At 66.1% G+C, this 54,839-nt stretch overlaps 2 protein-coding genes across 4 annotated transcripts; both read left to right on the top strand.

Moving 5' to 3' along the window:
* The first annotated feature begins 1,060 nt into the window (after positions 1 to 1,060).
* On the top strand, positions 1,061 to 40,196 carry MTA1 (metastasis associated 1). 3 transcript variants are annotated; one of them, XM_068539334.1, is made up of 21 exons: positions 1,061 to 1,187; positions 15,948 to 16,015; positions 20,607 to 20,700; positions 23,866 to 23,916; positions 24,312 to 24,438; positions 24,559 to 24,622; positions 26,974 to 27,091; positions 30,230 to 30,332; positions 31,096 to 31,195; positions 31,819 to 32,007; positions 33,332 to 33,406; positions 33,540 to 33,598; positions 33,948 to 34,063; positions 34,313 to 34,464; positions 34,559 to 34,748; positions 34,843 to 34,932; positions 35,919 to 36,071; positions 36,202 to 36,237; positions 38,994 to 39,025; positions 39,316 to 39,467; positions 39,556 to 40,196. In XM_068539334.1, the coding sequence occupies exons 1-21, from the start codon at positions 1,160 to 1,162 to the stop codon at positions 39,704 to 39,706; spliced, it is 2,148 nt and encodes a 715-aa protein (XP_068395435.1). In that variant the 5' UTR covers positions 1,061 to 1,159; the 3' UTR covers positions 39,707 to 40,196. The 3 variants fall into 3 exon arrangements, with proteins under 3 accessions (XP_068395435.1, XP_068395425.1, XP_068395443.1); XM_068539324.1 differs by lacking the exon at positions 36,202 to 36,237 and having other exon boundaries at positions 1,074 to 1,187; XM_068539342.1 differs by lacking the exons at positions 34,843 to 34,932; positions 35,919 to 36,071; positions 36,202 to 36,237; ... (1 more) ...; positions 39,316 to 39,467; positions 39,556 to 40,196 and having other exon boundaries at positions 1,074 to 1,187; positions 34,360 to 34,464; positions 34,559 to 34,647.
* Positions 40,197 to 43,810: 3,614 nt separating this feature from the next.
* LOC137762024 (cysteine-rich protein 2-like) lies at positions 43,811 to 49,262 on the top strand. The gene is given in 8 exon segments (XM_068539300.1): positions 43,811 to 44,159; positions 47,121 to 47,215; positions 47,296 to 47,353; positions 47,709 to 47,849; positions 47,931 to 47,999; positions 48,081 to 48,175; positions 48,487 to 48,544; positions 48,627 to 49,262. Coding segments are annotated over 8 exon segments (918 nt in total). The 5' UTR covers positions 43,811 to 43,825; the 3' UTR covers positions 48,695 to 49,262.
* The last annotated feature ends 5,577 nt before the right edge of the window (positions 49,263 to 54,839 follow it).

Raw genomic sequence — 54,839 nt, 5'->3', positions numbered from 1 at the left:
GGCCTCTCCTGAGCTCCACCCCCTCGCCACTCCCCTCCGTGTCTCGAAGGGATGGCCCTGAGTGGACAAGCAGTCACCCTGGGGCCCCGACACCTCCCTCCGCTGGCCTCCTAGCAGCCAGGTTGGTCCTGGCTCCCAGCGTGGCCGGGTACCCGCTTCTCTCCACCCGGGACTCCCCCTGCACCCACTGCTTTTCCTTGCGGGGTGCGCCCAGGCCACCGCGCTCCCCACCATCCTCGGACCTTAAGCTCACACTCGGTTGCAGGTTCTGCCGGGCCTGGGGAGGACAGGCAGGTGCCTCACCCACAGGGGCCCGTGCAGACTCGCTGTTCTGGGCACGCACCGCCCCCCGCCCCAGCAGCCGCGGGGTCTGGGCCGTGTCAGAGAGGCCTGCGGGACCCCCGCTCTCAGGCGGGGCCTCGCAGAGGGTCCTCTGGGCACGGCCACGCGCCTCCCTTGGCCTTCTCCTCAGGCCACAGTCCGGGGAGGCAGCGCCCGCACGGAGGTGGGATGGGGGCGCCGCCGCTGTCCAGGCGGGCCGTGGGGCTGGGCCGTGGGGCAGGCACAAAGACCCCCGGCGTGAGCGGAGAGGGCCGGGCCGGGAGTCAAGAGGCCGCGGCTGGGCCGCTGCGCTTCAGGGAAGTGGGGGACTCGGAGGGGACCCTGCGACAGGAGGGAGGGTGGGAAAGAGAAGCGGGAAGCCCAGGAAGGACTCGGACCGGCGTGGACGGCTGGGGGGGGGGCCGCTGCGGGGAGGGGCGTGGGAAAGACCCCGGGGGCCGCGGGCGGGCGGCGGGGAGCGCGCGACCGCGGGTCGGTTAACGGCCCGCGCGGTGGGCGGTGGCGCCCGAGGCCCCTCCCTCCCCGCGGCCGCTCCTCCTCTTCCTCTCCCGCCCGCACCGCGGCCCTCGGTCCCTGCGCGGCCTCGGCGGCGGCGGCGGCGGCAGCGGCAGCGGCGGCGGCGGAGGCGGCGGCGGCAGCAGCAGCGGCGGCAGCGGCGACGGCGGCGGCGGCGGCAGCAGCAGCGCGGCCCCTTTAAACCGCCCGCCCGCCCGCGCCCCCGCGCCTCGCGCCCGCGCGCCTCCATTTTCGCGGCCGCCCGCGCCGAGCCCCGCGCCCAGCCCGGCCCAGCCTGCGGCCTCCGCCGCCGCCGCCGGACATGGCCGCCAACATGTACAGGGTCGGAGGTAAGGCCGCCGCCTGTCCGCCCGCCGCCGCCGCCGCCTTTATGCGCCGCGGGCCCGACCCTGCCACCCCGGGCCCCGCCGGCCCCCATCCCCCCAGTCCCCGCCGGGTCCCCATCCCCCCGGGGCCCCATTCCGCCCCCCATCTCTTCTCCCCTCCCTGCCTCGGTCCCAAACCGCCGCCCCGGGCCTCGCCATACCTCCGCCCGGGCCCCCTCTGCACCCCCTGCCCGGGTCCCCCGTCGTGTCCTTCCCTCCCCCATTTTCCCTTCTTCCCCTTCCCCTCCTCCGCCCGCCTCCCCATCGGCCCAGCCCCCCCATCGGCCCACTTCTGGTCCCCTCCCTCCGCCTCTGCACCCTTCCCCCACTGCAGGCCGTCCCGGCTGGGCCGTCCTTCCCCCTCCCCCGGCAGCGCTCACCCACTCTTCTGCACCCCACCCCATCTCCTTCCCCTCCCCCCCTTTTCTGAGCAGCCCGTTCCTCCACCGCCACCTCTGCCCCGGCCATGCTCATCCCAACCCGAAGTGACCCCTTGGGCCGGCCCTCACGAGCCGGTGCGGGTAGTGGCCGAGCGGCGCACCAGGGAGGCGGGGGCTCTGCCCACCTGTTGGGGGCCGACCGTGTAGCCTGTTGGGCCCTGGCAGAGGAACTGTGGAAGGCTCTGGAGTCGCAGAGCATCCTTCTGGGCCAGGGACCTGGCGGGAGCCCCCCACCCCGGAGCAGAGCAGGAGCACATGGTCGGGGGAGGGGGGTGCTGGCTGCCCTCCTGGGAGCGGGAGTTTGGGGGCCGCAGGGGTGTGGAGTGCCCACCGGGGCAGGCAGGGCTGGCTCGGGTGCTGGGGTGGAGAGTGGGTCCCCTCTGGGGTGGGGAGCCCCATGCGTGGGAGCCCAGGGGCGGCTGAGAGCTACCCCTTGGGCCGGGCGTGTGCTTGGGGGCTTCCCCTAGCAGGGTTCCCTCTCCCGGTCCTCAGCAGCCTGTGGTCACCCCGAGCATGCTTTTCTAAGACACCCCCAAACTTTTTGCTGCGTTCTGTTTCCCCAGCCCAGCAGGGAGGTGCTTTGCAAGGGTGCGGAAGAGGCAGATAGCTCCCTGGTTAGGGGGCCGCTGAGCTGGCTGAGGCCCTGGGGGGCTTCCTTCCTGGGCTCTTCGTCCTCCCAGTTGGGCCCCAGGAAGCTGCCGGCTTTGGGCCTTGCCCCACTTCGTGGGGAGGGGGCTCCGGGAGGCTGTGCCGCGGGTTTTCCATGGGGTTCTGAGCTGGTCCTTCACGGGGAGGTGAGGTGCCCATCCTCTCTGAGACTTTGAGATGCTCACTTGCCCACCTTGGGTGGAGTGTGTCAGGGCTGAGGACGGTGCTGGCCTCGCTTTCCAAGTCTCCTCGGTCCTCAGTTTACCCTGTCGCTGGCCAGGTGACCCCGAGTGCCAAGCCAGCCTTGTGACCTTGGGTGTGCACACCAACCTGTGCAGTGGGTCTGTGCAGCACCTGCCCCGCCGTCAGGCCCTTCCTTGCTCGCTCTGGCTCAGAGGTGGTCACGGGAACGGGGCCTGTACCCCGTGAAGCACAGGTCCCTGGCGGACACCTGTGGGGAGGGGGCTGCAGCGTAGGGGCCCCTCCGGGACAGGCCTGTCCATTTCCCAGCCTCGCCGCTCCAAGCGGGAGCCGGCCATCTGTGGATGGAGGCGGGAGGGTCACCCCCAGGACTGAGCCGCCTTCTCCACCCTGGTAGCTCGGCCTCTGCCCCAGCCCAGCTGCGCAGCCCAGGGCTCCTGCCTCTCTTGCAGCTGCCCGTTCAGTGACCCCCGAACCCGTGCCCTCTTGGACCACCTTTCCGCAGTGCAGACCCCTCCTGGCCTCCTGTGCAGCCTGAGGCCCCTCCGGTCTGCCCACCCTCCAGCTCGCCCGGTGCCCCCTTGGGTTTAGCCAGCCAGAAGCCCCTCGGCAGGTGTGGTCTTACCTCCCATCCCAGGCGCTGGCCCTGCGGTCACGTTGGCATGCTGAATAAACGAAGCAGTGTCCGCAGAACGGAGGCGCCCAGCTCCTGGCTGGAGGAGACACGGAGGCTGCAGGAGGAGGTGGTGGCGGCCGGGGGCTGGAGGCCCTCAGCTGGCCCCTGCTGCGCCTTCACCCGCTGCCGGGCGCTTCTGCCAGCCCCCGCCTCGGTGGGTGGGACCCCCACTGTGCCTGCCTGTGGGGACTGGTTCCAAGGGGAGCTGTCCCCGCCCCATCCAGGCCGTGGATGCCCCGATCGCCACTTGTGTCCACTCCTTGACATGTGGGCTTCGAGCCACCTATCTGGCTGCGAAATCAGCGGGGGCCTGGCCACCCTCAGACCTTCCCGTGCCTCAGTTTCCCCACGGTGTTGACCAGGATCTCTGTGTCCTGCGGTGCCTCCTCCAGGGGAGTGGTCTGCGTGTCCCCCCGAGGGTGTCCTGGAGGCCCTCCCAGGGCCTGTGTTGCAGGACCGCTTCCACTTGGACTCCCTCTTGGTCCCTGCAGTTCCGTCCCCAGTTTCTGTATGGAATCTCAAGGCGCTGTCCCATGGGTCTGCAAGGCCGGTGGTCCCGGTGGGCGGGGTGTTGGCAGGTTGGCATCCTGTCCTGAGGTGCTGCTTGCTCGGGGTTGGGGGGCGGTGACTGGATTTCTCAGGGCCCAGACAGAGGAAGGTACGCCCCTCTCTTACTGGGGTTTGGCCCTGCCTGGGCAGCCTGCTCCGGCCTGGGGAGCACTGCAGGAGCAGAGTCTGGGAAAGCCCCCCTCCCCGCCGCCCCGTTGTCTCCACTCAGGACGCTCTACCTTTTCCAAAGGTGCCAGACTCAGCCAGGAAAGTACAAGACGCCCGTTCAGTTTGGATTTCAGATAAACAGTTTCTTAGCGTAAGTTTGTACCAAATATTGCGCGGGAGGGACATGCGCTAGAAAGTAGTTAGCGGAGTCCAGTGTTCTCTGGGTGTCCTGCATCCTACCTGGCAGGCCGTCCCGAGGCCCTGCCAGGATGTCTGGGCGGGGCGAAGGCACGGCTGCAGCTTTGTGCCAGCTGACCGGCTGGGCGGAGTGGGTCAGCCTGGGAGGGGACAGGGCCTGGTTCTTCCCCGGGAGGTGACCCAGCCTGGACAGAGGCTTGCTGTCGGCGGCGACAGCAAACGTGGCGGAGGAGGCCTGGACGCGGGTGGCGGGCTCAGGGTCCACGACCCCTCTTTCTCTGGGGTCTGCGCTCTGCGTGGGGAGTGGGGGCACCTGGCCAGTCTTCTGGAGCGAGCCGTGGACTGAGGGCACCACGGGCGCCTCTTTTTGTCTCTGTGCAGAGACGTTCTGTCGTGTTTCAGGACAGAAAGCGAAAACCAACAGCCGGGAGCCGCCCGATACCGTGGTCACTGTTTGGGGCGGTGGGTGTGTTTTTAATGGGCGGGCTGCAACCATCTCCCCTCAGGCCTCGTCTCTTTTTTTCTTCTGTTGTAAGAAATTAACGCCCATTCTCTTGGATAGTTGATTTTTAAAAATATATTTTGAAAAGGTGATAGGAACACCCTAGTCCTCCGGGCAGCTTGAAGCTTGACAGTGTCTCCGTTGCCCTTGCTGTTTTTGTCTTTGTCATCTGTATCCTGTCCTGTTGTCAGAAATGCTTCTTTGTTTAATTTTAACTTCTGACTAGGTAAGACATCCACACGCGGGAAAATGCCAAACTTATGCGGGGCCAGCAGGGACGTGCTGGGGCAGGCGGTGCCGTTCTCACGTGGCGGGGCGGGCACCCCTGTAGTCCGCAGTGGCCTTCCCAGGGCGTCCGGACGTGTGGACGTGGGTGCTGGACATGCGGGGCCCGAGGGGTGGCTTGGGTGAGGTCGGCACAGGGGCCCCTCCTCCCGGCTGCCTCCCGCTGAAGTTCGGGGCGGGGTGAGGGTGGTGAGGTGCCCTGAGGCGCACCCCCCGTGACCCCCAGCTGCCTTCTCTCAAGAGTTTGATGTTCAACACAACGTCCTGTCCTCCTGCCTTCGGTCTCTCTGTCCGCCCTGCACCCCTGTCCCGTCTGTCTTCAGGGAGCAGGGGGCCCGTGTCCGATGGCAGCGGGCACAGCCTTCCCGGGGCTCTGGGGGCCCCTGTGTGGACGGACGAGGGTGCTGGTGCCGTCTCCACAGCCGGGGGGTCCAGGCCGACGTCGGGGTGCGGTTCCTGGGCAGGGCCTGGCGGGCAGGGCTGCCAGGGGTGGCCTCGGGGACGCTGCCCGTCGTCTCGCGCTGGCCAGGCCCCTGCGGCCTCCCCGCTCCCGGTCAGTGGGACGCGGGTTGGAGCTGTGCCTTCTCGTGGGACGCCCGCTCTCCTGGCCCTGCAGCGCCCTGACCCTCTCCTGGCTGCGATTCGTGGGCTGCCTGAGGAGATGGCCCTTCTGAGCAGCGGGTCTGCTCCGTCTCCCCTGCTTCAAACTGCTTAGTGGTTCCTGCGGTGGAGGGTCAACTCCCAGCACCTTCGGGGCCCCATGATCCGGCCCCGCCCTTGGGTGGCCCCCCGCCGCCCCCTGACTGGGTCCTGGCCCTCTTGTCACTGCGCAGGGGTCCCAGCTGGGCACGGGCCCCTGAGACGGAGGCCCAGGTTCCTCTGGGTGACGCGTGTGACGGTGGTGACCGGAGGTGGGGGCTGCTTGCCTCGGGAGCGAGGGGCGTGGCTGCAGCACGCCCAGAGGGACCCCGCGCTCGGCACCCCTGGAGGGCAGGCCCGCCGCTTCCCTGCCCTCTGCAAGGCGGAGGTCCGGGCGGCCACACCGGCTCCCTGAGGGTCCATCTGTGGGCGTCGGGCAGAGTGGGCTCCTCGGGCTGCGCGGGCGGGGCTCCCCTGGGGGTCGCAGGAGGTCGCCTCTGAGAGGTGGCCGCACCCCGCGTGAGGGGACTGGGTCCAGCCCAGGGCCGTGGGGGGACGTGCTCCGGTGAGCTCAGCCGTGGGCACCGGCCGGGCTTTGCCTGGCGTGCGGGTGAGGACAGCTCTGTCCCTCCCTTTGTAGAGATGTGGGGGACCCTTCCTCTGTAGAGATGTGGGGGGCACCTGCCGTGCTCAGGCCTGGGGCCCGGCGTCTGGCGCCCGCGTGACCGGCCGTCAGCCTCCACCCTGCGCTCCAGCCCCTGGAGGGAGGCCGGGCCCCGTGGTCGTCGGCCCCTTGCCCCTCCAGGCAGGGTCCGGCCTCCGTCCAGTGGGGTGTGTGCACGGGAGGCCTGGCTGGGGAGGTGGAGCCGCCGGGGCGAGGACAGAGGAGCAGGAGGGGGCCTGCGTGCAGGCGGCCTGGCTCTGGGCTCGGGGGGCCCATGTGTAGCAGGTGAGAGCGGACATGGTCCTGCAGGGTCAGGAGTCTGGCTTCCTCTGGCGCCCCGCCGTTCCCGCTGCGGGCTCCCCGGCCCCAGGGCACCTGGTGGGAGTCGGTTCTGGAGGGATGCTGACGGGGGTCCGGCGGCAGGTGTGGCCTGGCCCTCCTGGGGTGTGCGCCCGTGTTCTCGTGGGGCCTCTGTCCCCGCTGGCGCCCCTCGCGCGGCCTCCTGGCTGTGACCACCGCGCCCGCTTGCTCAGCGGACACATCCTGTCCGGCCTCATCACTCCTCACAGATCGTCTCTGCGAACCCGCCATCTCCCTAAGGTTGACGTGTCACCGGTGGAGCCGCGAGGGGTGGGTCCCCCGGCCTGTTGCGGACCATGCCGCTTGAATTTTTGAGCTTCTAGTTGGAGATTTCAGTGTTTCAAGTGCCCGCCAGCATAGCCATGAAGTGCGTCCAGTGTCCCTAAGCGCAGGGAGGCTACGGGCCCAACACTCATGAGTGGACGATACGATACGATACGTACCGGATACGGTGTCTTTAAACAGATACTCACAGAGGACAGGTTATATGTCGACCTGCTGATGAAAAGGTGGCCCGAGGCTGGCGGGACCCTGACCCTGGGCTCCCCCTGGGGCGACGGCTCAGTTCAGGATAGTTCGGTGTTAGTGGTGACATTAGGGAACATAATTACTGAGACAAACGGGAACGGCCTGTGTGTATTTTTTACATTTAAAGTTAGGTCTATTGAAGTATGCTTTTCAACACCCTTTTATGTGTGCGGTTCTTTGATTTGGGCCGACGCACACCGTTGTGTAACTGACGCACACGCTTCCACGTGTGTGGTCCTAAACAGGCCAGGAGGGGGAGGCGGTTAGACTGCTTCCACGGCCCACGAGTGTCCCTCTTGCCTTCTGTAGTCAGCCCGCCTGCCCCCCACGCCAGCCCTGGCAGCCCCGATCTGTCCCTGTTGCTGCAGATGCCCTTTACAGGGTGTCATGCGGCACGCTGGCTTCCTTCACGGGGTGCAGCGCGTTCAGAACTTGTCCCCGTGTCGGTGGCTCATCCTCTGCTTGCTGAATAGGTTCCGTCGAATGGATGTACCGAGGTGTATTCAGCAGCGAAGGGACACTGGGGTCGGCTCGGTACCTTCAGGCTGCTGTAACAAGGCATGAGCCACTGGGGGCTGGTTAACAACAGATGCCAACTTCTTGCACTTCTGGAGGCTGCAGGTCCCAGGTCAAGGCTCCAGCAGCCTCGATGTCTGGGGAGCTCTGTGGGGTCTCCTGTAAGAGCACTAATCCCACTCCGGGCCCCACCTAAGCACCTCCCAAAGGCCCTGCCTCCAGATACCACGGCTTTGGGGTTAGGATTTCAGCGTGAATTCTGGAAGGACCCTGACGTTCAGATCACAGCTGGGCCATTTTCAGGGTTTTTTTTTTATATATAATTTTTAAAAAAAATTATTTATTTTATTTATTTATTTTTGACAGCGTTGGGTCTTTGTTGCTGCGCGTGGGCTTTCTTTAGTTGCGGCGAGCGGAGCTACTCTTTGTTGCGGTGTACGGGCTTCTCATTGCCGTGGCTTCTCTTGCTGCGGTGCACGGGCTCTAGGCACGCGGGCTTCAGTAGTTGTGGCAGGTGGGCTCAGTATTTGTGGCTCCCGGGCTCTAGAGCGCAGGCTCAGTAGTTGTGGCGCACGGGCTTAGTTGCTCCATGGCATGTGGGATCTTCCCGGACCAGGGCTCGAACCCGTGTCCCCTGCATTGGCAGGCGGATTCTTAACCACTGCGCCACCAGGGAAGCCCCTATTTCCAGTTTTGGTGGTTGAGTGCAGCCGACCGGGAGCACCTGTGCTCAGCTTTGAGTGTGAACGTATGTTCTTACGGGTGTTTCTCGTGGGTGAAAGTGCCCAGGGGTGGGGTGGCCTGGCGGAGTCGCCTGTCCGCAGTGCAGCCTCATTACTCTGCTGTGCCCCCGGCAGCGACGCTGAGGGTCCCGGGTCCTCTGCACAGGAGTCTGGCACACAGGGCATCTCACTAGACTTTCGATGCATGTTTCCCTAAGCATCCGTGCTGCTGGCCATCTTTCCGCGTGTTTGTTTGCCATCCCTGTGCCTTTGGTCAGGCGTCTGGACAAATCCTTTGCCGGTTTTTAAAATTGGAAAGAAGCTTACTGTTGAGTTGTGAGAGTTTCTTTTATATTCTGGATTTCAGTTCTTTACGAGATACGTATTTTGCAAAGTTTCTCTTTTATAAGAGAGAAGTGTATGAAGTCTGCCTACCCCAAGGTCACAAAGATTTTATCCTGTTTTCTTGTAGAATTTTTATAGTTCCAGGCTTTACTTGCAAGTGCATGACCCATTCTGAGTCCGTTTTTGTGTGTGTGGCGGAGGTGATGGTTCTCGGTCCTTCCCCTTTTTGCGTGTGAACGTCCAGTTGTCCATCTCCACCTGTTAACGTCTTGACCGCCCCCCCATCTGCAGGCACCTTGGTCGAACCCATTCGCCGTGCTTCCCTTTGTTCCTCCTCTCTTTTCCATTGATGCGGCCATGCTTTTGCCAATCCACGCCGTCCGGATTACTGTAACTTCATGGCAAATCTGGCTCAGGTGGGAATCCTCCAACTTTTGTCCTTTTTCTTTTTTCTTTTTCTTTTCGGTCGTGCCATGCAGCTTGCGGGATCTTAGTTCCCTGGCCAGGGATTGAACTGGGCCCTCGGCAGTGAGAGTGCAGGGTCCTAACCACTGGACTGCCAGGGAATTCCCTGACTTTGTCCTTTTTCCAAATTGTTTAGCCTATTCTGGTGTCTCGGATTTCCCATGTAAAGTGTAGGATTGGCTTATTGGTTTCTACAGAAAGAAAATTGTGGCGTCTTGATTGGGATCACGTTGAAACTATGGTTGAGATCAGTTTGGGGGAAAATTGTCACCTTCGCCAGGATCGAGTCCTCTGCTACAGGGGCTGGCAGGCTGCGGCCCACTGCCTGTTCTCGTGTGACTCATGAGCTAAGAATGGTTCCTACATTTTTAAATGGTTGAGGAAAAAAAAAATCAAAAGAAGAATACTTTAGGACACATGAAAATTCCATGAAATTCAAATCTCAGTGCCCATAAATAAAGTCGTGTTGGAACGAGCGGTGCTTGTGCGTTTGCGTGTGTCTTCTGGCTGCTTTGGGGCCTCAGTGTGGTCGAGCGGTGGTGAGGTCACCTCACTGGCTCACCCGCCCACCTGCGGTGCCGTCATTGCGAATCACACCCACGTGTCGTAACTCACCGGCTCGGAGCCCTGTCTGCGTCCCCGTCCCCGCCGAGCGAGCAGGGCACCCGGGCTTGGGAGGTGGTGGCTTTAGGGGCGTGAGTGCTGTGCCGAAGGGACGCAGTGTGCGTGGGTGCAGCTGCAGGGCTCCTTCACGGAAGTTCGCGAACCGGACAAGAGCCTCCAACAGAGTCTGCTCGCTGATCGGCCGGGCAGGCGAAGCCGGTTACTGGTGGTGACGTCATTCAGTCGTGTTGGTGGCGGCTGGCCGAGGAGCAGCCTTTGGGAGGCTGGTTGCCCAGGCTGAGGGGCTGGGAGTGGGCGCGGGGTGCGCGGGATGGGCTCCCCGCGAGGAGACCGGCCTCTGTGAAGAGTCTGCCTGGACCAGGCACAGCCGAGATGTTCAGAGAAGTGGGGAAAGCGCCAACCTCGTGCCGACTGAAGTGGGCTCTACTAGGACGCTGTGTCCACCCGGCCGGGCTCAGGGCGGCCAGGGAGCCGGGGGGGACGTCGTTTCCGGCGTGGCTGCCAGGGCGTTGCGGGACAGGTCAGCCTGGATCGGAGCCCTCCCAGCGCAGCAGCGTCCAGTCCGTGAGGCCTGATGGCGCGGAGAGGCGAGGGGCTGGCGTCCTGCTCGTTGCGCTGGCTCATCCATCCTCTCCTGTCCTTGGACATCGGGGTTCCTGGTGCTCAGCCTTTGGACTCCGGTTCTCAGGCCTTTGGACTCAGGCTGATTCTCACCACTGGCTCCTGGTCCCCAGCTTGCAGACGGCAGATCATCTGACCTCTCAGCCTCCGTACCCACGTGAGCTGATTCGTAGGACAAACTGCTATATGCGCCGACAGAATTTGGTGTATGGAGCAGAACGGGGCTTGGCTGGACACCTGGACAAAGCTTGTTAACACATCAGGTGCCTGAGGCCCGTTGTCCGTCGGGCTGCTTGTCAACGGGCGTTTTGTGCGAAATGTTGAGTCTCGTGCTTCACCCAACCTGTTGTGTCAACAGTGAGCTGCACTTGACCTCGAGGAGTTAGCCATCATCAGTTCTGTGAATTTTTATCAGAAGTGGAAGCTGAGGACTTCCTGGTGGCGCAGTGGTTAAGAATCCGCCTGCCAGTGCAGGGGACACGGGTTCGAGCCCTGAGCCAGGAAGATCCCATGTGCCGCGGAGCAACTAAGCCCAACTAAGCACTGTAGCTGCTGAGCCCGTGTGCTGCAACTACTGAAGCCCGCACGCCTAGGTCTAGACTGTGCTCCACAGTAAGAGAAGCCACCGCTCGCCGCAACTAGAGAAAGCCTGTGCGCAGCAGTGAAGACCCAACACAGCCAAAAAAAAAAAAAAAGGTGGAAGCTGAATATCTTGACTTGCCCTACCGTGCAGCAGCTTGAGGGCATAGCAGTGGTTAAATTTTACTGTGATTTCTTAAACTCAGGGCAGAAATTAGAATTTTTCAGAATGAGAAGAACCACTCTCAACCACGAGTACCAAACACTGAGTGCCTTTGGAAATTAGTTTTTGCTGCATACTTGATAATGGTCCTTTATGAATTCATCTGAAAATTACGTGAAATGGCACTTACTGCAAACTTATACTGTGGTACATTCATTTTGGTGACGACTGACGTTGTTTGAATCACAGACTGCTTTATACAGTTTCTTACTGTCAGATGTTAAAACGAGAAATGGGCTCTCCATTCTGACCCAGATTTGCATCGGGCATGTTCTCTGAGTTCAGACCACAGTCCCCGCAGTGTGTTTTGGGCCGCAGTGCAAGTGCGAAGGAGGTTTCTGTGTTTCGGAAGCCACTTAGCTGCCTTGAGGAGCTGCCCCAGCATCTGTACTGTGTCACCTGCTGCAGTTCTGGGTCAGCAAAGCCGTCACACTCATGGCTAAGTTTAGTACAACAAAAGGATATACACCAGAATCAGCAAAGGTGAAAAGGTCAAGGCTTCCAGCTGGCCTCTCCCGGGGCCACAGATGGTGAGACCACACGCAACTCGGTGTCCAGGGTGTGTATCCAGGTTGGTCACGTAGCCATGGCTAACCATCAGCGTGGCTGGCCTTCGTGTCCAGCCCTCAGGAGGTCAGGTTGACCTCTGGCCCACCACAGATCACATTGTCAGCGTGGTCTGTGTGGCCCATGCCCCCAGGTGGGCAGACTTCCATCAGGCAGGACCCTCCAGGGGCTTTGGGGCGACCTCCCAGGAGCAGGTCAGGGGCCGCACCTTCCTTGGGACGTGCAGGGTGTGGACGAGCCGGGCCTGCTGGGTTCACCCTTCACTGCACAAAGGCTGAAAGGGAAAGGTCGAGAGAAATCTCAGGGAGTCCAGTATGAGTGTGCTCAATTAAAATTTCACGCTTGCAGGTGGATATCGTTGTTTGGGTACTTTTTGTGCAGAAAGACATAGAGGCCGCGTCACGGCTCGGCATTAACAGGGACGTTGCGATGGGTTTTCACGATCCAGAACATGAACTTGAGCCCCGATGAAGCAAATTGTCCTCCCCCAAAACAGAATTCCTTAGTAGACCAGGATTATCACAAAAAAGTATACTCAATTTTTATTGTTTTAATTTTAATTTCATTGGCAAAACGTTTGTGGAAATGTATTACGTTAATACCTAAGTGATATCTTTGGTTTAGCTTCTTGTCGTGCGAAGCCTAAAGTATTTACTCTCTGGCCCTGTACCGAAAAAGGTTGATGGTCTGTGTTTTGATCCATGATATCTTATGTTACAATTTATTTAGATTTTGTTGGTTTTTCTCAGTAGTGTTTTGTAGTTTTCAGCATACAGATTTTTGCACAGAGCTTTTGATCTTTAAAGATCTGTAGATTGTTAAATTAATACTTCAGTACTTGTGAGTTATTGTAAATGGTACTTTTAATACACTATTTTTGTATCCTATGAGCTTGCTAAACCCTCACTCATTAGTTTTTCTTTTTTAAGTGAAAGCAGGTTTATGGAGAGAGCAGCACATGCCATAGGCAGAATGCAGTCCATCTCAAGGCAAGAGCGGCCCCTCACTCATTAGTTTTTGTTTTGTTTTGTTTTTGTTTTTAACATAGGGAGAAGCTCTTTTTTTGTTGTTTTTTAAGTATTTTATTTTTATTTATTTATTTATGGCTGTGTTGGGTCTTCGTTTCCGTGCGAGGTCTTTCTCTAGTTGTGGCAGGCGGGGGCCACTCCTCATCGCGGTGCACGGGTCTCTCACTATCGCGGCCTCTCTTGTTGCGGAGCGCAGGCTCCAGACGCGCAGGCTCAGCAATTGTGGCTCACGGGCCCAGCTGCTCCGCGGCATGTGGGATCTTCCCAGACCAGGGCTCGAACCCGTGTCCCCTGCATCGGCAGGCAGACCCTCAACCACTGCGCCACCGGGGAAGCCCTCACTCATTAGTTTTAATAGCTTTTTGTAAACTCTGGGAATTTCTCTGTGGACAGTCATGTCCTCTGCATTTAGAGAGTTTTCTCTCTTCCTTTCCAATCTGTACACTTATCATGTATTTATTTTTTCTCCTCGTGGCACCGACTAGGACCTGTGGGTGAGTAGCAGTGCAGTGGATCGACTCCCGTGCCCTCTTCCCGGCTTTAGGGGAGGGCACCGTGTTTTCATCAGTAAACATGACTTCACTGTAGGTTTTTGGTAAATGCCTGCTAGCAGGCGAGGAAGTTCCCTTGAATTCCTAGTTTGCGTCAGAGGTTTTTTTTTTTTTTTGTTTTTTAACAAATTTATTTATTTTTATTTTTGGCTGCGTTGGGTCTTCGTTGCGGTGCACGGGCTTCTCATTGCGGTGGATTCTCTTGTGGAGCACACGCTCTAGGCGCGTGGGCTTCGGTAGTTGTGGCACGTGGGCTCAGTAGTTGTGGCTCACGGGCTCTCGAGCGCAGGCTCAGTAGTTGTGGCTCACGGGCTTAGTTGCTCCGCGGCATGTGGGATCTTCCCAGACCAGGGCTCGAACCCGTGTCCCCTGCATTGGCAGGCGGATTCCCAACCACGGCGCCGCCAGGGAAGCCCCATATCTCTTTTTGAATTATGGTTTTCTCAGGGTATATGCCCAGTAGTGGGATTGCTGGGTCATATTGTAGTTCTGTTTTTAGTTTTTTAAGGAACGTCCATACTGTTCTCCATAGTGGCTGTATCAATTTACATTCCCACCAACAGTGCAAGAGGGTTCTCTTTTCTCCACACCCTCTTCAGCATTTATTGTTTGTAGATGTTTATTTTTTTATTTATGTTTTTAAAATTTATTTATTTATTTATTTATTTATTTATGGCTGTGTTGGGTCTTCGTTTCTGTGCGAGGGCTTTCTCTAGTTGCGGTGAGCGGGGGCCACTCTTCATCGCGGTGCGCGGGCCTCTCACTGTCGCGGCCTCTCTTGTTGCGGGACACAGGCTCCAGACGCGCAGGCTCCGTAGTTGTGGCTCACGGGCTCAGTTGCTCCGCAGCATGTGGGATCTTCCCAGACCAGGCCTCGAACCCGTGTCCCCTGCATTGGCAGGCAGACTCTCAACCACTGCGCCGCCATGGCAGCCTCTGCGTCAGAGTTTATCAGGAATTGTGTAGGTTTCGTCAGCTCCTCTGCATCTATTGAGATGGTTTTTCTTCTTTATTCCACTGCTGTGATTTCGACGTGTCCCCAGGTGACTCCCAGTGGTCGAGGGGCGTCGTCCCCTTGCTGGGCTGCCAGCTTCCGTGCGCAGAGGTTGTGCTGAGACGCTGGGCTCCGAGTTGCTGAGGGGCACTGCTCTGTGGTCTCTCGCGGTGTCCGGCCTCCTGAGCCCCCGGAGCTCCCTGCTGTAGTGCTTTCTGGGGGAGTTCGTGTCGACCGTGTTCAGCCTCCCTTCCGGCTTCGGTACGATTCACCAGCGAAGCCGTCTGGGCCGGGCAGGGGCAGGGGGTCCTCCTTTCCCTTCGTCCTCTGTCGGGAAGGCGGCTGCCTCTGCGCGCCGTCTCCTTCGCGGGCGTGGGGGCGGCTCGCGTCTCCCCTGCTGCTCCCTCTCTCCTGCTCCTGCCTCTTTCTTTGTTCCCCACCTACCGAAGCACGAGTTACAGGCGGTGAAGCCCACTCCTCGGGAGCGCAGGGCAGCTGCCGGCAGGTGTGTAACTGCCGCCCGGGCACGAGACGCCCAGCCCCCCGAGCCCCCCGCCAGCCCGTGTCCAGGGCACCTTTCCTGGCGCTGCCGGGACTCTGTCGCTGGACGCAGACCTGCTGTCTGCCTGTCTGCCACCCCCTACCCTCCCGGGGGAGCGTTTGGGTGGTTTCCAGTTCCTGACACGCAGGCGTAATTATTTCAGGTTTAATTTGCTCTTTATCTAGTTTCTTAGAACGAAAGCTTGGATGATTGATTTCTATAAAAACTGCTTAGTTGAGATAAAATCTACTTGCGATAAAACCCGCCCGTCTGCAGTGTACGGTCCCGTGAGGTGCAGCGTGGCCGCAGTCGCCCTGAAACAAGCTTGTGCCGGCCAGCCCCTCCCGCAGGCCTCTCTTTGTCCAGCCAGCCTCCGGGCACATCCCTCCCGTGATCTCTCTGGGGTCTTCACCTCCGTCCGGGGGCACCTGGGCCGTGTGCACGTGCAGGCCTCAGCGGACTCCAGCCAGGACAGCCCCCTGGTCAGCCGTCCCCTGCGGGGCTGGTCTCGCGGCTGTCCTGGGCTTTCCCGGGTGGGCCCCCTGGCCTCCTGCTGGGGGCCTCCCTGAGCCAGAGCCCCGCTCGCCCTTGGGGGCGTTGGGGAAACGGAGAGCACGTGTAGTTTTTCTGTGAGGGGAGCTTGTGCTGACCTGAGGTCTGGGGGACCCAGCAGGGGCGGCAGCACCCTCAGGACCCCGCTCCCCTGGGCCCCCGACCTCGTTCCGCCCCGGCGAGCTCCGTGTCTCCTCCACCCGGGAAGCCCCGGCCTCCGTTCAGCTCTTTAGTCTTTGGAGGAGAGGTGGTGGGATGCTGGGGGATGTGCATGGGGGGATGTCCGGGGTCTGGCAACCTCCATGCCGACGTGGTCTCTGGGGCCGGCGGTAGCAGTGCCTGTGACCGTCCTTCCCACCCTGGCGGTACCGCTCTTGGGGCCCCCTCCGGGCCGGCTGCAGCCCCTGCGGCCCCCCAGCCCCCCGCCTGAGCCTGGCCCCCGCCCGCCACCACAGATGCAGCCAGGCCGTGGGCGAGCGGGGGGCCGGCTCCCCGGCTGGCGGAGTCGCGAGGCTGACGCGCTCTCGCCCGTTTGCAGACTACGTCTACTTCGAGAATTCGTCCAGCAACCCGTACCTGATCCGGAGGATCGAGGAGCTCAACAAGGTAGCGTGTGGCCCCGTCCCTGCTGGGGGGCGGGGGTGCCCCTCCCCGGAGAGCCCATCCCTGAGGGTCCCTGGTAGGGTGTTCGGAGAGGGTCTGGATTGGATGGCTCCAGCCGAGGAGTGAAGGAAGCCGCCTGGGCGCCCACAGCCCGAAGGTCCCCTGCCCGTCTCCCTCCTCTCTCGCTCCACATCTGCCGAGCGTCCTGAGCAGGCGCTTATGAGTGGATTAGGGGACGGGGCCCCCGGAGCCCTCCTGGGCCTGGTGGGGCGCGTTGGGCGTGGGCTCGCAGGTTCGGAATGGCCTCTTTGGTCGGAGGAGTGGGTGCTGTCCCCTGCGGACCCCCCCAGCCCGGTGGGGGAGCCCCCCCCACCTCTCCTGCCGTCCTCCTAGTTGGGAGGCGTTGGTGAGGGCACTGGGGGAGAGGGCATCCGTGTGACCCTCCTCCGAGGCCACGGCTCTGGCCACGGCGGTGCCCGGTCAGCAGGGCCCTTGGCTCTGCCGCTTCTCTCTTCCCTGGTTCCTGCAGAAGGGCGGCTGTGGACCCCCACCCTGGGGCAGCCCCCGTCCCGGAAGCACTGTTGTCACTCGTGTTGGCGAGGGGCCACCTTGCTGTGCCTCCACGTGGCCGGCAGGGGAGGATCTGCTCTCCTGGACCTCAGGCCTTGGGGCGGTGCAGCCGATTCTCGGGACCAGGCGGGGTGGGGCGGGAAGGTCAGGGTGCCGGTCTCCCAAGGATCAGACTAGCCGTGGCGGCACCCCGACCCTGCGGCCGTGCCTGCCGGGACCAGGAGATGGGCGGCGTGCCCGTGCCCCGAAGCCCCGGCCCTGACCTGAGCGTGTCGGCCTGGCTGGAGTGACCGGGGCTGGGGGCGGTGGCCGGATGTCCCGTGAGGCCACCACACCGCTGGAACCGGTGTGTTGGCGGGCGCCTCCCCCAAGCCCTGCTCACTGCCCGCTGGAGCCGTAGGGTGGGAGGGTGCGGCCCGTGCCCGCTGCTGCAATGGGAGCAGACGTCTGTGTCCCCCCCCCCACCCCGTGCGGATCACTGGGGGCGCGGCTGGGGGCCAGGCCTCTGCGTGGAGTCGTCCTGGCAGGCGGGGCCATGGCGGCCAGCGGTCGCCGGGTGGCCACGGTGCCCTCACTCTGGCCGCGACATACCACGTGTGTGAGGGAGAGGCAGTTCCGCCCCGTGAGGGTGGACGCGAGCGTGGGCACCAGGAAGCTCTGCCTGGTTGGGTAATGGAAAGGGGCCAGCGTGGGTCCAGAGCACCGGAGAGCACGGATGTCTGCTGTGGCCCTCGGGGTCCTCGGAACCCTGCACCCCTGCTGGCCTCCCCTTCCACCCCACGGGGCACGGGGCCTCCGTCCCGGCTGGAGAGGTGGGCGCGGCCCAGGCGATCGTAGTTCAGGCAGGGGCTGAAACCGGGTCAGTTCGAGGGCTCTCCCCTGGCGGCCCCAGGATGCCGGGCAGCCTCGTGTGCAGAGGGAGGTGGAGAGGTGGGTGCTCTCGGGGGGAGATCTGAGCCGCTGGCGTCGCGTCCCAGCAGAACGCCTGCTCTCAGCCTGCGACCTGGACGGAGCAGGGAGGACGGCTTCCACCGTGAGAGCCATCGAAACAGATGGAGGAGAGAGCAGATGAGGGCGCAGAGGAAAACTGAGGCCAGACGAGCTGGGCGCACCCTCCGAGAGACATGGCGGCCGCTGTGACTGGGGAGACTCAGGAGTGAGAAGAAGCTCCTGGAAGTTCTTAGCAGAAACTGGGATGAAAACACAGAGAGAGAAAACTCAGAAAAGTAGAGAGTCCTCCAATGGCCCAACGTCCAGTTAGTAGGAATCAGAGGCGACAAGGGCCCTGCAAGCAGAGGAGTGGCCTGAGAAAATGCCCCCACCCCGAGGTCCTCCAGAGCCACAGCGCCATCCAGCCCCCGGGACAGCGGGCGCCCCAGCGGAGGGCACCCTGCGGGCCACTGGCCAGTCCCCACGCCGCCCAGCCGGAGCAGCGGGGGGCGGCGCGGGGTCCGGGCAGGGCCCTGGAGCGGACCCTGGAGTGAGCACTGAGGGGTCGGGAGGAAGCGGGGCGTGGAGACCAGGGCAGGGGGGCGAGGGGTTGCTCCCGCACTTTGTCTCGTTTCTGTAAATGAAAACAAGTCTAAAATGAGTTTTCTTGCCGAAGCTGCAGCCGCTGGGTCTGCGTCCCTGTGGGGCTTGCTGCCCCTCCCGCGAAGCCCGGCTCTTTTGAGCCCCTCGCAGCCCCTCCACCGGGCCGTGCCCGACACCTGTTCCCCCAGACCTCCCCTCAGGGACTCTGGGCTTTCGTGAGCTTTCAAAGTAACTGTTGAGTTTTCTCCTTAGAACTTTGATTGGATATATATGGCACTTACGTTGTTTTCATGAAGCGTTAAATCTTTACACTACTGGAGAAAATTGCCGTTGTGAAAGAACGGGAAAAGGCCGACCGGGGGTTGTGAGAATGGGGCTGCGTGGGGGGGCGGAGGGCAGACCCTCGGGACGGGCGTTGGGGGGTGCAGCGTGGGGACCAGGCCCCGTGTGGGCCCTCTGGGTGCCAGCCAGGCAGGAGAGGCCCAGAGAGGACCAGAGGGCAGGCGGAGGCCTCCCGGGAAGCCTCTGGCATGGGATTAGAAGCCAGGTTTTAGGGAGTCAGGTTGGACCGTGGGGTGTGGGACTCTCCGAAAAGTCCAGCAAAGGACGAAAGGCAGACGCTGCTGACCCCAGTGGGACATCTCCCCGCATCCCACGTTGTCCCCCTGGGGGGCCGAGGACCCCACTCCGCCTGTTCCCGAGCCGTGGCCACCCCCAGCCTTGTGGGAAGGCCCCCTGCCCTCCTGCCCTCGCTCCCGGGCCGCTGAGCCGGCCTCCGTGGAGACAGGAAACGGGCGAGGGTGCCCTGCAGTCGCCCCAGCTTTCCTCCCACAGGCCCTTTGGGACCCCAGCCCGGGGAGGGGGACGCAGGCAGATGGAGGAGACAGATGGGGGTTGTGAGGGGCTAGGCAGCAGGGATCCGGGCAGAGCACCAGAGGGAAGAGGACTCTGGAGTCCCGGGTGTCCAGGGTCTGGCCCAAGCCAGGCTCGCAGAGCTGAGGTTGTGCAGAACCAGGCACAACCCCAGGAGGTGCACGTTCTCGGGGGCCCCTGGGAGGGGCTGCACCTGGTGTGGGTCCAGGAGGGGGCATTGCTGCGACTCCACGGGCCCGCTGCGGGGCAGCCTCAGTGGCTCAGAGACTCTGACAGAGCCCTGAAGACGCAAGGCCCAGGTTGCTCCCAGAGGCTGGGATCGTGGCTTCTGCGTGACGCTCTCGCAGTCGTCCTTCTAGACTCTGTCCGGTTGCTTCTGTGGTCCTGATGCGGTGCCAGATCGTCTCCGTCGTGTTGAAGGCCCCTCGTCATTCCAAGTTCAGTGGACAGTCTCCAGGACCATTTCTAGGAGGCGCTTTTTGGTCTGGGAATCCCATCTTCCAAAACTCTGGGCACCCTTGGACACTGCAGACGTTTACGGGTCTGACACAGCCATCCCGACAAGTCGACAAGTCGTGCTTCTAAAAACCCAGCCTTCACACGCTGAAGACGGCCGCGTCGTCTTCAGGCCCTCTCACAGTTACTTGTTTTGATACTTGATCTCAGTTTTCCTGGAAGAATTTTTCGTGTTCTTTATGTTCCTTCGTAGACTGGAGAGAGGATGGTTTTCATCAGCGTGCCCGCTGCAGTTCTTGTGATGAACCTGTAAAGCAGCGGAGTTGATAATAGCACTTTAACTTACGCTCAGGGATGTGAAAAATTCCTAAGGCTTTTTCTTAGGAAAAATTCCTGGTCTAATGGAATTTAATAACTAAAAGGGAAATACTTTTCATAAAGATAATCTTGTTTAATGTTGTAAATGCTGCTGTGCTAAACTCTACAAAGATTAGAATTGTGATACAACCCTTGCTTTATTATTAAAAGTTTTGTAAACTTGGTTAGTTAAGAAGAAACGTGCTCTCGGTCTGAGGTTACCACCCCGCGGGCTTCGCGATGTCCTTGCTGCTGCTCGTTCTGTCCGTGTTCATTGGGCGCTTGGCAAGCCCGGGTCGTCCCAGGCAGCAGCGGCCGCGTGGGGGGTCAGTCCCGGCCGCTGCAGCCCCATCCTGGTGCCGAGACCCGCACTGCCCTGCGTCTCGGAGGCGGACCCAGGCCTCAGGGCCGCGCCTCTCGCGTGCTGGCCAGGTTTCTGCTCATGGCGGGTGACGGAGGCCCGCGGTTGTTGTCCTTGATCACACCCCTCTGGTGCCCGAAAGGAAGGGGCAGCTCCCGAGGCCACGGCAGAGCTGTCCTTTCTGGTGGCCGGGGTCCACCTGGTGTCCTCAGGCGGCTCGGGTTAGGACGGTGGGGGTGGGGGGCGCAGACTCGGTTTAGGTCCGGTGTGCGTCCCCTCCGTCAGCCAGGGTTGCCGCTGCCCTTCAGGGCCCTCCCTGGGGCACGGGCTCCGCGTGACGAGCCCGTCCCTGGTCACCGCTGAGCCCCCAGCTGGGGGACGCCCCTGCGGGCAGCCGCAGGCCTGCGGGGCGTGCGTTCCTTAGCCCCTGCCTTGCTGTTGCAGACGGCCAGCGGGAACGTGGAGGCCAAGGTGGTGTGCTTCTACAGAAGGCGGGACATCTCCAGCACGCTCATCGCCCTGGCCGACAAGCACGCCAGTGAGTCTCCCAGCCGCCCGCCCTCAGGCCCGCCCGTAGCTGCCACCTCAGCCTCCGGGCGCGTGTAGACGAAGTCCGTGCATGTCCCCGGGGCCTCCTTCCTTCTCTGAGAAGCGGCCCTGGCTGTGCTCGTCTTAGCGTGTGGCTGCTCTCACCTGCCTGAGGAGTTTAATTGGGGGGACTTTCCAGATCCGTGGTTGGACCACTCCTTGGATGGTGCAGGGAGCGCTGGGCCCTGGGCTCCAGGCCTGGGGGGGAGGGGCAGGGCCGCGGCCGCCCTTGCCCAGGACAGGCCTCTGCGCCACGCAGGGTGGACGCAGGCTGTGCGGCCGACCCTGAGGGAGCAGCCGGTTCTTTGCCGGCCTCGTCTGGCCTCACGGGAGGATGGGATCCCACCTTTGGGTTTTGGCCTCTGTGTCAGCGGCGTCCCTGTGGCATGCCAATGGTGGACCCTGAAGCTGTGCCCAGAGGGGACAGAGATGGGATACAGTGCCTCTCAGCCTCCCACCCTAAAGCCTGTGCCCACCACCCCTGCACTCTGGCCTCCCGGTGCCAAGGAAAAGGGGAAAAGAGCCGGGGTCTTGGGGGTGCCCCGCTGCGTGGCCCAGTGCAGTGGCCCGTGCAGTCGCTGGCCCTGCAGGTGTCAGCACGCGGGCTCCCGTTCACGCTGTCAGGACGCTGGCGGGGGCCTTGGAGGTGGCCCTGGCGGTAGGTGACCTGGGGGTGTCGATGACAGAGGATCTCCTCCCTGCGTCTGCTGCTCGGCCCAGAGCGACCGCAGCCCCTGCCCCTCGGCACATGGCGCGCTGTGTCCACGGGCCTAGGCTCTCCTGCTCTCAGGCCCCCGGGGGGAGCTTGGCCAGGTGTTAGGCCCCGAGACCCGTGGGAGGAGGGGGTCCTGCAGAAGTGCTGGAGCTGGCAGGGTGGGCAGAGGCCCTGCGGTGCCGGCGGGGCTTCTGCGCGCAGGGAAAGCTCCTTGCCGGGGACTCAGAGCCAAGCTGCAGGGAACACGTGTCGCGCGCACGGGATGTGCCGCTCTGAGGAGGCCACCCGCTCCCGCCAGCTCACCGCGTCTCAGTGCGGGGCCTCGGCTATTTTCTCAGGAGTCTGTACTGGCTGCTCCGTCTCGCGGTGATTTGTGCAGAAACCACGTTTCTCGGGGTTGACCCTCCTGGCGTGCTCATCTGTGAGCTCGCTGCAGCGGGGGCGAGGCTGGTGCACCTCGCTGCCCAGGGCCTCGCCCGGCGTCAAGGCATGGGTGTAGGGACACTCTGGGGGCCCTTCTGGCAGGAGGGGTAGAGACCCAGGGGAGCCCACTGCGCGGTCAGATTAGCTGCTCGAGTTTCTTCTGGGCCTGGGGGCCTGGGGGCCTGAGGGACAAGCTTCTGCCCTGCCCCTACCAGGGCGTCCAGCCCCTGGTGCAGCACAGATGCCCTGGGGCCACACAGGCCTCCCCGGAGCGGGAGAGCCCTTGCTGGGGTCTCCAGGCCACATTCTGCTCTGCCACGGCCCCATCTCGAGGTGTGTGGCCCCCTCCCACAGAGCTGTCCTCCTGAGACCAAGGCCTTGCCCGAGGGGACAGTGGGCACGGGTGACAGGTCCTCCCTGGAACCCCCCAGAGCCAGCTGCAGGGGCTCGGGAGAGCCAGTAGGTGTGTGAGCTGAGCCGGGGTAGGGTGGGAGCCTGGAGCCTGCCTGGGCCTTGTGGGGAAGGCCCCCCAGCTCTGAGCCCAGGGCCCGGGCCCCCTGGATCCCAGAGGGAGGGGCTTTTGCGCCAGGGGCCATGTGCCCTGGGTTCCTAGAGGCCAAGCGCCACAGCCCACGCTCGTTTGAGGGTCCGCTGGGGACGGGGCCTGGGGGCTGTGGGGAGGCTCTCTCCTGGTCTCCCGGGGGCTGGAGGTCGGCCTGGCCCGAGCCCTGGCCACCCCTGAGGCCTTCAGCGTGGCCCTGGGGTGTGCGTTCCTGGGTCCCTCCTCACCATTGCTGATGGCAGGGAGCCCTGGTGGGCTGGGGGTCTCAGAGCCACTGTGAGCTAGTGTCAGGATGGGGAGGGGCGGTGTCTGCAGACCTGAAACGGATGCCTAAGGGCCTGTCGCGGGCAGGGGCCAGGTTGGCTGCCCCTGGCCCCGGTTCCTAGCCGTGCTGCGGGGCCAGCGGTGCCGTCACCGGTTGGGCGTGAGCAGGATGAGGTGTGGGGATGGTGGGCCGGCTTCCAGGTGCTGGTGACGTCCCCGGGAGTGGGCAGGGAGGTGCCAAGGCCAGCGGTGTGGGTGCACAGGCTCCCGTGGCCCACGGCCTGGGCCGACCGGCCCTGCCCCCCTTCCCCCAGCGCCCCCGCCCCTAGCCTTGGCCTCAGTCTGAGCTGCCGGCAACCGGGGTTTGTTGGAGGCGGGGGCGGGGGTCCCCTGCCCAGGGGCACCAGGACTCCCTGCAGCCACCACAGGGGGGCAGCAGAGGGCCAGGGGCCTTGTGGTGGCCCAGAGCCTGGGGGGCTGGGCTCCACGCCCCTACCTTTGGGTCTTGGGGCAGGGGATGGGTTTCGCCGTGCGTCTGGCTTCCCCCACCCCACTGTGCACGACCCCAGACCGCCAGCGTGTGTTTGGGGTCGCCCTAGCCCCAGGGCTGCATGTGCTGGGGTCCACATCGTGGAGACCTACCACAGCCCCACCGCATGCCAGTTTCGAGTTTCAGGCTTTCCCTGTGCCCATCGATGGCCCAGCCCTGGAGGTGTGGCCGAGGCCCCCCGGGTCACCATCCGCAGGCAGGAAGCACGCGCTGCTGACCTGGCCTTGGGATGCGTCCCCCGTGCCCCCCCGCGCCCCACGCTGTGGCTCGGCCGTGTCCCCCGCCCCGTCCTTGTTTCTCCCGACTTCGCAGGGGCAGGTGTGTTCTGTGTGCAGGTAGCAGGGCCTCGCTGCCCAGGCTTGTCTGGGGCTCTGCTCGGAGAGTCTTGAGCAGCGTGGGTGTGGGGTGGGCAGGAGCTGAGGTCAGCTAGGCGGGATGTCCAGAGGCTCAGGTGTTCTCTGGCTCCGGCTGGGTGGTCTGCAGCCCCCTTGTCCACCCTGCTTCCCGGCCTCACAGCCCTCGGTCCAGGCCGGGCGGGGAGTGAGTGGCGTGGCGCGCTGTCGCTGACGCGCCATCTGGGCGCTGTCTGTCTGTTACACAGCCCTGTCGGTCTGCTATAAACCCGGATCGGGGGCCGACAACGGCGAGGAAGGTAAGAGCCGCCCCTGCGGGAGGGTCCTGGGGTCTGTGCGCCGGGCTGCCCGCGTGCCGCGCCTGTGTGCCCTGCCGCGAGGTGGGCCTGAGGGGCTCCTGGCGCAGGGAGGGCTGCGGGGCACGGTGGGTCCTGCCCCCTGTCCTGGGTGTGCAGCAGCTGCTGTCTCGCTTTCCCTTCTTTCTCTGACGTGCTGCTTCCCAGGCCAGCACAGGACGTTGTCCTCCTTCCTGTTCAGATGCCCGGGGCTGCTGGGGTGCCCTGCGGGGACCTACACTGCCACCTGCCCCGGGTCCAGCACGGGGAGGGGCCTGTGCATCCAGCGGGTGGGGCTTTGTCCGGCCGCCTGAGCGTGTGTCTTTGGGACCAGCTCACAGGAGCTCTTTGTCCTTCAGGGGAAACAGAGGAGGAAATGGAAAACCCAGAAATGGCAGACCTGCCCGAGAAGCTCAAGCACCAGCTGAGGCATCGAGAGCTCTTCCTCTCAAGACAGCTGGAGTCACTGCCCGCCACCCACATCAGGTACCCAGGGGCCTGGGGCGGGCACGAGGGAGTCCCGCCGCCCACATCAGGTGCCCGGGGGCCTGGGGCGGGCACGAGGGAGTCTGCCCAGCTCCCCTGACGCGCGCCCTTGTCTTGCAGAGGGAAGTGCAGCGTCACTTTGCTCAACGAGACCGAGTCCCTCAAGTCCTACCTGGAACGGGAGGTGAGGCCGCGACACCATGGGCTGGGGGCTGGGGGGTGGGCGCAGAGGTGGGTCCTGGCTCCGCTGGTCTGGTCCGGGCGGGCATTGCTGCTCCCACCTCACGCTGGGCTCAGGCCCTTCCCTGCCCGTGGCGCCCTAAGGCCAGGCGCTGTCACGGCCCTTCCCGGTGTCCCGTGCAGTCCCCACTCCTCGCACCTCCAGAGCGAGGGCCCAAAATGGGCGTGACGGCTCCCGGGGGTCTGCTCTCCCCACCACCCCCCGCCCCCCAGGAGGGGCACGACTCGTCCTGGAGGGGACGACGGGACCCGTGCTGGCCGCTGTGGTCGCCGTCAGGCTTCCCCAGCGGGCGTGTGGCCCTACCGCAGTCCAGGCCACCGTCTCCAGTCTTCACTGGGTTGACCCACGACTGTGTTGGCCGGGCGACCAGAGGGTTTCTGAGTTTATGAAGTCAAAAACGTCAGTGCTGCCAGGGTCTGGAGCCAGGGCACCGGCCTCCTCATCCCACAGGCGAGGGTGGGAGCGGAGCCACGGCGGCCGGTGCCTGGGCCTTGCCATGACACCCGAGCTGCCCACCCTGAGCCCGCGGTGACCCCCAGGGCGGGTGGTGCTTGTTGCGGGCTGTCCGTGCTGCCGCCCAGCGCCCCTCCCCCGAGGCGGAACGACCCAAAACGTCCCCAGAGGGTGCACGCGTGAGTCCTGGGAGCAGCGAGAAGCGTGTTTGGGGACGATGGCAGGCCAGCGGGGTCAGGAGCAGCGCGGGCATGGGTGTTACCTAGTGGGACAGGTCGCGGTGTAAGGGAGCTCCTGGGGTCAGGCGAGGAGTGGTTGTGGGTCCGGGGTCCCCTCCCCGCGTGTCCCCCCGCACTGCGGGCCCCCCCGGGACCTGCGTGCGGCCACCCTACAGCTCCTAGCGGGAGCGTCATTGCCTGTGGGCGACACTCGTTCTCAGCCACGGTCCCCTCCCCCCGAGGCAGGGCCCGGCTCTTCCCGGGGGCCCAGAGGGGCAAGGTGGGCGCGGGGTCGGACCGTGGACCATGGCGACAGCGGTCCAGTGAGGGCAGGCCCGGTGCCGTGGCCTCACCGAGGCCTGACTTGGTCAGGCGTTGGGGCACCGCCTGGAGGACGCTGCCTGGAGTCGGCGCTGAAGAGCCCCCAGGGCAGCCCGGGCCCCAGGGAGCCGCCGCGTGCCTGCCCACGGGACAGGGCAGGAGCCGAGGCCCCCAGGCGTGTGTCCGCTGGGGGCTGCTGTCTGCAGTTTAGAAAGACCCCTTGGTGACAGCCACACAGAGGTGGTGACGCGGAGGGACGGCCGTGAGCAAAAAGGCGGCTGTGAACCACTTGGTCTCTGGCAGGCGCCTGGGCCCCATTCAGGGACCTGTGTGTGTCTCCTGGGCGCACGCCTCGTGTTTTCTGCTTCTCTCCACTCACCTGTCTAGGGGTGGGTGGCTCTTAGCCTGAGACGGCAGGCGGCCCACTGGGGCGGCCTTCCCTCCCGGTCTGGGCGGCCCCGGGCGAGAACCGACTGACTGCGCCCAGGCCCGCCGTCCCGCTCGGGCCTCAGGGACTCAGTCCTCGGGTGCGGGTGCAGCCGCAGCCCACACGGACCTGCATCCAGAGGAGCCCTCGGCTCTGACGCAGGAGCTGGCCGCCACCCGGGGAGCAGGGGCCGCGAGAAGCAACCACAAGGGAGTAAGAAAGGCGACACGGGGACAGGTGGAAGTCCTGGCACAGGGTGCCGCGACCCTCGGTGTACACGGGGAGACCCCAGGGGAAGCCCAGGGTCGGCAGGCTGGTTTCTGCCAAGCAGCCTCTGAGAAACAGCACCGGCACGTGGAGTGCCAGGCAGCGAAGGGCCAGGAAGGCCGGATTGTGCCAGTTCCAGCCGGAACAGCCTGGGCGCGGGCGTGCGGGGTGAAGACAGGCTCCGAGGCTGAGGGCCGCAGGCTGCTGCTCCGCTGACAGCTCTGGGCACCGAGTCCAGAACATTCTGTAACGTAACCCCTTTTGTGTACGTCTCCTGTGACAACTGCACGAAAACGGCACCATCTTCTCAAAGGATGTGCCCAGAATCTGTCAGATTCATTCCCAGATGCCTTAGGATTTTTGTTGCTGTTAAACGCTCTTATAAACTCAGTTTTCAAACTGTTGCTGCTGGTGGGCACGCGGCAGTTTGGGGAACTGGTCCTTACAGCTGCCTCACCTGCTCTCTCAAGCCGGCTGAACTGTCAGCTCTCTGTGTCTCCGAGCAGATCGCTGTCCCTCCTGACGGTCGTCCCCTCCCGTCTGCTGACCTCCCATGAGCGTGGCCGAGGGTGCCGTGTATTGACGCCGCCCCGTGTGCTGTTTTCCAGGACTTCTTCTTCTACTCTCTCGTCTATGACCCCCAGCAGAAGACCCTCCTGGCTGACAAGGGGGAGATCCGTGTAGGGAACCGGTACCAGGCAGACATCACCGACCTGCTGAAAGAAGGTAGGGTGGGCCGGGAGGCTGGCGGGGAGGGCGGGGGGCTCTGGATGTTGGGATGGGGCAGCAAGCCCCAGGACCCCCAGCAGGAGGGGTCGTCGGACCCTCCCTGGCACCTGGAGATTTTGTTTCCTTTTGGCAGTTGTTTTCATAACCTTTTCAAAGCTCTTTCTCTCTCTCAAAAACTCGTTTGAATGGATCTGCCTATTTCACTGACTTGTAGCAGCGGGTGGTGCCGTCTGCAAGGCCGAAGTGCACGGGGACGCAGTGCCCAGCTCCCCTGCCCTTCAGTCCTTCAGCAGCCTGGGGGTCGTGGGCGGGCTTGACTCCCATCTTCTCAGCCCGTTCTGTCCCCGACCAAGCAGCCCAGGCAGGAACGTGGACCCATGGTGGCCAGCAAGGCCGGTGCTGTCTGGCTCGGGGCGCCGTGTGGCGGGCTTCCTTCTGGGGCCACGTGGTTGAGCCCGGGTCACTTGGGTGGTGGCCTCACTCAGGCAGCTCAGGTTGACCGGGAGCGCAGCGGGGTCCGGGCCTCGTGGTACCTGCCACTTCCCCTCCCCCGCTTCCTTCCTGCGCGGCCGCGTGATTGCCATGTAGCAGGCCTGACGGCTGAACCGCGCACTTGCTTGTCCGTGATGGGGTCTTGGTGCCTGTTCTCTTCGGAGCCTTTGCTCCTGCGGAGCTGGTCCCCTGTGTGCAGGGTCATCCCCACGTGGCGCCCAGGTGGCCTCGGGGCGCCTGTGTCCCTCGGGAGCGCGGTGTCCTCCTGGCGAGCGTCCCCAGCACCTGTGGGGCCGCGGGTTGGGCTTGGCTCCCCTGTGGTCTGTGCCTCGGTTTCCTCTGTGCTGGAGAAACACCGGACGTCCCTTCTTTCCGTGGCTGCCGCTCCTTTTGGAGACGTGATGCCTGATCCCCAGAAGCTGGTCCGCTTGTCCTAAACATCCGCTCTTGGCCTGTGTGCGTGTTTCCTGTTGCACACACACACACACACACACACACACACACATACACGAGCGCACACGCACGCCACATCTCCCACGCGTGTGCATCTCACACACACACGCCACACCTCCCACGCGTGTGCATCTCACACACACACACTTGCTTCCCCCGTTGGTTGGTCTTGGTCTCTGTCTCTGTCTTATGGGGGTTCCTGCCGCCGGTCGGATGTGAGAGGGAGGGCTGACGGGAAGCACCTGCTGGGGGCGGTTCCCTCTGTTCACGGGTGTCTGGCTCCGTCCCGGGTGGGGCGAGGCTGCCCTTCCTGCCAGCCCTGGCACTCTGCCCTGTGGTCCTGCCCTGTGGCCGCTCGTGTCACTCGTGGGGGCTCCTCTCACTTGAGCAGAGCCGGATGCGCTGGCCCAGCTGGTCTCCTGGTGCAGCCCGTCCCCCTGCTGGGCGGGGTGCACCTGGCACCGGGGCCCCGCTCCAGGGACGGGCATTCTCCAGGGGCCCCATGGGGCCTCCTGGTCTACACCATCCCAGCCTGGCTGAGATAAAGGGCCTGGTGAGGGCCACATCCAGTGGGAAACAGGAGAGGCCACACGACGGCCACAGGAGAACACTGAGTGGCTGGAACGTCCGAGGACCTCGCTTTCTCGGCCATCCCTGGGCGCTTGGCGGGAGGATGCGTCTCTGGTCTCGGGGCGCCCCGGGGAAGCCCTACCTGCAGCCCCAGGGCCAGGGGAGGCATCCCTACAGCCCTTCCTCCTCCCGACCCCTGGGCCGCTGGGGCGAGGTGGGGTCGGCCTAGGCCTCAGTTCCCTGTTCTCCTCCTGGAGCCTGGACCCTTCCCAGCAGGTGAAGCCGTGCCCCTGCCTTGGATGCGTGAGACATCTGCAGGGTGCACCAGCGGGCGTGGGCGACAGGTGGGGCCACAGCTAGCTGTGCCTGTGGCTCTGGGCTCAGTTGCCCGGCAGTCGCTGGGGGCTGGTCGCGGCCCGCGGACCTTAGATCCTGGAGGGGGGGCCCCGCCTTCCTTGGTACCCACTGTCCCTGGGGAGGGTTCTCCGTGCCGAGTCACCACCAGGAAGGAGCCAAGCCACGACACTGGGAAGATCCCACCTGTGCTCGTCCTACAGACGCAGCCCCCAGGACCCTGACCCCTCAGATCTCTTCGTCCCCACCCCCGGGTCGGTCCTGCACCTCTGCAATGCGGGGCTTCTCTCCCGTGAGCCCCTGTCCCAGCGCCGTCCCCTGGAGCCTGGCAGGGCCTGACCTTCCCCAGGGCGAGGGAGCACGTGTTTCCTTGGTGACTTTCGGCCATGCCTGGCCCTGCATGACCGTGCTCCCACAGGGCTCCCACGGACTTGCTGAGTGCCGTGAGGGGTCCTGCCCTGGGTCTGGAAGTCGGTCGCCACCGAGAGCAACAGAGGCTGAGAGGGTCTGCAGACGTGCAGGCTGAGCGCCTGAGCTGAGCGGGGGTGTGACCTCGGGCCGGGCGTTCTCTGGATCCTTGTGCTGGCCTCGTCTGCCCCTTGCTGCCTGGAGCACGTGGCAGTTGGCAGTTGGCATGGGCAGCTGCCCAGGAGAGAAACCCTCCTGGCTGGGCCCTGAGCCCCCATGCCCGCCGCATACAGGGTGAGGAGCAGGGCTCCCGCCCGCAGAGGGAAGATGCCCCGAGACGGAGCCTTCTGGCACCAAGGGGGCCCTTGGGTGGCAGGCGTGTGGGTCCGCACTGAGTCGACCTCAGTGTCCTCGTTGTGACGGGGCTGCCGCTGGGGGCTGGGAGCAGCTGCACCTGACCCTGCAGCGTCTCAGAGTAAAGAGCTTGGTTGATCAGATCCGAGCCGCCTCCGCCCCTCTGTCCAGCTGGCTGTGCTCCCTGGGCCCTCCCGACGGCACCTCTTCAAGCTCCTCCGCGGGGGCCACGGGCTGCCGGCCCCACGCGCTCACTGTTTGCAGAGGTGAAGGCCGTCGTGTGTCGAGCGTGCCCTGGAGCTCCGGGCCCGACCGCCTCTGTGCGTGCGCGTGCCTGCGCGTGTGCGCTCGTCCCTGGGCTCGCTCGCCCTCCCCGCCCCTCCCAGCGCGGCACTCCCCGTCTCAGCAGCCCGGTCCCTCGTCCGACCCTGGGCTCCGCGCGGAGCCTCGGGGGTCTTCTCACGGCCTCGGTGGTTCTCACCGTGCAGTGTTTCTTCCTGGCAGGCGAGGAGGACGGCCGAGACCAGTCCAAGCTGGAGACCAAGGTGTGGGAGGCTCGCAACCCGCTGGTGGACAAGCAGATCGACCAGTTCCTGGTGGTGGCCCGGTGAGTTCCGGGCTGGGGCGGCCACGCCCCGCCCGAGCCCCGGGCACAGGCCGGCACGGGGCCTCAGCCACTGCCCCATCCCTGCGGCGGGCGGCGGGGTGCCTGTCCTGCAGGGGGTCCCCCAGTGAAGGGCCTGGGAGGTCAGGGGGTCCGGGGCCCTGCTCTGTCGAGACCCCCTCGTGGCTCCTGGGGAGGCCTGCAGGGTGGGGCCTGGCCGGCTCTGGGGGGCAGCCCGACACCTCCACCTCCACCCCCAGCCCGACCCGTGGACCCCAGGGGCCACCCGCCGGCCGAGGCCAAGTAAGCCGGCGCAGACGGGGCCCTTTCCCCGGGCGGTAGGGCGGGACAGAGGTGCTTGTCTGCCTCCGGGACTGGGCAGACGTGGCCTGGCGACGCAGGGCCTGCTGGGCACAAAGGGGCAGCCGTCCGAGGAGCAGCTTCTGCCCAGGCCGGCCCCCAGGGGTCCCTGGGCTGGGCCGACAGGAGGGGAGCTCCTGCGAGCACACGGGGGCCGCACGCCCAGAAGGCGCCTGGGCCGGGTGCCGTCGGAAACAGTGTAGGAACGGGGCCCTGAGTCTCAGGACCTGAAGACTCCCTTTTGTGAGGAGAGGTCTGCAAAGTCTCAGAAACGGCGTCCCCGTGCTCCAGACCAGAGTGCTCCGTCCCGAGACAGCCGAGCCTGGACGCGTCTGCGTGTCCGGCTTGGTCCGGCCGCCCCTCCTGCTGGTCCGCTCCAGTGGTCAGCGTCTCTCCTCCTCCCCAGCTCCGTGGGCACCTTTGCACGCGCCCTGGACTGCAGCAGCTCTGTCCGACAGCCCAGCCTGCACATGAGCGCCGCGGCCGCCTCTCGGGACATCACCCTGGTAAGTGAGAGGGCCACTGGGCAGCCGCGGCCCTGTGCATCTGCTCAGGTCGGCACCCGCCCCCCGGGCACAGCCCTCCCTGGGGGGCACAGCGCAGGGCTCTCGTTGCCCCCGTGTGGTGACCCTGTCTCACGCTGGTGAGAGGCTGCCGGCCGGCACGTGGTCAGGCCCTACCGGGCCCTTGCTGGGCCGCGGGCCGCACGTCCTCAGCCCGCCCTGCTCCTTCCACACTTGCCGCCTCAGAGGCAGCGGCATCTCCTAGGGGACGGCTCGTGCCCTCGGCCGGCCCCTCCTGCCCGGGGCACTTAGGCCCTGGGGTCAGCCACCCACTGTCTGCTGGCTGCGCCGCCCCCTCCTGGAGCCCCGCCCCTGGCGAAGTGGGCCTGGGAGCACGGCTGCTTCCCTCTGCTGCTCCGAGCAGCTCGGCCCCTCCCTGCACTCTCCCCAGAGGCCCCCGGCTGCCCCCCGAGACTGTCCTGAGCCCCTCCCAGGTGGGAGGGAGGGCCAGCCCCCGGGTCCTGTGGCCTCCCACACACGGCCCGGGTGTGCCTCCTGCCTGGGGCCGGGCGGGGTGGGGTCGCTCCAGCTCTGGGGCCCGGGCGACCCCGCCTCTCCTGCTGCAGTTCCACGCCATGGACACGCTGCACAGGAGTGTCTACGACGTCGCCAAGGCCATCGCGGCCCTGGTGCCGCAGGGCGGGCCCGTCCTCTGCAGGGACGAGATGGAGGAGTGGTCGGCCTCGGAGGCCAGCCTTTTCGAGGAGGCCCTGGAGAAGTATGGGAAGGATTTCACTGACATTCAGCAAGATTTTGTGAGTACCGGGGGGTAGGTTCAGGGCCCTGCTGTGCCCGCCCGGCTGCCGTGCTTCCGTCCCCTTGTCCGTTAGTGGCTCCAGAGGAAACGCCCAGGGCCGCCTGGTGGGGCCTGGGCTGTGCCACCAAGGCCAGGGTCCGTGCTGGTGTCGCCGGGGTCCTCGCCGGGTCTTGTTTGACTTGGTTGGTTTGGTTGTGTTGGTTGTTCCTAAGTGGCCGAGCGTCTCCGTGTACGTCCTTGCTTTGTGGCCCTTGAAAGTGTCCACCAGTGAGCCTGTGGGAATTCCAGCACGGGCAGGGCCTGTGCCCTCAGGGACCCCTCCTGCCCTTACAGCCCCTAACATACACTTGAACTCATCTGGAAGGAGGCGAACCGGTGGTCACTCAGAAGAGCGCGCCTGTGCAGAGAGGGCAGCAGGGGCGGCCGGGCCGGCCTGACTGCGAGTCCCAAAGGGGCGCCAGGACGCGGCGGCCTTGCCAGCACCTGATTCTGAGCAGCACCTCGGCAGTAACAGACGAGGCTGATGCCACAGGACCCACGTCAGAAGGCAGACGGCACCACTGAGGGCGGAGAAGCAGTGTCGGTCCCTAGAGGCCATCAGAGGGACCCGCGCAGCCCCTGGTGACGTGGACACAGGCCGAGCCCGGACAGCCGGCCCCCTCTGCAGGGCAGATGCGCAGAACGCCCTGAAAACCTAAGCAGAGCAGCAAGGCCTCCTCACACAGAAACAAGTGGAGCGAGAAGGCGGGCGGGAAATAAAGCGCTCACCTCGCCACGTCTCCCGCACGTCCCGGGCCCCTCGTGCTCCCGTGCGACGTCGGCCCAGGTGCGCACAGAGTCTGAATTGTCGACGCGCCCGGGCGGACGTTGTGGGTGAATCCGCGCCGCGGGACTCGGCTGAGACTGGCCCGGAGGTGGCGTGGAAACGCAGGGCGCGGGATGGCAGCGGCAAGACTCTGACGGCCGCACTGGACTTGCACGCAGCCTGTGGAGCCCAGAGGGGGCGCCTGAACAGTGGGGGAGCTGGGACGTGGGAGCAGGGCGATCACGAGGGCGTACCGGTGGAAGCGCTGCAGCCCACGGTCGTGGGTGGGGCTGGCGTCTGGGCGCCCAGCGCCTCGCGCAGGGGGAGGGAGCGCCCACCACCGGCCAAGCAGGGCAGAGGTGCCGGAACCGGCGTTGAATGGAGCGTGCCTGAGAGGGAGAGGGCGAGGCCCGAGAGGGGCCCTGGCGCGGGCTGGGGGAGGCTCGCCCCCTCGCGGGTGGGGTTAGCGGCCCCGCCACGCCCCCACCCACCCCGTGACGCGCCCCTCTCCCCCCAGCTCCCCTGGAAGTCGCTCACCAGCATCATCGAGTACTACTACATGTGGAAGACCACCGACAGATACGTGCAGCAGGTGAGGGCTCGGCCTGGGCGGGGGCCGAGGGGTCCTGTGGGAACTTTGGGGTGAGGGGGCAGCGCGGGGACTGGGGGATCCCCTCTCCAGACCCACCTGCTGGCTGCCCTGACCCTTTGTTCTGTGTTTGAAGAAACGCTTGAAAGCAGCTGAAGCGGAGAGCAAGTTAAAGCAAGTTTATATCCCCAACTAGTAAGTACGCCCCTCACGGCACCGTCCCCGCGTCCCACGTGGCCCCGTGGTGCTGCCCTGGCTGAGTCCTGGAGAGTCGGGGGGCCTGTCACTGAAGCCCGTGGTGGCCCGGGGGCAGCACAGGGCATCAGGACTGGATCCGCCCGGCCCGGGGTTCAACTCTGAGCTGAGCTAAGCGCAGGCAGGTGGAGCTGGGGTGTCGACAAGGTGGGAGCTGCTTCTAGAGCTCGAGGGGAGAAAGACCACACACCCCCAGGCAGGTCTGGACGGGGGCTGCCGGGCCCCGGAGCCGCGCGCCCAGGGCTTGGTGCTCCCGTGACGTCTTCCCTCTCTCCCTTCCTTACCCAAGTAACAAGCCAAACCCGAACCAGATCAGCGTCAATAACGTCAAGGCAGGCGTGGTGAACGGTGCGGGGGCGCCAGGCCAGAGCCCTGGGGCTGGCCGGGCCTGCGAGAGCTGTTACAGTAAGTGCCCCGCCCGGCATCCGGGTGCCCCCCAGCCCACAGCCCTGGGCGCCCCTGCACTGCCTTGGGGCCCAGCCTGGGGGCGGCGGCCACGCCCTGCGGGGGAAGCCCTCTCGGGGAGCACCGGGTTCCCCGGGCCCGCGGGGCGGGGGGCAGGGGCGGGCGCGGGCGGGCGACAGCTGTGTGATGCTCTCTGCCGTCACTGGTCCTGCTTAAGAATCCGTCTATTTCCAACTTTGTTGTCCGTAGCCACCCAGTCTTACCAGTGGTATTCTTGGGGTCCCCCTAACATGCAGTGTCGCCTCTGCGCGTCTTGTTGGACATATTGGAAGAAATATGGTGGCTTGAAAATGCCAACCCGGTTAGATGGAGAGAGGCCAGGACCCAACCGCAGTAACATGGTAAGGCGGTACCCCCTACCCCGCCCCCACGCGCGCCCCGCGGTCCGGCCCGCGGTCATGGCGCTGTGTCGGGGCGGCTCGCCCCCTTCCGCAGAGCCCCCACGGCATCCCAGCCCGGAGCAGCGGGAGCCCCAAGTTTGCCATGAAGACGAGACAGGCCTTCTACCTGCACACCACCAAGCTCACGCGGATCGCCCGGCGCCTGTGCCGTGAGATCCTGCGCCCGTGGCACGCCGCCCGGCACCCCTACATGCCCATCAACAGTGCGGCCATCAAGGCTGAGTGTGAGTGTCCCTGCGGGAGGGGCGCTAGCAGGGCTGGTGGCGACGGGGTGTGCAGCCCCTGCGGGAGCTCTGACCCGGGCCTCGCACCCCACAGGCACGGCACGGCTGCCCGGAGCCTCTCAGAGCCCCCTGGTGCTGAAGCAGGCCGCGCGGAAGCCCCTGGAGGCCGTCCTGCGGCACCTCGGTGAGCCTGCTCTCCTCCCGCGCGGCCCTGGCCCCCGGCTGCTGCATCCCTAACCCCCCTAAGGGGTCCCAGCCTCTCCCCACCCTGCTCCCCTCGCCCCTGCAGTCCCCGGGAGTCTGGGTCGGGCGCACTGGCTCTCGTGACGCCTCTGAGCCTGGATGGGCGTCTCCCGCGGGGGCTTCTTCGCACCCTACCCCCCAGGGCAGGGGCACGGCTGGGTGGGAGACGTGCACACCTAGGCAGCAGCCTGGAGGGAGGGCCCTTGTGGCCTGGGGACCCTGAGCACTTCGGCTGGCTTTGCCCCCGCCCCCCCGCTCCCCGCCGGCTTGTTCCTGGGACTTAGCCAGGGGCTTGGGAGGGGGGGAGGGGGGCAGGGCCCTGGGCTTGGCTGGGTTGACTTGGTCCCCCCCAGTGTTGGGGGTGGCTTTCCCTTCGTGAGGGACATTCCAGAACCGTGAGCCAGGCATGCTCCCAGCAGACAAAAGTGGCTCTGGCAGCACTTGCTGTCTGGAGTCTTGGTCCCGGGGCTGGCCTCGCCCTGACCCGTGGGGGGAGGTGGTCTCTGTTCCCTGAGAGCCACCCAGGGCTGGGGGGCCTTGGCAGGTGTGAGCCCGTACCCTCCGGGCCGGCCCTCGTGGGCTCGTCCTCGGCCAGCCAGCTGGGCCGTTAGCATCCATCGTCTGGCTAGTGGCCAGCCCTGTGTTGTCAGCTCCCGTGGCCACTGAGTGGACCCGCTTGTTTACGGGTGTCTGGAGCCTGTCAGCTGCTGGTGGTGGCCGGGGATGCGGCCCTTGGGCTGGGGCTGAGGAGCCGAGGAGACCGGCCCCAGCAGCTGTCCCTGCTCTCAGGATGCCCGGGGGTGCTGGACTGCAGTGCCCTCCCAGGCCCTGCTCGCCATGGGCCTGGGCTCTGGCAGCCCACAGTCGGGTGGCAGGGCTGCTGCTGAGGACCCGCAGTGCGCCCACCTGCCCGCGTTGCCCCTGCAGAGACCCACCCCCGCCCCCCGAAGCCCGACCCCGTGAAGAGCGTGTCCGGCGTGCTCAGCGGCCTGACCCCTGCCAAGTCGGCCCCCGTCATCAACAACGGCTCCCCCACCATCCTGGGCAAGAGGAGCTACGAGCAGCACAACGGGGTGGACGGTGAGTCCGGCGGGGCCTTGGGCTTGGCCAGCACGGCCCGTGGCCCCGGGGCACCCGGCCCTGGCCCCCGCCGCGCCCGCACCCGCTGACCGTGTGTTCTCTCCTCTCTCCTGCCGCCGGGCGCTGCCAGGCAACGTGAAGAAGCGCCTCTTGATGCCCAGTAGGGGTAAGGCCCGGCCCTCCGCGCGTGCCTGTGTGTGCTGTGCTCACGCGTGCGCGGAGGACGGCTCAGGGCACGTCCAAGGGCAGTCCACGCGGGGTGGGCCGCACCCTGCTGCCCCGGCTCCTCCCGATTCACCTGTCACTCTGCAAAGACCGGAGCGCTGCTCCTCGGGCCCCCAGCTCGCCCACACGCTGCCTCCTGCCCTGGGGCCTCCGGCTCGCGGGCCGCCCCTCCTTCCGGGCCCAGCGCCGGTCAGTGGACTGTCCTCGCTCCGGCAGCCCTGGTGCCCCCGCCGCCCGCCTGTACTGTCTGCCGTCGTGCTGCGACTGTCCGCATGCCGCCAGCCTCAGCTTGTGTGGCCGCCTGCGCTGTGCTTGCAACCCTGCCCGCGCCCCTGCCCCGGTGGGGGGCTGTGGGACCCTGGTCCCCTCGGGGGGCAGATGGGACAGAGCTGTGGCGTGGGGCCGGCATGGCTGGGTCGGGGTCGGCGAGGCCCGGGTGGACGTCCGCTCAGGTCAGGGCCCCGCAGGGAGGCGCACCCAGGGCTGAGGGTCCCAGAGCTGAGGCAGCAGCGCCGTCTCCTGAGCGGGGTGGGATGCTCGCGGGGTGTGCTCTGGGGGACCCTCCTGCCGTCGGGCGTCTCTGGAGTGTGGCTCCTCTCACCTGCCCAGGGCCCAGCTTCTGCCCCCGCAGCTGGGGGTGGGGTGTCCGTGGGCTGGGGCTGCTCTAGGAGGGTGTAGCCACGGTGGCAGTGGGGGACGTGTCAGACCTGGGTGTCCCAGGGCCCCCCAGGGGTCTGCCTGCGGCCGGGCCCCTGTCGGGGGGGAGGTGAACAGGGAACCAGCTGAAGGGGAGAACGTGGGAAGTGCACTCGGAGCTCCTCCTGCCAGCCCCTCGTGACGGCAAGGTCAGGTCGGGTGTGGGTACCCCAGCTCCATGGGGCAGCCAGCATGGACACATCCAGAGCCCTTCCCAAGCTCACGACTGGAGGGGTACTGGCCCCGGGGGTCTGGCCGAGGCTTGGCTGTCCTGGGATCTGTGGGAGGTGGGCCGAATGTGGGGACCTGGGAGGTAGGTGGCAGCGGCCAGTGGCCACCCGGCCCAGCCCTGTCCCCTGGACGCTCCCTCTCTCGGCTGTGTCTGGGAGCCCCAGCAGGCACATCCTGAGGGTCAGCCGGTGGTACTGGTGCCGGGCCCTGCCATCTCACTCCAACTGGACACAGGCTCTTGCCGGCACCAGGCCTCCCCTGCCCCGGCTGCCTCACCCACGACCCTTCGGTGGGGCTCCGAGGGCGGGGCGCTGGCTCAGCTCACCCCCAGCCACTCCCTGCTTGCTGATCTCCGCCCTCCCCACCATAGCCCTCGGGCGGGGAGGCTGCCGCAGCCCCTGGTCCCAGCAGCAGGGCTGGCTGCTCATCTGCCCCTGCGACAGGTGCCCTGGGGATGGTCTGATCACACCCACAGAAGGGGGTGAGGGACTGCGTGCTCATCAGCAGGCAGCTTTGAGCTTTGGGGTTCGACCTGTTAAAAAGCCGTTAGTTAGCGGGAGGGATGAAATCCGTTTGCTTCTGTCGGGTTTTCCAACATCGATGTGCTTCCGTACCTATCTACTTCAGCCCCAGCGTGCAGATCCCGGGGTCGGGGGGTGGGGGGGGAGCCGGGCGGGGCTATCGGGGGCCGCACACGAGCCCTGGGAGGAGGCCACAGCTGGCCTCCTGGGGTGCTGTGGGGCGGCCGGGGCAGCAGCGGGTGGCGGGAGCTGGCTCTGGGCGAGGGCCGGCCCCTGGCACCAGTGGGGCCTTAACGGGCTAACTGGCCCACCCACGCGCCTGCGGCTGCATCCACCCTCTGGGCCCGCCGCATGCATGCACTCCCCTGTAACGCTGACCGTGTGCTTTCTTTTCTCCGCCACCCATCCCTCTGGTAGGCACCTACCTGGGTAAGTAGCACAGGGCCTCGAGGGCTGCAGGCCCGGTGCCGCGGCCCCTCCCTCTGCCCTGCCGGGGTTGGGGTACTCCAAGTTAGGAGGCGGTCTGCAAAGGGGAGGGCTGGACAGCTCTTGTCTGCTCGTCAAGAGACGCACCGTGGCCAAGGGGCACTTTTGGGAGGAGCTGGTCCTGGGAGGCCTCTGGCAGGACGCCGGTGCTGGAGACCAGCCCTCACGGCCGCGCACTCCCACGGCCGCCCCCAGACTCGCTCCATGTGTGTCTGGGAGCCACAGGTCTTGGGCGCCGGTTGGGAGCGTGGACCGAGACCTGGGACGGCGCCTTTCCTGAGTCACTGGCAGCTGCTGTGGCTCCAGACCCCCGGCCACGGGGTGGAAGTGCAGGAACCCTGGCCAGAGCCTGGCCTACTGGCCACTCCTGGGAGCTTCCACCAGCTCCTCCTTGGGTGGCTGGCCCCAGGGTTTGCGAGGGGGGCTGGGGGCCCCTCGGGAGGAAGCCCAGGGTGGCCTGGCCTTCTGGGGTCTGAGTGGTGCTGCCCAGGGAGTGGCCGCCTTGCCGAGGGGGCTCCCTGGCGCCACCGTATTTATACCCACTGTAGACCAGGCCCCAGTTGTCGCGGCCCAGCCAAGGGAGCGAGCTCAGATCCGAGACTCCTCGGTCCCCACCCAGAGCACCACCTGGGTGTGGGCTGCGGCTCTGGGGGGACCTGGCCCCGGGTTTCCTGCTTCTCGGCTGCGGGTCCTCAGCGAGTGTGTTGAGTGCAGGACACGCCCTGCCTCGGACCTCACAGCCTGTTCTCCTTCCTCTTGTCAGGTTTGGCGAATCACGGACAGACCAGGCACATGGTGAGCGGGGGGGCCCCCGTTCTCCACACGCGTACACACACGTGTATTCCCACAGCTCCCACGGGCCTCTGGGGGAGGCCCCCCAGCCCTGCCCGGCGCTGCACGGGAGCATCTGGGAGGCCCAGTGGGACCAGAGGAGGGGCAGGCGGCGGGTCTCCACAGCCCTCGGAGGGCCCCCTGCGCACCCGGGGTGGCCGAGCCTCCATGCTCCCCGCTGGGACCGCCACCTCGGGGTTTCCGGGTGCCCACGCGGAGGCCCCGGGCTGACCCCTGGCGCCTCCCCACCTCAGGGACCAAGCCGGAACCTCCTGCTCAACGGGAAGGCGTACCCCACCAAGGTGCGGCTGATCCGGGGGGGCTCCCTGCCCCCCGTCAAGCGGCGGCGAATGAACTGGATCGACGCCCCCGATGACGTGTTCTACATGGCCACCGAGGAGACCAGGTGGGGCCTCCGGGGCCGGCGGCGGGCAGGGGGCAGGGGCCACCGTGTCCGCGTCGCTCGTCCGCGTCACTCGGTGTCTCGCTCACAGGAAGATCCGCAAGCTGCTCTCGTCCTCCGAGACCAAGCGCGCGGCCCGCAGGCCCTACAAGCCCATCGCCCTGCGCCCGAGCCAGGCCCTGCCGCTGCGGCCGGCCCCGCCCGCGCCCGTCAACGACGAGCCCATCATCATCGAGGACTAGGTGCCGCCCGCCTGCCCGCCTGCCCGCGAGGCCCTCCAACCGCAGACCGCGCCCGCCCGCCGCCCGCCCGCCGCCCGGTTTCGGTAGTGCCCCCGCCCGCCCTCCCCCGCAGAGACTGCTCCTCGGCCCCCCACGGGGAGAAGCGCCGCCTAACTTACTCCAGCGCCTCCGAGGAGTCATTTTTTTAGCTTTGTGTTTACTTTTTGGCCGGAGCGGAGCTGAGGAGCCGCCCAAGCGCTCGCCCTGCAACGCGGGCCTGCGGGCCGGCCGGGAGTTTCGTTGTGTTCTGTTGAAGGTGCCATTTTAAATTTTATTTTTATTACTTTTTTTGTAGATGAACTTAAGCTCTGTAACTTACACCTGGAATGTTAGGATCGGCGTGGCCAGCGGCCGGCCGAGCTGCCTGGTGGGGTTGGCCCGTTGTCTTTTCAAGTAATTTTCATATTAAAAAAAAACAAAGAAAAAAAAACTCATAAAAACAAAAATCCAACTAGCCCTTTCCGTGTCTTTTGTCCTCAGTCCTCTCCCTGTCTTGGGCCCACGTCACCCCCAGGGCAGAGCCGGCGCTGGCCTCGGGCTCCCTCGCCAGGGTGGCTCCAGGGGCGCCCCCAGCCTGGACCCTCCCGGCCCGCCGTGGGGGAGGACGCTCAGGGAGAGGCCCCGGCGAGCAGCACGCGACGCGCGGCCGGCCTGGCCCGCATACCTGCCTCCCGGAAGCCCTGGCCCGGTGCCCACCACCTGGCCCTGGGGGCAGGGAGAGGTCCAGCCAGGGCTCGCTGGCGCTCACTCGGTGTGGGGGGGAGCCGAGACCCCCTGTGTCTGTCCAAGGCAGGGGGTGGTCTGGACCTGGCCTGGAACCCAGACTGGCAGGTGCCTGGCTTCCGTCGGGGCAGCCAGCATAGCTGGGGCAGCCGGCCGGCCAGCCTGCTCCTGGCAGAGCCCTGCCCCAGCTGTCTGCGGGTTTTTGCCAGGAACTGCAGGGCCACCCCTAGCAGGTGTGGAGTTTCCACAGGGAGAGTTTGCTCAGATTTCAGCAAGTCCGCTCTCAGACATCTTGCCTCGGCTGGCCCCCGCACACCCGCTCTGGGCCCAGGGGACAGGTGCGGCCAGGCCACTGCAGGGAGGGGTCTGGGAGCCACGCTAACCTCCGCCGGCCAAGGGGGTCAGCGAGGCCCTCCCCAAGGGGCTCCCCTTCCCGAGCTCTGCCTCCTGTGCCTCCAGCCCCACTGTGACGTGTGGGCATCTCAGCTGGGGAACTGAAATAGAAACCACCCTGCTCCCTCGCTGGAGACAGATAAGGGGCGTCCTGGCCTTCCACGACCCAGCTGCAGGGCCCAGCAGGGTGGCGGGCCAGGGTGTCAGAGGAGTGGCTGTGGCGCCGCCCCCCGCCCCCCCCCCCAGCCAATTCTAATCTGCAGTCCTGGCACCACCCCTTGCCGCCCCTGCTGCCCCAGGGCTTCATTGCGGTGTCAGCGGGGGTGGGGGGGCGGGAGGCCAGGCTGGTGACCTTCAGAAAGACACTAGCTTCCTCTGGGGCCTTTTCCAATCCTGGGGCCTGAGGATGGGGTGGGGTGGGGTGGGGTGGGGTGGGGTGGGGTGGGGAGGGGAGGGGATGGTTCTCCCCAGGCCCGGGGACTGACTTCCCTTCCCCCGAACCTGGCCCTCCCCCCAGGCTGGTCGAGATCTCTGTCCCAAGGACAGGCAGGCCCTGCGGAGAGCCAGGAGCCGGGGTCCCCCGCCCCCACCCCAGCACTGTGCTGGGCAGGGCCTGGGCTGCGTGTCCGCCTCTCGGCTGCCTGGGAGGTCTGAGCCGGGCCTTAGCAGCGGGGTGGGAGGTGGGTATGGGCTGGGGGGAGCAAGGTCTTGGGTGCCCAGGAGTGTTTGCCAGCTTTGGCCTGTTCTCGTGGGCCTGGCAGGGGGCTGTAGCCATCCCCCCCCAACCCCCAGGGCCAGGGCCATCTCAGGGGGACAAGAGTCCCCACAAGGGACTCAGCCCGGACGCCCGCCCTGCTTGGGACCTCCCACCGCCCACCGCTGGGCGCAGCCCTGGGGGCCTTGCTGGAAAGCGAGACTGGGCTCCTGCGTGCCATTTGCCAGCACTGCGGCCCTAGGGGAGGGACCTGCCTTAACACCTAGCCACCTGGCCTGGCCACCTCGGGGCCCTGCCTGCTTCCCGCGAACCCTGCTGTCCTCACCCAGCCCCACGGCCTGCTCACCAGGAGCTGGCCCGGCCTGTACCTGCCCCAGTCTCTAGCCCTCAGTGGCCTCAGAGGCAGGTGCTGCTGCTCTGTGTCCGGCCATCTGTGCCCCTTCCCGCCAGGCCCAGAACAGCCCTAGTGCATCAGCCCAGGCACTGCAGCTGGCAGGCAGGGTACCTGCGCTGCCCCACTCTCCCCTCCCTGGCTCCAGGGCATCTGGCCAGGGCCCAGGGCCATTCCTTTGCTCCACCCCCATTCACTCTCCAAGCTGGGCGACACCAGTGCCCAACCAGTCCGCCCTCCACAGCAGTCCTGCAAATTTCAGGGGCGGGGTGGGGTCACGGAGGCTGATGCCTGGGGGTCCCTGGGGGCTCCCAAGCTGCAGAGGAGGTGGTAACAGGTGCCAAGTGGGGGCAGTGGGCCCATGAATTATTCAGAGACACCGGACACCCAGCCTGAGCCAGGAGCGGGCTGTGAATGACTGACCTGCAGGCCACCTTGTCCGAGAAGGGGGGCCCGCTGAGGCCTCCCCTCTGGTCTCTGCCCTGGCTGGGTTGGGGCCAGAGCCGGAGTGCGGAGGGAGAGCGGGCCAGCCAGGCTGGTCAGTCAGGCGTGAGGGGGGCCACATCTTTCTGGGCTGTTGTCCTCACTCACGGAAATGGCAGTGGCTGAAGGGTGTGAGTGCAATGGGTGGGGGCACCGCCGGGAGCAGGGCCACGGCAGGGCTGCCACGAAACTGCCCTGTGAGACTGGCTCACCCAACCACTGTGAACACGCTGGCACCGGGGGCCAGGAGAGGTGCTGGACGCCACCAGGCAGAGGAGATGGGGAGTGGGGGGCAGACCTCAGTGTCCAGCACAGAGCCTCAAAGACACAGGGCAGGGGGTGAGGGGGCTGGAGCCCGCTGCCCAGACTGGGCCTAGTCGTCTGGGCTTGGGGGTCTGTCCATCTGCCAGACTTGAGGCTCAGCTGGGGATGGAGGTCCAGAGGAGAGCCCATGAGGAGGCAGAGCCCTTGGGAGGTGGCCCCAGCGTCCTCCAGGTCCCCCAGACCCCTGGGTTAGGGCCGGGTCCTGCATGGCTCCAGGTGCAGGTAGGGAGGGTGGGAGTGGTCAGTCAGGTAGGTAGGTAGGTCCCTGTTGGCAGGAGGGCTGTGGACCCCGGGGAGAGACCCTGAATGCTGGCAGATCCCTAGCTCCCCGGCCCTCCAGGAGGGTGCTTTGGTGCCACCAGGCTGGAGGCCAGAGGCCCTGGGCCCTAAGCTAGTGGGGTCCAGACGAGGGATGCCCGTGGCGGGAGCCGGGGGAGGGGATAGGGGTAGAAGCTGATGGCAGGGTCCGCCCACTTGGCCGGCCACAGCACCCGCGAAAGGGGCACTCCAGGGGCCCCACATCTCCTCCCTCCTCTCCTCTCCTCCCTACCTCCCTCGGGTGGGAGAGCTTGGGGAGGACAACTTCAGAGCCTGCAGCACAGCCCCGCGGGTCCCCTCGCTGCCAGGCACCCCCTCCCCAACCCCCTTCCAGCAGTTTCTCTCGCGCTGTTTCTGGAAGTGGGGGGCGCCCTGCCCTCCACCCGCTGGGCCTTCAGCACCACTGACAGTGTTAGGCGGGGCCGGGACCGGGCCTGGACCGGTGGCGCGCCCGCCCGGAATCCCGCTCCTATCCCACCGCAAGGCCGTTGCTATAGAAACCGAGCAACAAAGGGAAGCGGGGCGGCGGCGCGCGGCAGGGTGGGGTACGGTTCCCTTGGGGACCCGGGCGCCAGGACCGGGCAGGGCGGGCCGGTCCGCCGTCGGGGAGTCAGTCTGCTTGTCCCGACGCCGCCCTTCCGGGCCGAGGCCCCGCTGGCCAGGACGCCCCCAGTCGAGGGGGCCGCGGACTCCCAGCCCCACCCGCGGCCCCGCTGGCTCCCCCGACGTTGCCATGGAAACAGGCGAGGACAGGGCGGGCCTGGGTAGAGGCCACCTCGCGCGCGCGACCCAGGGGCGCCCGGCGGGTCCCGTCGCCCCCCATCCGCCCCTGCAGGTGCGCCCCCGCCCCCGCGGCGCCCGGACCCCGGGGGCGGGCTCCTGACGCCCCGCCCCGGACGCAGACCAATGGGAGCACGGACAGCCGGTCGGGCGGGGCTGGCGGGGCGGGCGCGGCGGCGGCGGCGGCGGCGGCGGGGAGACGGGCGCGGGCGGAGGACACGGGCTGAACAGGCGCGCACCGACCATGGCCTCCAAGTGCCCCAAGTGCGACAAGACCGTGTACTTCGGTGAGTGCCCGGGCCCGGCCAGCACCCCGCCGCCCTTCTCGGTCCAGGATGCGCGGCCCCGACCCGGCTCGCCGCGCTGCCCACGCGGGTGCGGCTGAAGGGCGGAGCGGCGACAAGCTGGGGGCGGCCACGCCCGAACCCCGAAGTGGACGATGGGGGTGGGGCAGGGGCCCGAGGCCCGGTGGGCGGGGGCGCGTGGTCCCCCCAGAATACGGCCGGGCTTGCGGGAGAGTTCTGGGTTCGGGGGCGCATCGCGGTTCTCCGGGCGGTGCCGAGCGGGGCGGGGTCGGGCGGGGCAGCAAGCTCCGGGCGCTTCTCGCGCGCTCCTGCCCCTCTCGGCCCTTTCGCGCGGACCCCAGTCCCGCCTTCCGCGGACACGTGGCCGGGCTGGCGTGGCCTCGACCCGTGACCCCAACCCCCACCCCGACCTCTGCCCACGCCGGGCTGGGCCAGGGCTGGGCTCTGTCTGGACTCAGTCCACGCGGGGGCGATCTTGGCCTCTACCTCCTGCGTGTCCCAGCGCGCTCCTTTCCTTGGCGCAAGTTCCCCCAGGACTTTCCCGGGGGTGGGGTGACAAGCGAGTCCCCACAAGCAGGAGAGGACGCTGGAGCCCAGGTGGCCAGGCCCCCTGCTTCCTCAAGGTCAGAACAGTGGCATTCAGGAGGAGGTAGATGGGTAGGAGGGGGTCCTCTCTGCCAGGATGCCCCCTGGGTTGGCAGCACCCCCCAGCACTGGCTCACCCACTCTCTGGCGCTCCCACCCTGTTGTCTGGCTTACCTACTCTCCCTCATCCTGGCTGATCCTCTCCTCGACTTTGCCAGGGCGGCAAAGTCCCTGCCCACTGAGCCTCCCACCAACGCCCACACAGAAAGACTTGGTGGCACAAGCCAGGATGGCCAGAAGGGCAGGGAGAGACAGGGACAGACAGGGGATCCGATCCTTCTGTTGTCATCCTCGGGGCAGCGGTCCGGGTCTGGGTTGGGGACAGGCCGAGCTGAAGATGGCCACTTGGCTTCCCGGCAGGCAGGAGGAGGAGGAGGCCGGAGGAGGCCGACCGACGTTGTTTGCTGTTCCCAGAGGGGAGGGACCGGATTTGGCCTGGAGTGCTTCTGGGCTGGCTGGAAGCCGAGGGGCTTCCGGATGCCTCCCCAGGAGTCCGCCCAGCCCTCTGTCCCCATCCCAGACAGGGCTCATCCTGTAAGGCTCAGGGTGGGGGCCAGCGCCAGGGTCCTCCTGCCAGCCCCGCTGCCCACAGCTTTGCTCCCAGTCAGGCTAGCTCAGGGCCGGGCCGACAGTCCCGTGGGCAGCCCGGAAAAGCACTTCTGCCTGCTTGGGCGGCCGCTGGCTCCCAGCAGAAAACAAAGGCGGCTCAGACTCGGCTGCTTCTGTCCTGGTCTGGAGGCCCTGGTGGAGGAAGGGGCCGGGGGCCAGACCCTCCCACCCCCAATCAGGCTGCACCCCAGCAGCCTACACCCCAAGCGTGTGCACAGTGCAACCTGGGCCAGGATACCCCAGGGTGACCTCAGGGACACCGAGCCTTTGTGTCCCCAACAACCGTGCAGCTGGGTGAGGGCCGGTTCCCTTCCGAGCCATTAGACTCAATCGATTCTGCCTTCCCAACTTGGGCCGGTAATGTGTGGCCGTCGACCTGGCCAGTGGGTCTGAGGGTCATTCCCCTACCCCCAGGTGCCCACATCCTATGAACCAGCCAGTGGTTCTGGCAGCCCTGAGCTGCAGCTGCCTCGGCCGCCACTGGCCAGAAGGAGGACTGGGAGAGGATGCCAGGCTGGTGTGGGATTCGAGCCCGCCTTGGGCTCAGCCAGCTCCCATCTGCCCTGGCATGGACCTGGGGGGAGGCCTGGCCAGCCTGCGTCCCAGCCTCCTTGGTGGAGTGGCCAGAGGGATCTAAGCTTGTGCTGCCCCTGGCCGGGGCCAGCAGGTTCCACCAGGGCCATGGGGAGCCGGCGCTTAGGGCTCCGAACCTGGGCCACCAGGGGGACTCACTGCCCTCCAGCAGCACCCACAGGCCTCCTGGGGCTCGGGGTGCCCCCGGCCAGGCCCTCTCTCCCTGCTCTGCTGGGGCCCTGGGGGAGGCCTGGCCCAGGCAGGGGCCCCTCTGTGAGGTCCCCAGTGGGTCCTTGGCTTCTTCTTGGGGCTTGGCCAGATTCTGCCAGGGTGGAAGGGGCCCAGCCCACCTGACCCCCCCTCCTCCCCGATGCCTCTGGCCGGGCCCCTTTCCAGTTGGGAGGAATTCCAACTCAGCTCCAGCCTTTCTTCCTGCCCTCTCCTCCGCCCTTTTCCTGCTGTGCACCCCTGGGGAAGCCCCAGCTTCCGTCCACTGGGAGGTGGCCCAGCAGCCCCAGCCTGGGGCAGGGGACAGGGAGGGGCCCCAACGTGACCCTCAGCAGCTGGTCTCAGACCTTGAGCGCCAAAGCAGCAGCCGGAGGCAGGAGTGGCGGGGGGGCGGGGGGTGCTCTCAGAGCTTAGGGCGAGGAAGCCAAATATAGACAGGCAGGCGTCCTGTCCCACGGGTGTCCCGTGGCGGCGACAGGGACTGGTCTCTCCGCAGGGGTTCTGGAGGCTCGGGGCCACCCTTCAGCGGGGGCGCTCTGCCAGCTCCATTAGGGCCTGATTGGAGGGTTTGGGGATGTGTGTGAGGGAGGGGCAGGTGTCCTGGTGAGGGGATTGGCAGGTGCTTGAGCTGGGACCCCGTCCAAGTTCCCTGCTGCAGCCCGTGACCCAGGGTGATGAGGGTGCCTGAGACCCAGCGGGAGAGCAGGGCCCCTGGGCAGCAGAAGGTGGTTGCGGTGGGGGAGCAGGCGGGTGCCACGTGGCTCCCGGGTGGGGAGGAAGGGGACCCGGCGCAGAGGCTGCCCAGGAGCGGGGAGGACAGCGGGGGCAGCAGGCGGCTGAGCGCGGGAGGGCAGGAGGGCGCTGGCCCTGATCCCCCTCCCGCCCCAGCTGAGAAGGTGAGCTCCCTGGGCAAAGACTGGCACAGATTCTGCCTCAGGTGCGAGCACTGCAGCAAGACGCTGACGCCAGGGGGCCACGCCGAGGTGAGCCCTTCCCCCGGGCAGGGAGGGGGGCCGGGGAGCCCAGGCCAGGCCCCCGCCCTCATGCCCTGCCCTCTGCCTAGCATGACGGAAAGCCCTTCTGCCACAAGCCCTGCTATGCCACGCTGTTCGGACCCAAAGGTGAGCCTGGGTGGGGCGCCACGGCCTGTGATCTGCTCCAGCGCTGGGGAGCATGGCCATTGCCGATCCTCGGCCCAGCAGAGACCTGGGGCTGGCCTGGCGGGACGCTGTGGACCCTTGGATTCCCCCGGCCCCCTTCTCTCCTTCCCCGTGCCGGCCCCTCCCGCCCTTGAAGGACCAGCGTCCTCCGTGCCTTTCCCGGAAATCTGCAGCCCACGGGTGCCCTCTGGGTGGGGGTCCTGACCCCACAGTGGGCCGTGGAGGACCCTTTTCTGAGAAGTTGGGGGGTGGCTGTGAGGGCTGGGTGGTGGGCGAGCCCACTGGCCAACCCCCTACAGTGCCTACCACCCCACAGGGGTGAATATCGGAGGTGCCGGCTCCTACATCTACGAGAAGCCCTCTGCCGAGAAACCTCAGGTCACTGGCCCCATCGAGGTCCCCGTGGCCCGAGCTGAGGAGCGGAAGGCCAGCGGCCCCCCGAAGGGGCCCAGCAAAGGTGGGCTGGGCTGAGTGACCGCGGGGGGAGGGGGTGGGCGTCGGAGCTGCTGTGCCCCGTCCTGACTCCTCCCCCTCCCAGCCTCCAGTGTCACCACGTTCACCGGGGAACCCAACATGTGTCCTCGCTGCAACAAGAGGGTCTACTTCGGTGAGTGGCGCGCCAACCCGCAGCCTGGGAGGTCTCCACCGGGTGGGGGGGGCCCGGCCTCACCATCTCTCCCGTCCCCAGCTGAGAAGGTGACGTCTCTGGGCAAGGACTGGCACCGGCCGTGCCTGCGCTGCGAGCGCTGCGGGAAGACGCTGACCCCAGGCGGGCACGCGGAGGTGAGAGGGGCGCTGGCTGGACGGCGGGGGCGGGGCGCGCAGCTGCCGGGGGATGGGAGGCGGGGGAGGGGGGCGCCGGGCGGTGGGCCTTGCCCCCTGGTGGCCAGCCTCGTGGCTCGCGTGCGCGCAGTGCTGCGTGGCGTGGCGTGGCGTGGCGGCGCTGCCCTCCCCTCCAGCTCCCCCCAGGTGAGCCGACCTGGCCAAGGCTTTGAGAACTCGCGGGTTCAGAGAGACCCGGAGAAAGCCACCAGGGGGAGTGGGGAGGGAGGACTCCGTGGCCCCCGCTTCTCACCCCCACATCTCGTCCCTAGCACGACGGCCAGCCCTACTGCCACAAGCCCTGCTACGGAATACTTTTCGGACCCAAGGGTGAGTGTGGCCAGGAGGGTCTGGGACGCGGGGCGCCCCCTCCTCCACCCCTCCCCTACCAGCCTTGCCCCTCTCCCCACAGGGGTGAACACCGGAGCTGTTGGCAGCTACATCTATGACAAGGACCCCGAGGGCAAAGTTCAGCCCTAGGCCCCCAGGCCCTTCTGCGGGGCATGGGTCCGTCTGCGCAGGCCCCTGGCCAGGGGCCCACTGCTTGGCTACGAGGGGAGAGTGACCGCTGCCCAGTCCCACCTCAGCACCTGCGGGTCCAGGGCCTGCGTGTTGGGGAGGAAGCCCCTGAGCTGACTCCAGAGCCCTGCCCACCAACCCTGTCTCTCTGGGTGTGTCTGCCTTTGTGTCTCCAGCCACCCGTCACCCCCTTTTGTGTCCTCCTGGCCCCCCGTGTCCCCATGTCTGTGTCTCGTGGCCCACACGTCCCTGAGTGTCCCTGTGGCCTGGGTGGGTCTTTCTGAGGTGGCCGCCCCACGCTCCCCCTCCTGCTGCCCCAGTCCTGCCCACAGTGTTATCTATGCTCCCCCTGCCCGTGACAGCCACAGCCACGCCCCTCACAGTGTCCCAAGGGTGGAGGGACATCCCTGCCAGGAGCCCTCTGCCCGCCTCCCACCCTGCCTCACAAGCGCCCGCCCGCCACCCTCACGTGGCTCACATTCGACTGCCGGGGGTTTTGCTGTCAATGAAAGGTTTGAGGATCGCACGACCCCCGCATTGTGTCTGTGTCTGTGGCGTGGACGTGAAGCCGGGATAGCGTCCCTTCGTCCAGGGGTCCTCTTCCCAACGGTGATGGTCGTGGCTGGGAGGCGGGGAGGCTCTGGTTTGGGGGGCTGGTTTAGGCTGTGGTTACCGACACTGAGGTGGGGTGGGCCCCTGAGAGGGACCAGGCTAGCTGGACATGGGGAGGGTGGGAGGCATCCGGGGGTGGGGTCCTGGTCCCCAGACATGGGCACCAAAACCAGGGGGTCCTCCGATCCATCGGAGACCCAGAGGGAGAGGTCAGCCTCGGGAAAGAGCAGAGGGCATGGCATGTGGAGGGAGAGGGGGCAGGTGACCAGAGGAGGGGTCCTCTGCAGGGGGAGAAGCCGGCGAAGGGTGGTCAGGGACGAGGTGGGCCTTCAGCCCAGGAGGAGCCTGGAAGTACAGAGGGTTTAGGGGGAGTGAGGCTGAGCGTGGTCGGCCGGCCCCAGCATTGGTGGGAGCCCAGGGACAGAATGTGGACAGTCTGAAGGAGGGGCCTAGGGGCTCCTGCCTGAACAGCATTCCTGCATCTGGGCTTGCAGTGTTGATGGAGTCACCTCTGGCCTCCCCAGGCTGTCCAGGCTCTGCCTTTGCAACCGGGAACTCTCAGTAGCTGGGAGGAGGCCTCCTCCTCGTCTGCCTTCCCTTTATCTGCCGGCTCCCGGGCAGCCCACCAGAGGGCGCCCCTTCTCTTCCACTCTGGGCGCGGGGGCAGAACCCTCGGAGACCCGCCCTCCGGTGCTCAGCCCCTGCCCTGGCCTACTCCCAGCACCCCACCCCCCCCCCGAGCCAGGCGCATCATCCGGGCCTGCTCATTCTGGGCCCCGTGTCCCCAGCACCATAGGCAGCCGGCTCCCCGTGTGCCGTGCCCCCAGGGACAGCTCCCAGCGCCCCGGCCCGTGGCACAGGCCCGTGCCTGGCCCGGCCTCCAGTACGTGGGCCCAGACACAGCTGAGCCTGGGTGCCCGGCTCATTGTCCCTCGAGCAGCCATCCGTGTCCCTGGGGTGGAGGGCCGGCTCCTGGTGTCTGCAAGTGCCAAGCCGCCCTCCTCCTGGCCAGTCCTGGCGCCCAGCGTGGGCGGCAGCGTCTCCTCGTACCTGGCCGGCGCCTGGAACGCAGCCAGGATGTGCAGGGAGGGTCGGCCTGCCCTGGGGGTGGGAGGGGCTGAAGCAGGTACCCCAAGGGCGCCCAGTTCCCACCCCAGGCAGAGGGGAGGTTCGGGCAAGCACGCTCGGAGGAGGGGCTGGGACAACACCCTCCACATTCCCACCTCCCTCCCGCCAGCACGAGGCTCCTTGGTTGGGGGGTCGTTTCGGGGAGAACTCAGGCTTCCCTGAGCACCCCCAGGCCCGCCCTCGCTGAGGGCTCCCGGTGTCGGATGGGAAATTCCTGTCGTCCGGCCGGTGGGGGGCTGCTGAGAGCACAGCCGGGGCCCCTCCTCCGGGAGACTCCAGGGGAAACTACGTGGGGAAGACCTGATCTGCGGCGCGCCCTTCCCCAAAACCCGGGGAAGGGCGGGGCCTATTCTCGAGTGAAGGCCCGCCCTGGGGGTGGGGCGAGGGCTGCCGGGGTCGCCTCGAGGGAGGATCGGCCCGGTCCTGCCAGGGACGCAGTGCCCTCCCACTGCCGGGGTCTGGCCCGGGAGGGCGCGTTCCACTTCCTGCGTGCGGAGGGTGTCGCGCCTCCGTGTTTGTTTCCGCGGGGTTGTCATGGAAATCGGGGCGGGGCCGCTACCGTCTGTCTCTGCGCGGTCGCTGGGTGTCATCGGTGGGAGCCGCGAGTGGCTCTGCGCTGCCGGGGCTCCCTTGGTGACACCAGCTCCAGGAAGCCTGCCCGCAAACCAGGTGTTTCCTCGGGCGCCCCTGCAAGACGCAGGGGAGGCCAGTCCGGTGTGGCGCCTTCTCCACCTCCCCCCTGCCCGGCCTCCACCCCCACCCCTCCAGCCCGGTCCCAGCCAGTTGAGGCGGCCCTGAAATGCCATCTAACCACCTCTGTTCCATCCAGAACCCCAGGGCCGGGCACAGCGCCCAGGCCTCCTCCGCCATCCTGCTCCCCAGCTGTACCCCACCTCCCACCGGTCCAGTCTTCCCCACTTCCTCTCCAGGACCCTCCAAGACCCACCCTGCACCCCATTTCAGACCTGGGCCCTAGCTGGTCCCCCCGCCCTCCAGGCATCTCTGTGGGGCCTGCAGCTCCCTCGGCCCCCACTTCCCTGAGGCCCAGAATCCCCTGCCCTAGACCCCCAGCCCCTCTCCCTCCACCTTCCCCTGGGCCAGTGACCCACCAGTGCCAGCCCTCTGCTGTTGGAGGCTCCCTGGGGACCCCACCCAGCTAGGCTAGCCTGGCTGAGCTTCTCTAGGGCTGAGGGAGCATGACCTTTCTCCAAGCACCAGCGCACTGGTCACGGGCTGTGGCCCCCTGGGTGCTAAGGGTCAGGAAGTCACCTAGTGCCTGTGACCCCGGCTCTGGGCCCCTGGGAGCTGGGCCAGGCAAGGACTGGTGGGAGACCGGGGTGGCCAGGTGTGGGCAGCACATTTTCTCAGGGCCCAGCTGGCTGCAGGGGTGAGTTTGTGGCCATGAACACGCCCAGCTGCTGGACTGATGCCGGAATTCGAGGCGGTTCTGCATGGGCTTTGGCTCCAGGGCACAGAGATTCCTGGAACCAGGCTCAGCCTGGGGTGGGGTGGGGTGGGGGGGAGGGGGAGGGCAGGGCTGGCTGAGGGAGCTCAAGGTTGTAGGCGCCCCCATCCCTCCACCCCAGCCCCTCTGCATCCCGCGCCTGCTTCCAGCAGAGGAGGAGAGGGGCCTTCGCCTACCCTGGCCCGGCGGAGGCCTGGTGGACAGGATCAGCGCCCTTCTGGGAAAGCACGGAGTCCGTTCCCTTCCCCAGCCCCAGGGCCGCCCGGGGCAGGACCTCGGGCCAGACAAGGGGTCCTGGGAGACAAGCTGTTAAAAATAGGCCCTGGGAATGTCTGAGTCTCCACCACTCAGCCTCAGCCGGGCCTGGGGGAAGGGCAGAGAGGGGTGGACTCTGGAGGCAGGAAGCCAGCTCTGGCCCCAGGCTCAGCAGCGGTTCTAGAGCACATGTTGGCCCTGCAGGGCATCTGGGTGCAGGAACACCAGACAGGCCCTGCTGGCCTCCAGCCCTAGCAGGGGACATCCTTACACCTGTCCACACTGAGGAGGGGGCCCCGGAGACTGGGGCGCTGGGCGCTGGGTGGGGGCTTCGAGAATGGTAGGGAAAAGGCCAGAGGCAAGTGTCACAGTGTATGGCGTTGGGGGGCGGTCTGTCCAGCCCTGAGGGGCAGAACTCTCCTGGTGGATTCCTCAGCGGTCACTAGGGCCCAGCCCTGCCTTCACCAATTCTCCTGGTGCCTGGAGCCCAAGCAAGCCCTGCCCTGGGGCCCCAGCCCGGCCCTCTCCATCCAGAATTCTGCTGCAGGGCAGGGTCCTGCCCGGTTCCCGTCTGGGTCTCCAGCTGAGCCTGGGTGGCGCTTGCGCAGGCGAGGGCGTGGGAGTGCGCAGAGAGAGGGTGAGCGCGTGGAGGTGGCCTTGGCCAGGCAGCAGTGACCTCCCCCAGGTCGCAGGGCCCTGGATGCCCTTAGGCTGGCTTGGGGCAGGGTGGACATTCTGGGCACAGAGCAGCCCGGGGCAAGTAGCCGTCCTGGCCGCTCTGCCCTCACACTCCAGACGCAGCCCCCCCCACCGCCACCCCCCCCCCCCGACCCCGTGCCTGCAGCCAGTGCTGGGAGGGAGAAGAGCGCAGGGCCATGGTGCTGGTGGCGCTGGGGCGGGCCGCATCTTGGGGTGTGCGAGGTGCTCCACTGTGCCTTCCATGGGTTTGTGCAGTAAATGCCACTAGGGCCCCGAAAGAGTAAGGAAAGGGGTGGAGGGCCAGGCAAGGCAGATCTGGGTCTTGAACTGGACCAGTGGTCCCGAGTCTGGTTGACTTTGGGCCAGGTCATTGCCACTCCCCCACAAGTGCATCCTGGGCAGGTGAGCCGATGGAAGCAAGAAGCCTGCTCCTGGAGGGGCTGTCAGGGCCCTGACGGGCACCCAGTCAAGCCTCAAATGGGGGTGTGCCTGGCCAGAGAGTCTAGGGGGCTGAAGGATCTGTCCACCCACCACAGTCCCCCACTGCTGGGGGGTCTGCAGCTGGAGGGGTCCCCACCCCCACAGGTGGGCAGGACAGACAGGGAGCTGGGGGAGTTTGGAGGGGCACGTCAGTCTGTGACTGAAGCTTTGGGAGGGTTCCAGCCAGTGTGTGTGTGTGTCTGTGTGTGTGTGTCTGTGTGTGTCTGTGTGTCTGGAAAAACCGTGCTATGTACCAACCAGAGAGCAACGCCCATGGCCCTTGGCCCCCCCTTGGCATCCTCCCCACAGGGGCCCGTGCTGTGACCATGGCAATGGCAATAACAGCGGGGAAGGCCAGGAAGAGATTCATCACCCTGGTTTTCAAGGAGGGGCTCTCAGCTCCCCCCACCCCCAGGGTCAGGCGGGTTTGGAGTCCCAGTGTTGGGGGGGTGGAGGGGTCATCCCTGGGGCCAGGTGTGTAGAAGGGAAGACAAGCCTGGCTCACAGCCTCACCTGGCCCGGAGCCCTGAGTGGGCTGGGGGAGTGGGCCGGACAGAAACATGGGAAGGCAGCTGCTCAGAGAAGGACCTCGTGCACACATGCCCCCAGAGACACCCAGATGGATACGCCCACCCAGGCAGGCACTGGGACACGCACGTGCGCATCCAGGCAACCTGTCGGTCACTGCCCCCCTCCAGCTCATCATCCCGGTGGAGTTGACCTCTGCCCAGCACACCCACTTGGGGCAGCCTTCTCAGGGATCTGCAAGGTGGTGCGTGCAACACGTGTGGCCTGACGCCCGGGATCTGCTGTGACAGGCGCACACCTCCCCCAGAGTGTCCTGCCCTGTGCCCCCCCCCGCCCACCCGGTCCTCTCCATCACCAGGGGTCTTGGCCCTTCCCCCTCTCTCGCTGCTTCTGCCTGTCTGCATTTCCTGGCTGTGTCTGTGTCTCCGTGTGCCCCGTCCACCCGGCCCCCCACCCCCACCCCGTCACTCTCCTGCTTTCTCTCATGCCCACCTCGCTCTCTGGATCATGGAGCCAGGAGATGAGGGAAGCCAGGACCACTTCCTGTTCCTGGCCTGGCCTGGTGGCATCAGGCGCAGGCCAAGGAGACACCAAGGGCCGGGTGGGGGTGGTGGGGAGGTCGGGCTGGTGGCCTCGGCTCCAGAAAGCACGCTGAGGTGCCCCTGTGCCAGGCAGAGGGGGTTTTGAGTCTCCGGGCCCGGAGCAGGCTGGGCTGGCTCCACCAGTGCAGGGCAGGGCGTGCCGCCTCCTGAGGGCAGCGGGCAGCTGGGCACCGGGGCTTCCCGCCTTGTGGACCCCAGGGCTTGCACAGCTCCGGGGGGGCGCAGAACTGTGGCCTCAGAGAGGGGGTCCCAGGGAGGTGGGAGTGACTGGAGAGCGGTGTGGGGGGCCCGCCGCGGGAGTGTGGGGTCCAGCGGTCCGTCCTCCTCACCGAGGCTG

Source organism: Eschrichtius robustus, chromosome 1 (assembly GCF_028021215.1).
Source record: "Eschrichtius robustus isolate mEscRob2 chromosome 1, mEscRob2.pri, whole genome shotgun sequence".
Classification (NCBI taxonomy): domain Eukaryota; kingdom Metazoa; phylum Chordata; class Mammalia; order Artiodactyla; family Eschrichtiidae; genus Eschrichtius; species Eschrichtius robustus.
Note: the sequence above shows the minus strand (reverse complement) of the source record. Positions and strands in the feature narration are given on the sequence as shown.

Bases quoted from the DNA above. Each gene is read 5' to 3' on its own strand.
- MTA1 (XM_068539334.1), top strand. From the start codon at position 1,160: ATGGCCGCCAACATGTACAGGGTCGGAG. The intron at 23,917-24,311 runs GTAAGAGCCGCC...TTTGTCCTTCAG, and splicing joins GGCCGACAACGGCGAGGAAG to GGGAAACAGAGGAGGAAATG. The intron at 33,599-33,947 runs GTAAGTACGCCC...TCCTTACCCAAG, and splicing joins CAAGTTTATATCCCCAACTA to TAACAAGCCAAACCCGAACC.